This window comes from Nicotiana sylvestris, chromosome 12, assembly GCF_000393655.2.
Source record: "Nicotiana sylvestris chromosome 12, ASM39365v2, whole genome shotgun sequence".
Taxonomy (NCBI): Eukaryota; Viridiplantae; Streptophyta; class Magnoliopsida; order Solanales; family Solanaceae; genus Nicotiana; species Nicotiana sylvestris.
The window spans coordinates 102,072,741-102,144,829 of record NC_091068.1 but is presented as its reverse complement, the minus strand read 5'-3'; the positions used below and the strand labels follow the sequence as shown (position 1 = coordinate 102,144,829).

At 37.8% G+C, this 72,089-nt stretch overlaps 3 protein-coding genes and 1 long non-coding RNA gene across 4 annotated transcripts; 2 read left to right on the top strand and 2 right to left on the bottom strand.

Moving 5' to 3' along the window:
- Positions 1-37,281: 37,281 nt before the first annotated feature.
- LOC104249479 (putative pentatricopeptide repeat-containing protein At5g40405) lies at positions 37,282-40,428 on the top strand. Its single transcript, XM_070165099.1, has 3 exons — positions 37,282-38,288; positions 38,545-39,332; positions 39,420-40,428. Exons 1-3 carry the CDS (start codon positions 37,911-37,913, stop codon positions 39,442-39,444), a joined length of 1,191 nt encoding a protein of 396 aa, XP_070021200.1. The 5' UTR covers positions 37,282-37,910; the 3' UTR covers positions 39,445-40,428.
- A 1,192-nt stretch (positions 40,429-41,620) lies between these two features.
- LOC104249478 (uncharacterized) lies at positions 41,621-42,864 on the bottom strand. The gene is made up of 3 exons (XR_716758.1): positions 42,739-42,864; positions 41,895-42,219; positions 41,621-41,804 (listed from the first exon to the last, which is right to left on the bottom strand). It is a non-coding gene; the product is annotated as an uncharacterized lncRNA (long non-coding RNA).
- A 16,165-nt stretch (positions 42,865-59,029) lies between these two features.
- LOC138883468 (uncharacterized) lies at positions 59,030-60,466 on the bottom strand. The gene has a single exon (XM_070164157.1). It carries the CDS (start codon positions 60,464-60,466, stop codon positions 59,030-59,032), a length of 1,437 nt encoding a protein of 478 aa, XP_070020258.1.
- Positions 60,467-68,899: 8,433 nt separating this feature from the next.
- On the top strand, positions 68,900-71,295 carry LOC104244415 (remorin 4.1-like). Its single transcript, XM_009799831.2, has 2 exons — positions 68,900-69,709; positions 70,763-71,295. Exons 1-2 carry the CDS (start codon positions 69,032-69,034, stop codon positions 70,952-70,954), a joined length of 870 nt encoding a protein of 289 aa, XP_009798133.1. The 5' UTR covers positions 68,900-69,031; the 3' UTR covers positions 70,955-71,295.
- The last annotated feature ends 794 nt before the right edge of the window (positions 71,296-72,089 follow it).

Sequence of the window (72,089 nt, the reverse complement as noted above, 5' to 3'; positions counted from 1 at the left end):
CTCAATCTGTGGAAAAGACTGGTATATGATTCCCCCAGTGGAGTGAAAGTCTTTTGCTTCTGTGACCTTTCATTCTTGAGGGCTGGGTTTGGTCGAAAACCTGTCCCGGGGGGGATTTATGTAGGCCCTTAGGGGTGGATATGTGTTTTGTGGAGCTGGGTATGGATTTTATGGAGCCGGCGCACGCCATTGCGCATGTGCCGGAGTTGAGGTATAGGTTTGTGCATGATGGACGGAAAAATGGGGATCTGGCGGTGGGTAGTAATATTGTGGAGGGCTATATGGAGTATGGGGTAATTTTGGTGGTAGGGTCGTGGTTGTCTATAGTAGGGTGACGGGCCTCTAGATCCGAACCAGGCTCCGGACTCAACAATCGTGACATCTTCTTTCTTCTTCTTCCCAAGTACACCCCCAGTGCCGCTTTGGATGGCCTGAGTGGTTGCCTTGATCGCTGAATAGCTCATGATTTTTGTTGGACTCAAGACCCTCCTCGACCATGCCTCCCATTTTTACAACCTCATTAAAAGACTTGCCAATTGCGGACACCAAATGACCAAAGTAAGTTGGCTCCAGAGCCTGCAAAAAGTAATCGACCATCTCGATTTCTTTCATTGGGGGATCTAACCTTGCTACTTGCTCCCTCCACCGGAAACCATATTCTCTAAAGCTTTCACTGTGCTTCTTCTCTAGTTTAGTCAAAGATAGTCGGTCTGGAATGATCTCAAGATTATACTGAAAGTGACAAGCGAATGTTTGTGCCAGATCATCTCATGTGTACCATCTTCCGTGATCTTGGCGGGTGTACCACTCCAATGCTGCTCCGCTCAAACTCTGACTGAAGTAAGCCATTAGCAATTTATCCTTTCCTCCGGCTCCCTTCATCTTACTGCAAAAACCTCTCAAATGAGCCACCGGATCACCGTGTCCGTTGTACAAGTCGAATTTGGGCATTTTGAACCCTGCCGGTAGTTGTACATTTGGGAACAAACACAGGTCTTTGTAAGCTACACTCACCTGACCTCCTAACCCTCTCATATCCCTGAAGGATTGTTCTATGCTTTTCATTTTTCTGAACATCTCTTCCTGTTCAGGATTTCTGGCCGGTTTTTCTGCTTTCCCTGGTAGGTTAGAATGTGGATCATGTGGATAGGCTTCAGGCGCTTTGAAGGTAAGCTCCGGGGGATAATACTGGTTGTCCTGCACTTGGAACATAGGTTCACTCAGGGATTTATGGAGTGCAGCTAGTGGAGGTGCCACAAAGACAGGGGTGATTGGCGGAGGAGGGTATGGAATTGATTTTGGGGGTGGAGCTTGTGGCGTATGAGAAGTAGTGCCATGGTAGTGCTGATAAATGGGAAAACCTGGATCGGTGGCGGGATGATCCTGAGACTGAGCTAATGGTGGGGTAAAAGCCGGGTTAGCAGGGTAAGCTGGCGGTGATTGCCCTTTGGACCAAGCCTGGTACATTTCGGCCATCTGTTGCTTAAGCTTGAGCATATCCTCTTTCATTTTATAGACGTCCAACTCTTCTATCTCAACACTAGTGTCGACATCTGGGATAAACATGATTTCTGGTATTGGTCCCTTCGATCTAGTTTGGTAATGATAATGTGGCAGTATCCTTTAAATAAACTAACTGCTTGAATTCTCTGGAAATCAACAAACTTGTTAGTTTTTAGAGTTTAACACATATGCAATTACACGTTGGGATGCAATGCACCTAGGCAATTAACCATTTTCTATCATGCATTTGCTTCGGTTGCGTGTGTCATTCTGGCCTCTCATAATTGTGCCCCTCCTTTTAAGCTTCCTTTATTCTGTCCTTCTTTATTTATTTTTCATTTTCCCCTTTTCTTTTTTAGTGGTGGTCGAATCCTATAGAGATTGCCTACATATCATGTCCCCGCATGAATCAGACCGTGCGTAGTTCTGGACTATAAGTGCGAAAAGCACAGAGATAATTTTTGGAAATTTTCGATTTTTCATTAATAAACATTCTATTACAAACCAGACGCTTTTGGAAAGGAAAATAGCAGACTCGAAACCAAACCAAGTACGAACTCAATAACTTCTGACAGACTATGATGTGAAAGAAAGAAAACAAAACAGACAACAGACTCTAAGGAACAAGAAAGTGCAGACTCGAACTATGAACACATTAAAGTTTTAAATTTGGGTGCCCGCGGGGCGTCATTCGGCCTTGCCGCGGGCTTAGGTGTAAGGCCCCTTTCCAGCTGTTCCAATTCATACATGATTTGCTTCATAAATATCATCACCGCCGAGAAGAAAGTAGTGCGGGTCATGTTTTCACACACCCGACATTTTCTGGTAATAGCATGAGCAATAGTCAAAATCTTGTCCCTGGTTCGTTCTTTCTCTAGGAGTAGGCGTTCTATCTGATCCCCTCTAGCCTTCAAAACCCGAGAATCATGCAGATGTTGTTTACGTAACTGCTGTATTTCATCTTCCATCGAGGCCATTAGATTATAGCAGTGTTTACTTTCGATTTAAAAAGTCTTGTCTTGTTTAGCCGCCTTGCTCTCTAGGGTGGTCACCTTCCTTTTTAGACTGACAATGGTCTTTTCATAATCTTTCCTTGCCTGCTGTAAGTACTGTGTGCGCTCTTTTGTTCTTTTTGCCCATTGTGCCTAGAGTTGTGCTATGGTACCCTCAGATTTCTTCAAATCATTCCGGCACTCACCGATTTCTTTTTTCAACCCTTTTATTAACCGCTCATCCGATCGACTCCTTTGTTGGTTGTAAGCATTTATCCTCATTTGTCGGATTTGGGCTTTCAGCGCCTCATTTTCTTGGGCCAATTTGTTCCTTTCTCCCTGATCGGCGTCAACTTGCAGACTATTTTCAAATTCCAGGTCTCTAATCTGTTGCTTCAGCTTGCCTATTTATGCCCTGTAACTCTCTTCTTTAGCCAACCAATCCCACTGTTCTTGCGACGCCTGGACGAACTCTTGGAGATGGGGTCTTTTAGCCGGCCTTTCGTGCTCAAGTTCTCTCTTGTACCAAGAAAGGTATCTGGCGCCACTTCGCCTTTGGCCCGATCCTGCACGCAAGTATCTGCTTTTAAATATTGACATTCGCTCCAGATCTGACGGACTCTTGCTTCAGGAAACTCTCCGTCAAGGCTAATCTCAATTACTTGAGCACTAAGATCTTCCTCCTGTGGCACTGTTTGGCATCTCCCGAGTTGTCTCAAAACCCGACATGGCGCGTAGGGCTGAATGCTCTTGAGCCCCATCAATAGAAAGTGGCTCCTAACTGCTGGCATATATATGACCTCATCAATGGGCAACCATCCTAACGTCCACTGTATTTGTCTGGCGGTGAGGGTCCGAAAGAATGATGTCCACGCTGTAACTCCCTCGGGTAGACTGACCCCCTTGATTCTTGTGTGGAATTCTTCTATGCAAGTTTTCTTCGAGGCACCATAACTCAAGAGCTGGGAACAGTGGCAGAGATGCTCAGTCATCCATATTTGTAGCAACAAGTTATACCCCTCGAAAAAGTTCCCTCTGGCTTTGCAGGCTGTGAGAGCTCGGAAGATATCAAATACTATCATAGGTGCAAGAGTGCTTTCATCTTGAGTGAGCAAGGTACTGATGACCCCGACTATTTTCAAATCAATGTTTCCGTCTTTCCTTGGAAACACCAAAAGGCCCAAAAAGGTTATCATAAAAGCCACTCATCTATGATCATCCCATTCTGACGGTTACTTTTGCTGCATAACTTGTTACCCGGATTGTTGAATCCTCCGACATGACCGTATCTGTCGTATATGAAGCGCAAATTACAAAAACCCGCGGACAAATCTTGGTTATGGACTGTCCTGGGTATCTTTAATGAATCTAAAAACCGATGCGCGGTGACAGCTCTTGGAGCAACCAGGTATTTTTGCCTTATCGGAACTTCAGCATTTCCGATGTACCCGGCTCTTTCCTCCAAAGTCGGGGTGAGTTCAAAATCGGGGAAGTGGAAGACATTGTGTGTCGGGTCCCAACAGGTGATCAAAACTCTTATGATATCCCCCGAGGCTGGATTTCCAATAAACCCGTAAGACCTTTTAGATATTTCTTGACCTCATCTTGCCCCTTACCACCTAAATCATCCCACCATAGCCGCAACTCGAAAGGGATTTTAGTCATTATTGAAAAAGGTTCATTTTGCATCGTGCTTATCCTGCACATTTATTAAGGTGATTAAGAAATAAAATTCATTTGACTCAACAAATTGACTATTTTTAATTTTTCACAGATTAAAAGGAAGATCCGGTTCCGAACACGGCTTTTTAGCACTTCAGGAACGAAGATTTTAAGGCTGGGTGAGTCAACCAGTCAAAAATCCAAAAATGACTAAAAGTGGCCGTTTATGCAAAGTGAGCCTTCTGCCGTCCCTTTCAGGAACATTCGGCTATTTTTGCCAAAAACGGCATTACTCGATTTATTATTGACTCTTTTTTTTCTTCAAATTGAAATAAAAGACCCGGTTGAAAACACGGCCTTTCAGCGCTTCCAGGAGGAAGATTTTAAGGTTGTGCCCGCAAACCATTTAAAAATGACTCAGGGTGGCTGTTCTTGCGAAAATAGCCTTCTGGTGCCCTTTTGGGGACATTCGGCTTATTTTAAGCAAGAATGACGTCACCCGACTTATTTATGATAAAAATTTTGACATTTTTGTAAAAAGGAGGTTGGACCCGATGAGGGTTGCCTACGTATCCCGCACCCTGTGAGAATCAAACCGGCGTAGTTCGGGAAAGTAAACTATTTTTGAAAACAAGACCCTTTTTCCTTTTCTTTTTTTTTCTTTTTTTTTTTTTGCTTTTTTGAGTGAAACAAACTATAAAAATATTTATTTCTTCTTTCTTAAAAATTTCGGCAGAGTTTCGATAGCGTTCGGGCGTTGGTTTTCTAAAACTAGGCAGTCAACTCTCTATACTGTTATTTCTCTTTTTTTCAATTTTCCTGATATTCAGAAACCGGTCAGCACGCAGGCCCGAAACAAATAAATGCGTGGAAAACAAATAAGATGCATCAGGATGGTCTTTTCATTTCAGGTTGCTAGTCCTAGACGGACCCAACCCCTGTGTTGAGTCCCCTAAGTCAAATGCAACATGATGCAAATAATCGTTCCTACTAGGGATCCGGCATGAAGTCACGTTATTCTAGGTTCAAAGCCTAGGTATTTGTTATAGACTGTGTACCCGAGCGGACAACTCGAGTCGAGGAGGGGGCAACGTACCGGGGACCCGCGAGATCGTCCGGCTTTGTAACTTGTCCGACCTCTTTCTTATTTCAGGGTATGACACTAACAGAATATGGAGTCTCAACCAGTAAGAACATCCCCAGAGGTGAGAAGAGAAGGGTTTCGACACGGTTTATATACAGTTCAGATAATATCAAAGTGGTAAAAGCATCATTTAGCACATTAGGCCCAAACATGTAAAAACAAATCACATAAAACCAAATATAATAATTTATCTAAGCTCGAATTCTTGAACCCTGAACCAGAGATTTTGGGTTGGTCCCAGCAGAGTCGCCAGAGCTATCACACCTCCTTTTTATGCACTTACCCCGAAGGATAAATGTATAAGGGAGTTTTTCCATTTTAAGTGACATTATTCGAATCAGGATTATTTATTCATTTAGAATTCAGAGTCGCCACTTGGGAGATTTATGGTGTCCCAAGTCACCGGTTGAATCCCGAATCGAGGAAAAGATTGACTCTGTATTATAGTCCACGAACCAGAAATCCGGATAAGGAATTCTGTTAACCCGGAGAAGGTGTTAGGCATTCTCGAGTTCCGTGGTTCTGGAACGGTCGCTCAACTGTCATATTCGGCTTATTTATCTGATTTTAATACATGTTGAACCTATGTGCGAATTTTAACTTCAACCGCTTTTTATTTACTTTAAAGGAAAATTGCAACGTCATTAAACAAGTCTTGAACCACGTCACATAAATACACCCGTGGTTTTTTGGACATACTTTAACATCGTTGGGATTCGGATTTGGGTCACATAAATGCGCACCCGAGTTTAGGAAGGTAATGTTATTAAAATACGCTCCTAAAGAGACTAACGCGTTATTATTTTGGGGAAGGCCGTGAAATTCGCTAAACGGCCCGCCCCGAAATCTAAGTATTTTAATATATATATATATATATATATATATATATATATATATATATATATATATATTGAGGGCCCCGCAATTTTGCATTTTTATTCGGCGAGGCTCATCTTTTTTATTTAAAGGCCAATCCTAAAGAGACTATGATTTTCTACCTTTATTGTCTCTACCGATAAAAGAAAGGTCCTAATTTATTTGTTGTTGGACTGAGGCAAACCACATAATAAATCTGCACCAAAGCCATCGGGCTATAAGACAAGCCCAACGAAGAGAGTGTTACGCTCAGGCCCACGCCCATGATGGGTTGTGCGCTGATTTCAGCCTGGACCCAAATATACACGACCATCAGAGATGGGCCTGGGCTGCTCATTCAAAGACTGAAAACTATATTGAGTCAAAAGCCCAAACGCAACAATTCGGATTGAGCAATTACTCCTGAGTTGTCTCAAGTTTATTTACTTAATTCAAGTTAGTATTGATTGTTTTGATTGTAGCTTCATACTCAGGCATGCAAATGCTGAAGGTATTTATTTGAAGGTGTTGATCAAATTACGAAGTTATTAACTAAAGCAAACTACTAGGCTCAATGAAACAATTCCATGAATCTGAATACTCACAAGTCCTAACGTTAATTTAACGATAACAATTCAGATACACACATTAACTAAGTGCAGGACACTTATTCTCATGTATATGTTAAAACAATGGATAGCCATATTACCGACCTAGTCCAGTTAAACTATTATCACATTTGAGCTGACCTCAACATTAAATCATGACTGGGTTTAAATCGATTTTCAGTGGCTTCAATTAACATTCAATGATATCAACTGGAAGTTTAAATCGGATCCGATTATCACCTAATGACTACAAAATTCACATCAGAAGACCTTGAATTAGCTAACAATCCATGATAAAAAAATAAATCCAAAGTTTATATACAACAAATCACTGCTCAATTATGCTTAACGATTCTAACATCCATTTAAATCCAACAGCCAGCAGCAGTTCTCAGAACCAAGCAAGCGTGCAATTTATTCCATGTTCAAGCTCATAATTACATCAGAATTTCGAATGTGTACCTGATTACAACAATCAAAATAAGGACAAGTGAGCTTGCAGTTTAAGAAGAAAACAGCAGCAGCAAGACAGTAGCAAGCGCAGTGATCAACAACAGTTTTCAATCAATTTCCAACCCAGAAAAGTGAAATACCAGCCCACGAAAACACTTTCAATTCAAACAAATGAACAAAAAGACCTTAACCTGTCTTGACTTCAATTATTTCAACTATCAGCTAACCGAAAATTGTTTCAGCCTTAAGGAAACTTTAGAAATCACCAATCACTCAATGGGACAGTGTTACTCCTTAGAGTTCTCAGAATATTCTCCTTTCAATCTCCTAAGCTCTCCAACTCTCCTTTTTTCTTCTTTTCTTTTACATCCCCCTCCTCTGTCTCTCCTTTTTAGCCCTCTTCAGGTATGCCCAAAAGAAAAACCAAGACCAGACTCAAAAAGGATCCTCAACTTTGTCCAAAATCCCCCTACTTATACCCAAACACTGACCTTGCCAGCTCTCAAGAGCACTCATGCAGAATTCTTAAACTAATTCTGCCCATGATACCTTTAGCACTCCACTAAAGTATGTTTTGCTCCCCATTAACCCTTGTCTTCTCTTTATTAAATTCAAATAGGTATGGACACCTATTTCTTAATCCATTTTCTTTAAACCCCATACTGTTATGTTTCCCATCCCACTATTATTAAACAAATGCCTTATTTTAATGGCGCATTAGTACCTACTGTTAGAATTTCAAATTTAAAGTCCAAATTACCCCCCCCTGATGCCCTAAACTATTATCCTACATGAACCCCTTTCAATCTGTACCAAACCCTTCAGCTATAACCAATTCAAACTATCAAATTCCTAACAACTGACTCCTAACTCAACTGGACAGATTACAAAACTTCAGATTTGAAAGACAGTAGACCTCTTGATGACAAACTAGGCAGGTAATCGACAATATGAATTTCAAACAAAGGGAATCACACACTATAGAACAAGTTTTAATTCACAACAGTTTTGACTAAACCCAACTACTCTCAACATGAGCCTGCAATTAGAGATGAGGCAAAGCAAGTGTCATGAAAAGAAACCTGATTAATAGCACAAGTCTAGATTCAAACAATCATGAACCATTTCCTAAGCATTAGGTCTATTGTACAGGCCAACATCACTGATTAAGGAATCACAATGACAAAGTAATTGGTAGCCTGACCTTAAACCAAACTAACCGGACACAAATTAGACCAGTTCTTGACAAATTCAACTCGCAAACTGGCCCAAATTGGAACTTAGACTACTGACCATAATTCAAACGGGAAATTCATGCAAATTTATAGAAGAGGAAGGGACAGAGTAAACAAACGGAACAGCAAGAGTGAACAATCAAAATTGGACGTAAAAGACTTACCCGAATCACAACTCGATTAAAAACCTCGAGGATCTTCCCACTTTCAAGCCGAGACGGACTTTAACCATGTGTTTTCGAAGGAAAACAGCATGGCTAAAGTCAGTCTCTGACTCAAAATTCATGGAACCTGGCCTTCCTAACTTCGATCTGGAATCCGAGCTGCCTCACGATGATTTGAAAAGAACTGATCAAGGATTCATGGTGAGGGGGTCCAGGAGATCACAGGGTGTGAGTTTGGGGGCTATTGAGTAAGCTAGGGTTTTGCTCGAATCTTCGATTGAAGATTCGAAACAAACCAGGGATGATTCGAGGTTAAAGGGGTAGGGATTTGTGTTGAGGGTGGTTAGAAGGTTCAGGGGTGTGAATTTGAGGGTCATCGGACCTCAGGCCGCCGGGTTTTCAAGGGAAGGGAATGAGGGCGGCTAGGGTTTGGTGGTTCGTTTGGTTCGTCTCTGAAAGAGACGACCGGGGGGTATCGGGGGGGTATGGCTTAGGGGGCGTGGGGTGAGGCTTTTAGGAAATATAGTGGGGGTGGGGATTGAATCTTGGCCGTTGGATCATTCACGATCAACGACCTTGATCTCTTCACTAAGGAGGAACTGTGTCGTTTGGAGTAGTACTGGGGAGGGTGTGGTTCGGGGTAAGCGGGTCGGGCTGAAGACGGGTTATGGGAGGGGAATCTTGGACCGTTGGATTGGATGATTGAACGGTCGAGATTGATTGGCGATGAAACGGTGTCGTTTGGTATGGTCTCTTGGACCAGCCGGTTTGGGCCTGGGTTGGGGTGTGACATTGGGCCTGAACCTTTCTTTTAAAAACCAGCCTAGTCCGATTTTTAACTCTTCTTCTCTTGTTTCTTCTTTTTCTTTTATTTTCTTTTTAATTCCTAATTACCAAAAATTCTAAAATAAATTGTAAAGCCAAAATTAACTTAGAAAAATATTAATTAACCCTCAATGATAATTATCACACAAAATTAAATACAAAGATAATCACACAATTTTGACATTAGACACTAAAAATGCGAAGTGCGTTATTTTTCGATTTTTTATTTTCGTAAAACAAAGTATTGTTTAATTAATCTTAAATAGCAAAACTAAATCGTAAATGCAAATGCAACACATATATTTTTTGTATTTTTCATTAATTAAAATAGAATAAACATGCACATACAAATACAAATAAATCACAAGCGACACAAAACTATTTTATTTTGAATTTTTGGGAGTAGTTCTTGTAGGGCAAAAATCACGTGCTCACAAACAGAATTCCTTACTTAGAATTTTTGGTTCGCAAACTTCAAAAGGAAAGTCGAATTTCCACGATTTAGGATTTAAAATAAACCGGTGACTTGGAACACCAATTAAACTATTCCAAGTGGCGACTCTGAGAAATTAAATAAAATAATTCCATTTCGAATAATGTCACTTAAATTGGAAAAACTCCCTTATACGCCCTTTCGGGGGTAGTGAAAAGGAGGTGTGACAGCTCTGGCGACTCTGCTGGGGACAAGAACCCAGAACTTCTGGTTCAGGGTTCAAAATTCGAGCTTAGAATAACTGTTATAGTTGGCTTTTATTTATTATCTGATTTTTATATGTTTGGCCCTAATGTGCTAAATGTTGCTTTTTACCGCTTTGATATTGTTGTACTGCATATAAATTATTGTGAAGCCCTCCTCTCTCTAAGTCTTCTAAATCATCTGGGAAGTGTGCACTTCGTGTGACTTCTCTTCTGTTAGAGTCATTCCAATTTTAGAATGAGGTTCGGATAAGTTGCAAAGCCGGTGAAACTTCTGTATTCCCGGTACGCTGTCCCCTCGGCTCGAGCTGTCTGCTCGGGTAAGCCAGGTCTAGAACAAATAAACCCAGGTTTTTATGCCTAGAATAACATAGCCTCATACCGGATCCCTAGCAGGAACGCTTGTTTGCATCACGTGCATTTGACTTTGGGGGCTCAACACAGGGGTTGGGTCCGTCTAGGACAGATGCACCCAAAATAACAGACCATCTTGATGCATCCTATGTGCTACATGTTGCATTTCTTCAAGGGTAAAAGGGTCATTTGGCAGACTAATGATAGTTGAGGGCAAATGGAAAAAGGAAAAAATGAGAAAGAAAAGAGGTTGAAGTATAAAAATGAAGCAAGTGGGGCCCAGTTATAATTTTCTTGCACACTTTTTCAAAAAAAAAAAAAAAAAATTAAAAATGAAAAAATCCAAAAAAAAAGAGTTTGCATTTTCCCCGTCATTTTTTTAAAAGAAAAGGAAAAAAAAGAAAAGAAAATCCAAAAAGATGTTTACATGTTTCATCATTTTTTTCAAAACAATAGACAAAAAAATATTTTTTTCTTCTCTCAATTTAGTTGTTATTTTTATTTCTCGCTCGTATCCAATTTGCCCGAACTACGTATACCTGATTCTCGTCTTTCGGGGCGTGATACGTAAGCAACCCACATAGGGTCTGGTCTTCCTAGTAAATTTTAGGTTCTTGGCTTTGCGGGGTCTTAGCCAAATTTTGCACTTCTAGCCACCTTTTGGCTAAATAAGTCATTTTGCAAAAATAGCCTCAATCATGTCTTGCATGTGTCCAGTAGCGAGTGTTATTGTCTCACATAGCGTTGGTTTAAAGTTTTCTCATACAGGTGTGGATCTACTTACCGGAGTTTGAGCATGACAAACACCCTGAGACCATCCAGTCATGATCATTCAAGAATTGCTTAAGGGGATTTTTCATTTTGTGCTTTGAGTCTGTTTTACTTTTTATGTTTTTTTACCTTCTAGTTTTGTACAGTAATGTTGAGTCTTTTGTTATTGTATTTACTATTTTCGTATTGAAAAAGTGTGTTATATATCAAAGAACCAAGAAGAAATTTTGTGTTTTCACATTCCCGTTATACGTTTCTTTAGAATACTAATTCTAGAAATGAAAAACAAATTCCTTTGAGGTGGTTTTTCCTTTAGGCAATTAATATCAAAATAAAAAATGCTTTTATATTTCCTTTAGTATATTAAGACTAAAAATTCAAAAAAAAAAGAGAATTTCCTTTTAGTACCTTTTTAAAAAGTTTTCTTTAAGGTATAAATCTCAAAAATCCAAAAAGATTTTTCTTTTGAGGTTCTTCTTTGGGAAATTAATGAAAAATAAAAAAAGAAATTCTTTTATTTTCCCAAAAACTTTAGGACATTGTGCATAGAAGAAGAAAAAAACATACTTTATCTTTATCTTTAAAGTTTCTTTCTTAGGTAATCAAAAACGAAATCCAAAAAAATATTTTTTATTTTGTTCATTTCTCGTTTCGAAGTCTTTCATCAGGGATATCAATTGAAAATTCGAAATATTTTTCTTTGGTTTATTGTTTTGACTTCATTTTAGAAAAAAAAAAGAATCAAAAAATATTTTTCTCTTGTAGGATTTTTCCTTAATAATTTCCTATAGAGTGTTTGTTTCAAAAAACAAAATATGCTCATTAAGCTTGAGTTTAGGATAGGTTATAGAACATTGAGTCTAGAAAATTCAAAAAAAAAAAAAGATTTGCTTCTTTTATTTCTCTTTTCTCATCAGAGTAGTCATTAAGGTAAAAAGAAAAGAAAAAGAGAGCGTCAGTTTGTTTCCTTTATTCCTGATCTTCCTGAACTACGCAAAGATCTGATTCATGCGGGGTCATGATACGTAGGCAACCTACATAGGGTTCGATCGAATCGTTTTTTTAAAAAGAAAAAGAGAAAAAAAGGAGAAGAAAAAAAAGATGGTGAAATTATGGAACATGAGAAATGAGAGGAAAGAAAAGAGTGATAATTAGAAAAAAAGGAGGAAGGAAAATGAGCAAGCCAAGAAGTGCTAAAAAAGAAAGAAAAGGGAAGATTGAAATGAACAAAATCAGGATGATGCCAAGTGACCTTGTGACCCTTGAAGTCATTCTAGAACCGTTAATTGTTGCTAGGTGCATTACACGCGATGTGATATTTTTAGCTGTTAAATGTCCTAATGCTAATAGGATGACCCCATTTTGTTCCTTTTGTTATCTTCATTGAGCAGAAGGGTGGTTGGTTTGTGGTTTTAAAGTAACTCATCCATACAACACAAGGTCAAAGAGTAAGGTAGTCATGGCTAGCAAAGACTTGGACACAGGGGTTGTTGATCCGTTCAAGGTAATGTTTGAATCAGAATCTGAGTTGAAAGAAGAGGTCTTAAGGTTGAAAAGACAGATGACCGAAATATACCAAGCTTGGATTAGTGGGCATCCTCCACCATCAGTCCCCGATGCCCAACACTATGCTCCAGAACCAATTTTCAAGGTCTCGGGTCCATACTCTCACGCTCCTTATTTTGAGCCTCTAGGTGAGACTACAAAGCTTGCTAAGACAGTGGAGCAAGATGAGATATCCAGAAAGCTGAAAGGGTTTAAGATGCCAAAGTTTAATTTGTATGATGGGCGGGGAGATCCAGTAGCCCACCTGAGGGGTTATTGCAGTGAAATGAGAAATGTTGGCGGGAAAGATGAGCTGCTGATGGCGTATTTCAGTGAGAACCTGACTAGGACAGCTTTGGAATGGCATACTCGTCAAGATGTCGGTAAGTGGCATACATGGGATGACATGGCTCAAGATTTTGTGCGACACTTTTAGAACAATATAGACAGTGTCCCAGACCGCTCCTCCCTATCTCAGATGGAAAAGAAACCCAAGGAAAGTTTTAGGGAATTTTGGTTCAGATGGAACGAACAAGTTGCTCGGGACAGTCCTCCCGTTGATAGAAAAGATGTTGCTGAGCCCCGCCAATGACAGGATCCAGTGGGCATTCCTGCTAGATGCTTTCAGCCTCAATACCAACCCCATGAATGTCCCCTAACTCCACATAATCCACCCTAGTGTTATCCTCCGAACAATGCCCGGCCATCTGTCCAACCACTGGGTCACTCCAAAAGGCGAGCACGAGCACCGCAGAATCCCCGCCAGCCTCCACAAAATTTCGTAGTACCCTATAACCCACATTTAAGCCAAGAGTGTAGAAGGGAACAAAGGCTGAAAGAGTGCAATATCCTTCAAATAAGTTTCCATCCTGGATATCCCGACTAATACTCAGCAGATCCAGATATCTGTGGGGAGATACCGGTCTTGGAGACACTAGATATCGACTTCTAAGATTTCCATTAAGGCCCGCATAACCCGCAACTTCCTCCAGCATGGGTATGAGCTCAAAGTCAGAGAAACGGAACACATTACGAGTTGGGTCCCAAAAAGGTACTAAAACTTCAATTATGTCCAACCTTGGCTTGATGTTCAACAGTCCGACGAGGCCCCCCAGAACCTATACCACAGTTTCTCTACTACCTTTTCCTAGATCATTCCACCACATGTGGAGCTGTAAAGGGATCTCTTTAAGGGCTGTGAAGGGTTCAATTTCATTTGTGCTCATCCTACACGTTTATTAAGGTGATTTAATAACTCATTTTGACCCAAAAGAGTAACACCATTTTTCAAAATTTTACTTAAAACATAAAACTCGGTTTTGCAGATACGGCCTTTTAGCACTTCGGGGAAGAAGATTTTAAGGTTGTGCCTGCTAACCGATCGAAAAATAAAAAAACCACCAAAGGTGGTTGTTCTTGCAAAAACAACCTTCTGGCGCCCTTTTGGGGACATTCGGCTTATTTTAAACAAGAATGGCATCACCCTGCTTATTTGTGACAAGCTAAGATTTGTTATTTTTGGGCTATTTTTGCAAAAGGGGAGTTGGACCCGATGGGGGTTGCCTACATATCCCACATCCGGTGAGAATCAAACTGGCGTAGTTCGGGCAAATTTGAAAAAATAAAACCAACTATTTAGAAAGAAAACAAGATTTTCTTTTTCTTTTCCCTTTTTTTTTCAAAATTTCGGCAGAGTTTCAGTATACTTTTGGACATTGGTTTTTTTTCAAAAATAAGCAATTATCTCTCTTAGCCCTCACACTGATTTTCTTTTTCCCAACTTTTCTCCTATTATTCATAAGTCGGTCAACATGCAAACCCGAAGCAAATAAATGCACAAGTAGCAAGTAGGATGCATCACGATGGTCTTTTCATTTCGGGTACACCTGTCCTAGACAGACCCAACCCCTGTGTTGAGTCTCCTAAGTCAAATGCACGTGATTCAAACAAACGTTCCTACAAGGGATCCGGCATGAGGCTTTGTTATACTAGGTTTAAAACCTGGGTTTATTATTCTAGACCTGGCTTACCCGAGCGGACAACTCGGGCCGAAGGGGTGCAGCGTACCGGGAATACAGAAGCTTCACCGGTTTTGCAACTTGTCCAAACCTCGTTCTAAAATGGGATAAGACTCTAGACAGAAGAGCATATACGTATGAATGTCATGTCGTGCATAGGTACATGTCTCATAACATCATCAGCCTCTGAGGGCATCCCATCATATCATATCGGCCACTGTGGGCAAAATTATCATCGTATACCAGCTGATCAGGTGGTGGTGCGTATATAACGCCATAACCTTTCCCATATCCCATATATATATATATACATATATATATATATATATGCGTATATAATGCCGTTTGAATCATATTTACATATATATGCATATATAGCGCCGTTTGAATCATAATTCAGCCACTGTGGGCAACATCATCATCATATACCAGCTGATCAGGTAGTGATGCGTATATAACGCTGTAACCTTTTCCCATATCCCATATACATATATTTACATATATACATGTATATAACGCCATCTGGTCATAGGTCAATGCACATGAATGCAATGCATGAAAAGTACGTCAATAAAATCATTCGGAAGGTCATAAGACCACTTTGCCTCTTGAGCAATATCATAAAGTAACATCTTTTCAACTTTCGTATTTTTCTGAGACCCATGAACAGATGATAAAATATTATGACACATGGGAATTAAAGAACATAGATATTTCTATTACTTCTATGAGTAGAGTCACTTATGGAGTTTGTGCATTTGCACGTTTCGTTCATATCGTATGGATCATGCCAAAAGAAAGAAGGGATAGCCTTAACATATATGTTCCCAGAATTATTTGAACGAATCTGCTTCTGCGTAATATGGACGAAATTCTGCTTTGAAACTCTCGAAATTCAGATACGGAATTGGTAGCTCTTTGAAATTGAAACGTTGGCTAAAATTGAATTGATGAACGAAATTTATTCTGAACAAAGCTTGCTTTCGAAAATGAAATATGATACTGCTTTAACGTTTTCTCTTTTAACCAAGGACAAAATAAATTTGATAATTGACATCAAAGACAAAATGTCTTTGTTGAACCCCAAAACCAAATGCTTTAAGTCTTATTTTGATAAGATTTGACTTATGTTAGTGCCACCTACTCGTAATTCAATGTGAGACATTCTTAAGTAGTGGATTTTCTGCCACGTTTTCTTGGGGGAAGGGATTTAATTTTATCCACTTATTAGTTAATTGAGTAATGTTCTGTTACCCGGTAATTAATTAATAACCCATAAAATTGAGAATTATTCCCACTTACTTGAAATATTACTCACTTTTCACATACCTTATACGCCTTACTATTATGGTCATGTGGTATCTTGTATGATACTAGTCCATAAATACCGGGCATTTTAGCTTGAGGCGTATTTTATCCCAAAATCCCAAATTTCAACGAAATTCATTTCTTAGACTTGCTCCCCCTTTCATCTTCATAAATTTACTAATCACTTGTGAAATAGGATAATTCTTATAATCCCCAAATAATCTTTTCCTTGGACTAATGTCAATTACCTTACGACAAATTCAACGTAAAATACCGCAGGGTGCAACACTGTCGTAACTTATTACTACTAAGCGTAACATTACCGTAATGTAATACTGCTGGGTAGAACACTGTCGTAACTTAATACTGCAGAACATAATATTAACGTAATATTGTGGGGCTTAACAATAACCCACCTGGGGAAATTCCATACCAACATCTTCCAATGATGTTGCACTAGGTACCACTACCGCGACAGTAGTAAACCCTCCTGAACCCATGCTCGCCCACCAGCTGTACAAGTTTGTTCATTCCCCATTGACATCAACTGAACTACGTTCCAAACTCGAAGTCACGTTGTATCCAAAATGATAATCAAGTTTTCACACCCCTATTCATTTCAATCAAACTCCTTTTTTCCATATTCAATCTTCCTCGGTACAGTAGACACCATCCCAAATAAAATCCATAGACCAAATCACCTTTCATCACGATTCCCAAATCACCCTAAACTTCCTTAAGGAAAGTGGCTTTCCTGCCACAGAATCCATATGCTACTCTGCCACTCCCACTTTGTAGCATCTGAACTGATAAATCGCTGCAAACTCTAAGCCTCCTCGAAGATCATCTTCCTCGAGCCATCAACATTAGAAACATCGATTCGATTCTGTAACCGCTATGCACCGCCATTTCTGACAACCGCTTCTTAGATACTACTTCACCACACCCTGCCCCGAAGGCAAATAAAAGAAGACCATAACGCCAGTGAACCTTAACGTGTTCAAACAAGGACGGTGATACCACATCACAAATGAGAGTTCCACCATGCTCGAAAATATCAAATCTCGTTACTCCATCAACCAAATCCTGAACATCTATAGTCTGATTGCCTTTCTTCCTCTGGAATTAAATGTCGACCCTCTAAATCATGCACTGAGAAATCCTCCTTTCAAGTCATTCACTGCCTCGGCACATAAACAAGCACCATACTATAACACCAACATTGTGTGATATCAACGCACGAATATCATAGCAATCTATGCATTGCCTTAAAACCATAGGAAATACCGATACTGAGCTGAAATGACAAAACATCCTTTCGTAAGGCGACGATAATAACATGCCCGAATACACAGGGAAAACATCCTGCACCACGTCTCCAATACCACTACAACTCCTTGATGCCCAAGTGATAACAAGCACTTCACGTTGCATAAGATTGAGTAGGAAGGAAATAAAAGCATAAGCCTCAAAGGAATCAAATTGCACGATGAGGAATCAAGAAGGGAAGTGCTCCTAACAGTCTTGTAGCCTCTCGAAGATAAGTATAGACGTTTCTTTACTAATCCGCAAGACTCTACTAGACTTGCTCATAACTCGCGAGACCTAAGTGAACCTAACGCTCTAATACCAAGTTGTCACGACCTAAAATCCACTATAGGCCGTGATGGCACCTAACACAACTATCAGGCAAGTCAACGGTGATTGATCAACTTAATTACTCATTTTATTACTTTTGAAATCACAATTTCCCTTGATTAAGTAATATGACATAGAATTTACAGGGTGAAATGATAATAATTACGTGAACTACCATACTGAACATCCAGTAGAAACCCCCAAAACCCGGTATCACAAGTGCATGAGCATCTACTAAGGAGTAAAATAAAAATACAACATCCATCTAGAATATAAGTTAGCCAAGAGTGTCACGACCCAAAAATCCATTAAGGGTCGTGATGACGTGGGATACTACTATCAGGCAAGCCAACACCAAGAAGTTAATTAAATTTCAATTTTAGTATTTATTGAAATCATTACTTTGATACATTAAACAATAAATATTGAAATTTACTAAATAAATAATGATGTCTTTAACAAACTTAATGTTGAATAATCCCATAATCATCCCAGAATCCAATGTCACAAGTGCATGAGCAATTTCTAGGGAACAATGTGATACAATAACTGTCCAGAATACAAGTTGGACAGTAGAGAAAATACAATACAATACTCTGAAGGAGACTCTGCTGGCTGCGGGTCGTCTCGAGAAATGCAGCTCACCTAAGTCCCCGTATCAACCATGCCGCTGCGCCAAGCTAGGCCGCTAGACATACATGTGCATGTGCAATAAAAATACATAATAAGTGTAGTATGAGTATGAAAGCAACATGTACCCAGTGAGTATCCTGTCTAATCTCAAAGAAGTAGAGATGAGAGGTCGACTTCGACACTTACTAGTGGTCCAATAATATCGGGTACAGTAAAGGGGTGAATAAACATGAAATAGAGAAAATACATGAAATAAACAAGTATAAACACATGATACAATTTCCCTCTTTATAATTTTACTCGAGCTTTCAACTAGCAAGTTCCCTCTGTAACTGGAGCATATAAATTGATATGGTGGATTTCATTAAGGAAGTTATCATAATTCAAATCAGGGAAAAATCCACCAGATTCACTGGCTCCGAGCCAAATATCACGCACGATTACATGAAAATAGTATATATATATATATATATATATATATATATATATATATAAAATGCCGAGGCGTACGACCCTATCTAGCATAAAAGTAAATTGTGCAGTGCCAGAGGGTCGAATAGCACGAACCATAGATGCATCGCTGAGGCATTCAACCCGCTCCCATGAGAGTAGTAGAAGTAAATACCCCGCTCGCGAATTATACGTGCGACACGATCAAATATAGATTTAAGGAATTTTTCCCGCTCGCGAATCATACATGCGATACGGTCATATATAAATTTATTAATAAATCAAAATCCTATTCTTGATTCTTTTCAAAAATAGAAACAATTCAACGTGAAGTTTTTAAGGTAATTTTTCCCCGCTCGCGAAACACACATGCGACGCGGTTACATATAGATTTCTTAAGTTATTATAAGATTCCTCAATTCTTTTTTGAAAGTACTAAGTTTAATGGAAACATTTAAATTCTTAAATTCCTCAATTAAAATACCTTCCAACACAATTATTATGCAATCTCTATCTTATTTCTTCTCAAGGAAAACAATGACATCAATCAACAACAATATCATCAAAGCATGATGTAACCTAGGACTACCCGGACATAGGCATAATAGTAGCTACGCACGGGCTCTCGTCACCTCGTGCATACGTAGCACCCACAAATAGAAACACATATCCAATTAATTTACCTATAGGGACAAGTCCCTCTTACAATGTTAGAAAGGAGATTCACCTCGCTCCGAAGTTCCATAACCGGCATTCCACGCTCTTCCGAAGGTCCAAATCGATGCACAATGCTCCAAAACTAGCCAAGAATTATGCAAACCCATTAATTTATGCTCAATTACTCATAATAATCCAATTTATAATAATTTCTAATCCCGATCGAAAAATTGTCAAAATAGCCCACGTGCACAGATTCTGAAATTTTTCGAAGATAAAGTTTGCCCACAACCTCAGGAACTCAAATATATAATTTACTCTCAATTTCATATCCAAAATCGTGGTCATAATCCAAGAATATCAAATTTCTAGGTTTTTCCTCAAACCCCAAATTTCTACTAATTTCCATGTTAAAACATATACACAATCGATGTATTGAACTCAAACTAGTATAAACCACTTACCTCATGCTTGGTGGTGAAAATGGCACTCCCAAGTTGCTCCAAATTCGGCTCTCATGGAGGAAATGGGGTTGAAATGAGCCAATCCCCCGTTTTAAAGAAACCTCACCGCCTCCAACCTTTTCGCACCTGCAAACACTTGACCGCTTTTGCGGTCCCGCAGGTGCGGACCAAACACCAATTCTGCGGTCCAGGGCTCCCAGCCCATGCCCGCTTCTGCGTCCTCTCCTCCGCATGTGCGATCCTGCTTCTGCCGCAAGATGACCGCATCTGTGGTCCCAAATCTCCCCCACCAGAATCGCAACTGCGACCTCTGAGCCGCTTCTGCGGCTCCGCACCTGCGATCCAAGCCTCGCAGGTGCGATTACACTAGAAGGCAGCTCAATTCTTCTTCTAACTCCAAATTCGATCCGTTAACCACTTGAAATCCACCCGAGGCCCCCGGGACCCTGTCCAATCACACCAATAAATTCCAAAACACACTATGAACCTAGTCGAGCCTTCAAATCACATCAAACGATGCCAAAACCATGAATCACACTCCATTTCAAACTTGATGAACTTTAGAACTTCGAACTTCTTCATTCGATGCCGAAACCTGTCAAATCACATCTGATTGACCTCAAATTTTGCACACAAGTCATATTCGACATTATGGACCTACTCCAACTTTCGGAATCGGATTTCGACCCCGATATCGAAAAGTCCACTTCCGGTCAAACTTCTCAAAAACCTTCAAATTTCTAACTTTAGCCAAATGACTCCAAAATGACTTATGGACCACCGAATCCACTTCCGAACGCGCCCCCAATACCAGAATCATCATACGGAGCTATTCCCAGACTCGGAATCCCAAACGAACATCTATAACACTAAAATGTACTTCAACCCCAAACTTATGAAATTCTTCCAAAATGCTAACTTTCACAATAGGCGACGAAACGTTCCCGGGTCATCCAAGACCCGATTCGGACATACGCCCAAGTCCAATATCATCATACAATCCTGTTGGAACCTTCAAATTCCGATTCCGAGGTCGTTTAGTCATAAATCAAACCTTACTCAATTCTTTCAACTTAAAGCTTTCGAAATGAGAATTTTCTTTTCAAACTCCCAGAAATTCAATTTCGACCATGCGTATAAGTCATAATACCCGAAGTGAAGCTGCTCATGGCCTCAAACTACCGAACGACGCACTAGAGCTCAAAATGACCGGTCGGGTCGTTACATTCTCTCCCACTTACACATATGTTCGCCTTCGAACGTACTAAGAACTACACTGGAGTTGTCCGAAATCACTGTTAAACAACATGTGCACCTACCCGTGCTACCACTACTCAGTTGAGCACATTAGCTCGATAAAATCTAAATATATCCTCTTTTATTTAGGCAAATGAGCCTTAGATCCCAGTTTCAACATCCAAAATTCTTTGCCAGGCCTGCTTCCAATATATGAACATCGTATCCATTACTACACGATGTACCAGAACATGACTGCATACCCTTGCTGAATTCTCACCATACACCACATCATTCACATGACCATAATAATATTCTCTGATCATGATAACCGCCATTCCCCGAATTTGATGCTCACAATGCACCTCATGACATATATAAGTCTTGTTCACTCTCTTACAATACCTCCACGATGGAAGAGACGTGTAGAAATTCATAACCAACTGTTGAGTCGACAAATCGTTGAGTCTATACTCCTAACAAGAATCATTACCTCATTCTGAACTAAATAATAGTATTTGGTCTTTAATATACTTCTTATAATTCGATCGCGCTGATCTTAGTTCCAATAATCTTGTCTCACCTAGTACGAACTGCTCAGGCAACAAGCCACCCCAGACATGACCAAAAGTCTTATATGATGCCACAATGTGCCAATAGGCTACCAACTCGAACGTGATACATAAGGAAGACGAACTCTGGAAGGGACTACTCAACTCACGCAACAAATATGAACTTTCCCCAGAAAATGGAAAACAAAACACACAAAAATTAGAATATAGAAAATTGTACTCAACATCATACTATTGAGGCATGCAACCCGATCCAAACAACATACCCGTGGCGGCGTGCCACCTGATCCACATATAAAATATATATAAGGAGATACATACCGAGCTAGAGTGCTCATTACTACAAAATACCGAATATCGGCCACAAGCACGCTAAGTGCATAATACCAGCCCTAGGAATACACACATAGCCATACGCTACAAAACTCGAGCACAACTAAGGTGCGATACATAATCCGAATCTCGAGATCCATCCTGCTCCCATAACACCATCTCTACACAAAACCTCAACACATATGAAATCTATCAAGCTATTTCACAACTCACTCGGCACAATATAATATTACATGAAATTGCCGATGATTAAATGACATCCCACGTCCGAATACTCCTCCGTGAGGAGTGCTATGCTGAAATGAACTCATCTAGCCTGATATAGTGCCCATATTCATATTTAAATCCACTCGCAGACCACAAGCCGATTCTGATCACACCGTACTAGGAAAATAACCTTTCAAGGGTTTACAAATACCCCTTTTCCTATAACTCAGAAGAACAACCATCATAACCGGAGTAAACCTCCACAGTCCACAACCCAATAAACCGAGTGCCCTTTAGGCATAAATTCTCAAATTATCGATATTACCACAATCTTCATACTTGGTTTAAATTCCCAATCAATCAAGTGACCACAAGTCACACTTATTCAATCTTCCAGTGTGACACGCTCCCACGACCTTTAGTACCAGATAATAAATCTACACATCCATACCACCGGCCGCACTAATGTTGTAGAGCAAATCAAGAATCCATAACCAGTATGCAAAGCTTTCGATACAAAATGCTGATCTCAGGTGTCGCTAAAGACAATACCAGCTTACTCCAAACATCCAAATCCCCTTCCTGCTTATCCGAGCTCGTGACATCTTTATCAATACCGAATCGCAGCCTTGGTCCTCGTTTTCAAGTTTCATACCGCTCAATGCGCTTAACACGCCAATATGCGATAGTACCAGAATTTCATCATAACTCCCAAATCACTATTAGGGTAAACACTTCATCATATCAAAACTTTTTACTTAAATCATTCCGAGAGAACCATAGCAACACATGAGTGAATTCTCATAACCATAGAACATTCAAATCCTCAAGTAGCGATCTAAACCACCATATCCCCTTCGGGATCCACCTATACATAACAGGCCATAATACTTGAATACTTTCAAATTAAATCAATTACAATGACCGTCAAGCCTCGCACATACCATCACAAATCACATGAGTAACTCAACACACTGAAGGAGCTGATCATTGCCAGCATCATGCCGATTCAACCCTTGCTAACCGATCCGACTTCTTCTCATTTATCCTTAACTTGACTTAGAAATACTAATAGCTCCATTCAAAACATAGCGAACTCAATCCGCACTCTCCCTGAGTGACCCCATAAATAAGACCACATTGTTTCAAAACCCACGAACTGATTTATACCCTCATTGTGCGCATAATCACATCTTGAACTGGTATACCCATTCTGACTTAGTCCTTAATAATAATCAACTCCAAGGTTCTTCTATCACATGAACACTCCCTCAATGGAGTACCTAACTGAATCACTTCCCTTAGTCGTAATAATCCACTAATACGCCGATAATCGGAAACTTCACTAGTAAATAACCATGTAACCCAAATCTCAAGCGGTGGGACTCTCCCACTTAGCTTGGAGCCACATGTTACATAACTCTGGAACTCACCAAGATTCTTCCTTCATCGTCGACCTGATCTTACACAACCAACTCGCCAAACTCCTCGAAATCCTTCTGTTTGACCTTCCTCTTTGTCATCGGGCGTGGCACGGCTGTGGCAAGGATTTGGGCATGATGGCCTTGTCATTGGCCTATGTGCGGGCAAAACGATCATGCGGATGACGGACAAGACATTGCATTGAGGGCTGTTGTGGGCAAGTATTGTCCAAGGCCTTGGGACAGGCAAGGCGCGCTTGGCAAAGGCTTGACAAAGCTACGTGGGCAATGTTAGGGCGACATGGCATGACATGCGCGCCAAAGTCAGTGGCACGACATTTTGTGTTGTGGCAGCTAAAGGCGGGCTAAGCTAAGGCAAGATGAAAATGTGGGATGATGGTAAAGGCTTTCAATAGCTAAATCAAAGCTATGTGAAGGAAAATACAAGCAATGGTACGAGGGAAATGAAGGTTGACATGGGCAAGGCAGAAACTCGGCCATGGCAGTGTGCGGGCGGCAGCGGCGTCGGGCATGTGCGGTAAAATCATGGGCGGCGTATTGCGGGCATGGCATTGGTGCGGAGCAATGTCAATATGAGCCAAGGCTGGGCGCAATGCCAGCCTTGGGCGTGATTCAGCTGGGCAAGTGAAGATGGCACATGCAATGCACATGAAAAGTAGTTTGGCGGTTACCTTGTCATAACCTCTTTGTACCATGACTGATTTATGCTTGTATCATTATCCCATTTCATGTATATCATGTCCTAAGTAGTTGGGGATGTCAACTATATGTTAGGAATATATTAAGTCTTAGCCCGACAAGTGGCAAAAGCTGTAGACGACAAGTGTCATTGTGATGTCAAGTTCTAAGGGCTTCCTATATGTTATAAATAGGGCCTTTGGACTTAGTCAGATGGTGTGGATAATTTCGTGTGAAATTATAAGTGGGAAACAAGAGTGAAACGTGAGGGTTTCAAGTGTTTCAAAAGGGGACTAAGGCTAGGCTTGGGCAGGTCTTAGTGTTGGTCAAGAACGACTTGTGTTCTTTGTCAAAAATGGGCTGTGAACGACTTGTGTTCATAGTAAAGTGAGGGGTCCTTTGTATATTTTCAATATTAATGCAAAGGATGGGATTTTCCCGTATTTACTGTTGTTCCTATTGAATTGCTGCCTAAAAATCGTTAAAGCCAAACTTGTTGAAAATTGGCTAAGTGTTTGGGGAAGGCTGAGTCAAGTGCGCAACTTGACTACCGCGCGGGTGTGATTTTGGACTGACCAAAAACCAACCACATCCATACATTCGACCTATTACTTGATAACCAGTGAAATCCTTCGCAGAAGCTTCGCCAACCACGCGACCACTGACCTGCTCGCAGGAGATAACCCACTTGTGTAAGTTACGCGTCGACATCTTCCAACGTCGTTGCACGGGTACAATCATTACGAAACCAATAACCCATCCTGAGCTCGTGCTCATCCACCAACTGTACCAGTCCGTCCACTCCTTAAGGACATCAACTAAATATGTGGCAATATTTCCCAATTCAAAGCCATGTTGTATCCTTTTTCATATCAAGCAACTCTTTTTGTCGTATGATAGCCAATATTTCAAGTTAGGCCCGTGGACCCAATCACCGTCCACTAAACTCCCAAATCACTCTAAACGTTTCCTCAAGATGTGTAGTTATCCTGCCACTGAACCCATATGCTACTCTGCCACTCTCCCACTTTGGCCAAACCCCTCTTCTTTAAGCAGCTACTCGACTTCCGCTTCTTACACCCGGCCTTCTAGAAGTTTAACCATCACATGACACTTTTCACATGTTCTTCCTCATCCTTTGTTGCTCAGCTGATGCCTTAGATCGAAATCTATCTCAGTAGCACTTGAACCAATAGACCGCTACTAACTTTAAACCTTTACGAAGATCATCTTTTCTTGAGCTGTCGACATTAGAAACATTGATTCAATCCTGAACCACCACACCTCGCGATCTCTGATAGTCGCTTCTTCAATACTATCTCGCAATATTCTGCCCCACAAGTGATTTGTAGAAGATCATAATATCGACAAACTTAACACATTCAATCGAGGACGATGATACCACGCCGCAGATGAAAATTCCACCACGCTTGAAAACACCGAGTCTCGTTACTCTATCAACCCCAAACCTAATCATTTATAGTACGATTGGTTTTCCTTCGCAGGAAATATAATACCAAATCTCTAAATCACGTACTAAGAAAACCTCCTTCCAAGTCATACACTGCTTCCACGCATGGACAAGCATCTCTCCATCACATCGATACCATGCGATAACCATTCATGTGCATCATAGCAACTTGTGCATAGCCTCAAGGCTCTCAGAAGTATAGCTACGGAGCTGAAATGACAGAATAGCCTTCCACAAGGCGACGACAATAGCCCAAACAACCACGCGGGAAAAAACATCCTGCACCACATCTGTAGTACCATTAAAAATTCCTCAATTCCTGATTTATAATAAGTGTTTTGCGTCGCATAAGATCGAGTAGGAAGGAAACAAAGGCATAAGCCTCAAAGGAATCAAATCGCACGATGAGGAATCAAGAAGGGAAGTGCTCTTAATAGCCCTGTAGCCTCTCGAAGATAAGTAGAGACATCTCCGTACCGATCTTCAAGACTCTACTAGACTCGCCCATGACTCGTGAGACCTAAGGGAACCTAGTGCTCTAATACCATGTTGTCACGACCCAAAAATCCACTAAGGGTCATGATGGTGCCAGACATCACTGTCAGGCAAGCCAACACCAAGAAGTTAATTAAATTCCCATTTTAGTATTTATTGAAATCATTCCTTTGATACATTAAACAAAAAATATTGAAAATCACTGAATAAATAATAATGTCTTTAACAAACTTAATGTTGAATAATCCCATAATCATCCCAGAACCCGGTGTCACAAGTGCATGAGCAATTTCTAGGAAACAATATAATACAATAACCATCTGTAATACAAGCTGGACAATACAGAAAATACAATACAATACTCTAAAGGAGACTCTGTTGGCTACAGGTCGTCTCGAGAAGTGTAGCTCAACTAAGTCCCCATATCAACCATGCCGCTGCGCCAAGCTAGGACACTAGACATACATGTGCATGTGCAACAAAAATGCACAGCAACTGTAGCATGAGTACGAAAGCAACGTGTACCCAGTGAGTATCCCGTCTAATCTCGAAGAAGTAGAGACGAGAGGTCGACTTCGACACTTACTAGTGGTCCAATAATATCGGGTACAGTAAAGGGGTGAATAAACATGAAACAGAGCAAATATATGAAATAAACAAGTATAAACACATGATACAATTCCCCTCTTTATAATTTTACTCGAGCTTTCAACTAGCAAGTTCCCTCCGTAACTGGAGCATATAAATTGATATGGTGGATTTCATTAAAGAATTTATCATAATTCAAATCAGGGAAAATCCCCCACATTCACTTACTCCAAAATATCATGCACGATTCCATGAGAATAGTATATATATATATATAGGAAATGCCGAGGTGTACGGCCTAATCCAACATAAAAGTAAACTCTACACTGCTAGAGGGTCGAATGGTGCGAACCATAGATGCATCACCGAGGCGATCGGCCCGCTCCCATGAGAGTAGTAGAAGTAAATACCCGCTCACGAATCATACATGCGACGCGATCAAATATAGATTTAAGAAATTTTCCCCGCTCGCGAAACATACATGCGACACGGTCAAATATAAATTTATTAATAAATCAAAATCCTTTTCTTGATTCTTTTCAAAAATAGAAACAATTCAACGTGAAGCTTTTAAGGTAATTTTTCCCCGCTCGCGAAACACACATGCGATGCGGTTACACATAGATTTCTTAAGTTATTATAAGATTCCTCAATTCTTTTTTGAAAGTACTAAGTTTAATGGAAACATTTAAATTCTTAAATTCCTTAATTAAAATACCTTCCAACACAAATATTACGCAACCTCAATCTTATTTCTTCTCAAGGCAAACAATAACATCAATCAACAACAATATCATCAAAGCATGATGTAACCTAGGATTACCCGGACATAGGCATAATAGTAGCTACGCACGGACTCTCGTCACCTTGTGCGTACGTAGCCCCCACAAATAGAAACACATATCCAATTAATTCACCTATAGGGATAATTCCCTCTTACAAGATTAGAAAGGGGACTCACCTCGCTCTGAAGTTCCATAACCGGCATTCCATGCCCTTCCGAAGGCCCAAATCGATGCACAATGCTCCAAAACTAGCAAATAATAATGTAAACCCATTAATTTATGCTCAATTACTCATAATAATCCAATTTCTAACGATTTCTAACCCCGATCGAAAAGTTGACAAAATTGCCCAAGTGCCCGAATTCCGAAATATTTCGAAGATAAAGTTTGCCCACAACCTCACAAACTCAAATATATAATTTACTCTTAATTTCATGTCCAAAATCGTGGTCATAATCCAAGAATACCAATTTTCTAGGTTTTTCCTCAAACACCAAATTTCTACTAATTTCCATGTTAAAACATATATACAATCGATGTATTGAACTCAAACTAGTATAAACCACTTACCTCATGCTTGGTGGTGAAAATAGCACTCCAAAGTTGCTCCAAATCCGGCTCCCATGGAGGAAATGGGATTGAAATGAGCCAATCCCCGGTTTTAAAGAAACCTCACTGCCTCCGGCCTTTTCGCACCTGTTGTCACTTGACCGCTTCCACGGTCCCACAGGTGCAGACAAAACACCGCTTCTGCAGTCCAGGGCTCCCAGCCCATTCCCGCTTTTGCGTCCTCTCCTCCGCAGGTGCGATCCCGCTTTTGCGGCGAGATGACCGCATCTGCGGTCCCAACTCTCCCCCACCAAAATCACATCTGCGACCTCTGGGCCGCTTCTGCGGCTCTGCACCTGCGCCCAAGCCTCGCAGGTGCGGTTACACCAGAAGGCAGCTCAATTTTTCTTCTAACTCCAAATTCGATCCGTTAACCACTTGGAATCCACCCGAGACCTCCGGGTCCCCGTCCAATCACACCAATAAATTTCAAAACACATTACGAACCTAGTCGAGCCTTCAAATCACATCAAATGATGCCAAAACCAAGAATCACACTCCATTTCAAGCTTGATGAACTTTAGAACTTCGAATTTCTTCATTCGATGCCGAAACCTGTCAAATCACATCCGATTGACCTCAAATTTTACACACAATTCATATTCGACATTATGGACCTACTTTAACTTTCAGAATCAGATTCCGACCCCGATATCAAAAAGTCCACTTCCGGTCAAACTTCTCAAAAACCTTCAAATTTCTAACTTTAGCCAAATGACTCCAAAATGACTTATGGACCTCCGAATCCACTTCCAAACGAGCCCCTATTACCAGGATCGTCATACGGAGCTATTCCCAAACTCGGAATCCCAAACGGACATCGATAACACTAAAATGTACTTCAACCCCAAACTTATGAAATTCTTCTAAAATGCTAACTTCCACAATAGGCGTCGAAACGCTCCTGGGTCATCCAAGACCCAATCCGGACATACGCCCAAGTCCAATATCATCATACAATCCTGTTGGAACCTTCAAATCCCAATACCGAGATTGTTTACTCATGAATCAAGCCTTACTCAATTCTTTCAATTTAAAGCTTCCGAAATGGGAATTTTCTTTCCAAATCAATTCCAAACTCCCCAAAATTCAATTCCGACCATGCGTACAAGTAATAATACCCGAAGTGAAGCTGCTCATGGCCTCAAACTGCCAAACAACGCGCTAGAGCTCAAAACGACCGGTCGGGTTGTTACATGGAGAATATAAATAACTCTGATGGAGACTCTGTATGCTGCGGATCGTAACATGGAATGCAGCTCATCATAAAGTCTTTGCAATAGCCGCGTCTCTACACCCAGAAGACCGTCGAAAACATATATATACCTGCACAATAAGTGCAGCAAGTGTAGCATGAGTACGTAAATCAATGCGTACCCAGTAAGTATCTAGCCTAACCCCAGAGAAGTGGTGATGAGAGGTCGACATCAACACTTACTAGTGGTCCAATAAATCAAATACAATAGGAAGTAAACAAACGTGAGGCAGAGTAAATAAACAAAATAAACAAGTACAAATGCGTGGTACAATCCTGCTCTCAATAATAAACTCAAGCTCTCAATTAGCAATTACCTCCTCAACCGGAGTATATATATAATGGACCTTACCAGATAGGTCGTCACAATTCAAATCAGGAAAACTCACAGATACACTAGCTTCTTGTTAAATATTACGCACGATTCCGTAATAGTATTTTATAGAAATGTCAAGGCGTACTGCCCGATCCCATCATACTGTGTGCACTGGTGAGAGTTGAATGACACGAACCATAGATGAATCTAAACGACCCGCTCCCATTAAAGTGTGGTACATAATCCTGCCCAGCAGAATGACTTGATCCCAGTAGAATAAGAAGTTTTAACGGGTCCTTGACCCCACTCACAAATAAACATGTGAGTTATAATTTTAAGGAAAATGTTCCGATCAAAACGCATAGCGCGGGAGAAATTCGTAAGAGTACAATTAATCTGCGGCTAATTATGAAGCCCCTCAAATCTCTACAATAACAAGTCTATTACTCTGTAAGCACGTGATTTTTTCCCTATAAAAGCATTACTCCCAAAAAAAATTCAAAATAAAACGATTTTCCTTGGTGCGCAATTTTGAGAATTTTTGTGACATTTTGGATAATTATTTGTATTTGTCTGTGCATGTTTATTTGTTAAATTAATAAAAAATACAAAAATATGTCGCATTTGCATTTAGGATTTAATTCTACAATTAGGAATAATTAAGCTTGTTTTACAATAATGAAAATTACAAAAATATGCATCGTTTGCATTTTTAGCATTCAATGTCAGATTGTGCAATTTTGTTTTAATAGGTGTTTAGTTATGTATGATATTTGTCGCTAGGAATTAATTAGTATTTTTTATAAGTTAATTTAGCTTATAATTTACTTTAGAATTTTAGTTTTATTAATTAGAAAGTAAAAGAAAATAGAGCAAAAAATATAAAGAAAATCGGAATTGGGCCTCTTCTTCAAATTCAAACCACAGGCCCAAAAAATACCCAACCTTCCCCATGACCCGGTCCATTTCAACCCGGGTCGACCCGGTCCGCCCCATTAACCCCAAATGACCTAACCCTTCCTAATCGTCATTTTCATTATTTCCAAAACCCTAACATTAAACCATCCGCCCCTCTCTTTCTCTCTTCTCCTTCACCATATCCAAAACTCCAAGCCCATCCATGGCTGCCTCCCAAGCTCACTCCAAACAGCCCCTCCCTCGTCCGCCATTAAAGAGCAAACGACCCCCATTACTGTGCATCTTCTTCTTCGACCAGCTGCTGCCCCAAGCTTCGTCTTCATCGACGAACAAACATCCGCCATTGACGAGCTCGTCAAGCTCCCATGGCTGCTGCGTTGCTGCGTCTTCTGCTACGTCCAAACAGAACCCGTTGCTTCTACCTTCATCTTCTTCGTCAAGCTCGAGCTTGAGCTCGACACCCATGGCTGCCACTGCGTCTTCGTCGTCAACCCGTCGCCATGGCTAGCTCCCTGCTGCTTCAAGACTGCTGCTTCGTCGTCGACCACTCGCTTCCAGCATCTTCTTCCTGCTGCTTCTGCTACGTCCAAACAGACCACGCTTCTGCTTTTGCTTCATCTTCTTCGTCTCCGTCGGACTCGAGCCCGAGCTCCCATGGCTGCCCTTTGCTGCTTTGTCTTCTCCATGGCGAGCTCAAGCTCGTCCATGGACTGCTCTCATCACCATAACTTACCAGAAAAACACACACAAACACACACGCTGAAGCCCAGCTGAAAACATTCAAAATCGCCCAGAAGTTCTGTCCGGGGTTGAGGTCCGTTCGAGTTCGTCGTTGATCAGTCGTTGTTCGTAGTTCCGATCCGGTTAGTTGTTTTAACCAATTTGTGTTTATCGTTTTTCTTATTTTTCTTCAGTTTGTTTCATTTTTGTTTCATTGCTCTTGTTTATTTTTAGGTAGAAATTGTTAGTAATTATAATGTTTTTAGATTTAAATTAAAGTTCAACTAATTATGTCTTTAGTTTGTTCTGTTGATTTTAAAAGGATTTAGTATAGAAGAGTGTTAGTTTAAATTATTTGAATCCGTCATGTTTGTTGTTTAAAATAGATTTAATTCATGTTCATTTTTGTTTGAAGTTCGTTTTTAATCCAGTGATTTAATGTGAGTTTATGTTTTGGTTTTTAATTTTTTGATTTAGTTTGAATCATGTATCTTTGTTGTTAATATTGTTGTCTCCTTGCTCATTCATTTGTGTCTAAGTTAACCAGGATTGGTTCCCAATATGGTTAACTTATTCCCATTAATTTGATGTGGTTCAATCTGTGTTCATGTGATTTGTTGTTAAATTTGTTTAGAAATTGGTCATATTTGCTGTATTTTGGTTGAGATTGATTAGGCGAATTGGTTATAGCTGATGGGGGTAGTTTGGTAAATTGCAGTACGTTCAGGGGTAAAATAGTAATTTCAATAAGGTCGGAGGGGTATTCTTGGAATTGAACATTTAAACAATTATTTAATCCGAATGCTTTGTCCATTAGGCATTAACAATATTAAAATAATATATTGTGGGGGACAAGACATAAATTAGTGGGGGTTGATATAATTGTTTAATATAGTGGGGGACAAGACATAATGTAGTGGGGTGGGAATAATGTAATTATTTATGTTAGGCATGGGGGACAAGATATAATGGGGTGGGGTTGATATATTTATTTAATATAGTGGGGAACAAAACATGTGGGCATGGGGGACAAGGGTTTAAAATAAAGAAAACATTAAGTAGTGGGGACAAAGCATGCAATTGGGGGAATATTTCGGGTTGGGGATTCAAGACAAGAGTCTTGTTATAAATAGAGTCATTTGACACATTTTAAGAGGACTAGGACTTGAACTTGAAAGACTTACTTAGAGAGAGATTTTAGGAAGACATTCTGAAAATCTCAAGAGTGTTAGAGAGTTTAAAAAGAGAAAACAAAAACAAAGTGAGAAACGAGTTTAGTTTCGGGTTTAATACACGCGGGTTTGAGTATGTTTGTGGTGATGTGGTTTGTTGCTGTTTAGGTCTTTTACCAACTTTTGGGTTTGTTCTATCGAGCTTGCTTGATTTTCTTCAAATTTTCCTGGGTTTTGATTCTGGTTCGAATTGCTGCTGTGGGGTTGCTGTTGCTGTTGCTGTGTTATTACTGCTGTTGACTCCTCCTTCTTTTCTTCTTGTACTGCCATTTCCAGGTACACATTTGTACACTCTCGGCTTGAAGTGAAATGAAATATTAATCAGGCTTTGTTCCTGTTGAATTCCTCCTGTTTAGATTTGTGTTTGAATAGAATTTTCCTTTTTTGTATAAAAATGTAGTTGACTGATTAATGAGTAATGAGGTTGCATATGTATAACTTCTTCATCTAATAATGTTAATTTAAATTAATCAAAGACTAGTTAATTTGTTTTGATATTATGGTGTGTCAATCTCATGTTCTAGTATTATTAAATAATAGAATATAGAATGAAAGCAGTCTTTCTTTGTACAAACTCGATTGCAATTTTCCATTCGCATTAGCCGTAAACTAATAACTAATAAGTTACGTCTTTTTTAGTATGTAATTAATCGGGAGATTTTCTTTTATTTTAGAGACGAACTTAATAGAAAAAATGTAGTCACTGTAGGTTTATCCTTTTAAATAAAAATGAGACGAGCCTCGCCAAATAAAACGCACAGATTACGGGGCCCTCACAAAACTGTACGTGTTAATTACTTAGAACTCGGGATAGGCCGCTTAGCGAACTCCACGACCTTACCCAAAATAATAATACGCTAATCGCTTTAGGCGCGCATTTTAATAAATCTTACCTTCTTAAACTCGGGTGCACATTTATGTGACCCAAATCCAAATCTCAACGGAATCGAAATGTGTCTCTAATCACGGGTACATTGATTGTGACATGGTCCGAGATGCATGTCCACGACGTCACGAATTACTTTAAAAAATAAGAATGAGATGAGCCTCGCCGAATAAAAATACAAAATTGCGGGGCCCTCAGTAAATATTTGCTTTAAAATTGCTTAGACTTCGGGATGGACCGTTTAGCAAAATTTCACGGCCCTACCCAAAGTAAATGATACGCTAGTCGCTTTAGGCGCGCCTTTAATAATTTAATCTTCTTAAACTCGGGTGCACATTTATGTGACCCAAATCCAAATCTCAACGGAGTGAAAATGTGCCAACAACTACGGGTGCATTGATGTGACGTGGTTCGAGATGTATTTCCATGACGTTGCAATTCCCTGTAAAATGATAATAATAATTATGAAAGCGGTAAAAAGTTAAAATTTGCACATAAGTTCATATTTGTATAAAATCAGATAATCAAGCCGAATATAACAGTTGAGCGACCGTGCTAGAACCACGGAACTCGGGAATGCCTAACACCTTCTCCCGGGTTAACAGAATTCCTTATCCGGATTTCTGGTGCGCAGACTGTTAAATAGAGTCATTCTTTTCCTCGATTCGGGATTAAATTGGTGACTTGGGACACCCTAAATCTCCCAAGTGGCGACTCTGAAATAAATAAATAAATCCCGTTTCGATTGTCCTTTAATTGGAAAAACCCTTTCACCCCTCGCAAGGGCGGAAAAAGGAGGTGTGACATACTCTACACAAGTCTAGTCTCAAGTCGTAATGCAAAATAAAGGAATTAAACGAGCAAAGATAACTCCTATAGTACTATTATAGCATGGCATGAAACTAAGTCTACCCGGACAATAACATGAATTTAGCTATGTACGGACTCTCATCACCTCGTGCGTACGTAGCCCCTGCAAAAAAAAGCACATATCAAATACATCACCTAGGGGCAGTTTCCCCCTCACAGAATTAGACAGGAGACATACCTCGCTCCGAAGTTCCATAAACGGCTCTGATGCCACTCTATCACCTCAAACCGACGCTCGTCGCTCCAAAACTAGTCAAATAGTGTGCAAACTAATAAAAATATACCTCTATACTCATAATAAATCAATTCATAACAATTCCCAACTTCGCTCAACCGTCAATAAAATCAACCCTCGGGCCGACGTGCCCGGATTTCAAAAATTTTTGAAGATAAACTTTACCCATAACACTACAAACTCAAATATATGATTTATTTCTAATTCCATGTCCAATTTCGTGGTCAATATCCAAAATACCAAATTCTAGGTTTTCTACCAAATTCCCAAATTTCTACTAATTTATATGTTTAAATCCATATATAAACCATGTATTTAACTTGCAATAGGTGGGAATCACTTACCTTGTGTTGCTCGATGAAAATCCCCTCAAAATGGCTCCCCAAATTCAGCCAACCCAAGTGAAAAATGAAAGAAGAAGAGCCAAATCTCGTTCTTAAAACAACTCTGCCCAACGACATTTTCGCATCTGCGGTCCCTTGGTTGCTTCTGCGGCTTCAATCTCGCACCTCCGAGAACCCAGGCCAGGTCGTTGGCAGTATTTGCGATTCCCGTTGCGCACATGCGCCCCCGCTTCTACAATTCTCCTCCGCATGTGCGGTTCCGTTTCTGCGCCAAAACGATCGCATCTGTGATCCCAGCACTGCCCAACCAAAATCTGCTCCTTCGCTTGCCTGGCCGCTTCTGCGGCGTCGCATTTGCGGCCTTTTTTCCACAAGTGCGCTTGCACGAGATCCCAGCTGCCTCAACACTTCTCCCAAGTCCAAACTCGATCGGATTCGCACCCGAGGCCCCCGTCCAAATATCTCAAAACACGATACGGACTTAGTCGAAGCCTCAAACCACGTCAAACAACGTCAAAACTACGAATCGATGGCCAAAACCTTTCTTCCAACTTTCCAACATTTAAACCCGAATATACACCCAAGTCCAAGTGAGTCCAAGGCTCGAAACTCCAAACAGACATCGATAGCACCAAAATCCATTTCAAACCAAACTTATGAAATTCTAGAACTTCCAATGCCAACTTTCCATAATAAGCGCTAAAATACTCCCGGACCATCCGAGACTTAACCTGAACATATACCCAAGTCCGAAATCATCATATGAACCAATTGGAACATTCAAATCCCGATTTCGAGTTCGTTTACTCAAAAATCAAACATTGGTCAACTCTTCCAACTTAAAGCTTCCGAAATTAGAATTTTCCTTCCGGATCAACTCCGAACTTCTCGAAATTCAATTCCGACCACACGTACAAGTCATAAAACATGAAGTGAAGCTACTCAAGCCCTCAAACCGCCGAACGACTCACTAGAGCTCACTACGACCGGTCGGGTCGTTACAGGTTTGGCCCAAGTTGTACATATTTTGAAATTTCCTTTGCACTCATTAGCCCACTGTAAATTAGTAACGGTAATTCATTTTTTTTTTGGCTTTCACTCTCTCTTCTTCTCGCATCTTCTACATATGCTTCAAGGGGTCATCCGCCATTACTACTTCTCCCCCTTGTGTCACCTGGTTGCAATATAAGAAAATTGATGTGTAGAAGTCCACCATTCAAAGCCATTCAAAGCTTCGCTTTCGAAAACATGATTTTTTGAGTTTGTTAGTTGTTTGGATTGAGTGTTGTTCCAATTGATTGAAAATATCAAAAGGAGTTCAAAATTTAAATTTGAAGTGATTTGGAATAGATTTGAGCAACATTTGAGTTAAATTTCAGAAAAGACGCAAGTAAGAAGACGAAGTCAAATTTTTGTATATTTATGTATAATCTTGTATAATAGTGTATATGAGTGTATCAAAATATCTTATATAAGCGTCTATAGATGAACTTCTTCCACGATTTTCAGTTGTAATTCTTGTTCAAAACCAATCCAAATCTCCATTAAATGACTTCAAATTTTATATACAACATCCTTATACTATTTCTAACAAGTCTAAATAACACCCACTCCAAATTTCTTACAAAATCAAATTCGAAATTAAAATCCATATATTTAAGCTTGTTAAAAATTTAATTTTCACCACCCAAATGAATTTGGTTTGTTGAACTAATATTTGAATAACAGTTACTGATTCGAAAATTAACTTAAAAGTTGAGCAGTCTTTTTCTAAAAAATTGAATATTAATTTTGAGAACTTATTTGAGGTTTAAGTATATCATGGCAATAATGGATAAATTGAAAACAAAAAAGAGGTTTTGGATCCTAAGTTTGTTTCTGATTGACGAATCAATCTTCTCATCTCCATTAAACCCTTTTCATTTGAAAATCTAGCTTAGCTTAATTCTGCTTATAAACATTAAACTGTGGATAGAGTATAATACAGTATATATGTGTGTGTGTTAAAATTGTATGCTGTACTTTACTCACTAATTTCAAATTTTAGCTTTGCCTCTAAAGTCTCTCACTCAGTTCCAGGCCCAGCTACCAAGTACAGTACTTGAAGTTCTGAGTGACTCCAGTTACCAAAATTCACCAGAAAGAATATATCTGTCTCTTAACATCAAAAGCGAATTTAGGCAAGTTAGAAGAGCTGGAAGAAGTAGAATCAAGACTCGTTTCACTTGTTTCAAAATGCCCCAATCTGAAAGTCCTCCATCAAATCCATGCCCATATAATCACTACTCATTCATTTCTTCCACTTCCCACTATCTCCTTTATTCTTTCCAAAGTTCTCGCCTTTGCAGCCCTTTCTCCCAATGGGAGCCTCAATTATGCCAAGAGGTTGTTCACCCAAATCCCAAACCCTAGCATTTTCTCTTATAATTCTCTCATTAGAGGTTTTCTTGAATCCCAAAAAATTCCATCTCAAGAACCCATTTTTATTTTCAAGAAACTGCTCAAGAAAAATTACCCAAAAGCAAATACATTTACTTTAGCATTTGTTTTAAAGTCATGTTCAATTGTGACTGCATTTAAAGAAGGCCAACAACTGCATAAGCATGTAATTCAATCCGGGTTTGGATCAAGCCCCTTTGTTCAAACCTCATTGTTGAATTTATACGCAAAATGTGAGGAGATTCGGTTGGCGGAGAAAGTGTTCGATGAAATTCCTGAGAGAAATGTGGTTGCTTGGAGTGCAATGATTAGTGGGTATTCGAGACTTGGGATGGTGAATGAGTCTTTAAGTTTGTTTAGGGAAATGCAGAAGACAGGTGTTTTGCCCGATAAGGTGACAATGGTGAGCGTGATTTCGGCTTGTGCTATGTCTGGGGCCTTAGATTTGGGGAGGTGGGTGCATGCTTATATTGACAGGAGATTGATTGAGATTGATCTTGAGCTTTGTACTGCGCTTGTTAATATGTATGCAAAGTGTGGATGCATTGAGAAGGCAATCGAGGTATTTGAAGCGATGCCTGTTAAAGATGCCAAGGCATGGAGCTCAATGATAGTTGGCTTGGCAATAAATGGGCTAGCAGAATATGCATTGGTGACCTTTTCCAGGATGGACAAAGCTAAGGTAATGCAATGATTATGAACAATGCTGTAAGATGCAATATTTCTAACAAAATCATATATAAAATGTCATCTTGATTCACATAAAACATTAAAGGAGTGCACGAATTTGTACTTATTAGGCTCGGCGTTGAATCTTTGCATAAAAGTTAGATGGATTGAGTTGTGCTGTTTTTTCTATAATCTATCATTGAATGTTAAACTTTGATGAATAGACTGTTAGCAGCTAACTTATAACCTACTTTTGAATTTTTACTCAGGTGGAACCTAACCATGTGACGCTAGTTGGAGTTCTTATGGCATGTGCTCATAGCGGACTAGTTTTTGAAGGGAAAAGGTATTGGGCAAGCATGATTGAGTCTGGTATTGAGCCATCTTTAGAGCATTATGGCTGCATGGTAGATCTGTTGAGCCGTTCAAACTTAATTGATGAAGCTTATTCATTTGTTGAAGCCATGCCACTCGCCCCGTGTCCAGCAATATTGCGCACATTACTTGTTGGGTGCAAAAAGAACAAGATCTTGGACAAAGGTGAAATTCTTGGCCAGCATCTCATTGAATTAGAGCCATGGAATGCAGAGAACTATATCCTACTGTCTAGTTTGTATGCATCGGTATCAGACTGGGAAAAAATGCGCCACGTGAGGAAACAGATGAAAGACAAAGGGATTAAGGCAATGCCAGGATGCAGTTCCATTGAAGTTGACGGTCTTGTGCATGAGTTCATAATGGGTGATTGGTCGCACCCTGAAGCTGAGGAGATCAAAGAAGTCCTAAGCGATATATCTCAAAGGGTATATTTTGCAGGTCATGAACCTTGGATTGCTACTATACTGCACAATGTGAGTGATGAAGAGAAGGAAATTGCTCTGTGTGAGCACAGTGAAAGATTGGCTATTGCTTTTGGCCTTTTGAAGACAAAAGCACCAACAGTGATTAGAATAGTGAAGAATCTAAGGGTATGTAGGGATTGTCATGAAGTGACAAAGATAATTAGTAGATTATACAACAGAGAGATCATTGTTAGGGACAGAGTTAGGTTCCACAGGTTTGTCAATGGAGTATGTTCTTGCAGAGATTTTTGGTAAATATTCTTCTATTGGCAATATATTTCAGCTCCTTTTTTTTCCTTTAGGTTTTGGAGATGGGAGGGGGTCTGAGAGTTTGTGATGAGAGAGTAAAGCCAGAAGAAGCTTGAATGACCTAATCAGGGCTAAATTCATTACATTGGAACTGGATAGATAAAAGCTAGATGGAAGAGGGCAAAATGTGGGAGCGATATTAAATTCTTTAATCCGGAGAGCTTAGTTACAGAGGAGATTTTCAGCCTCATGATTTTCCCATTATCATTATTCTCCCGTGAAAAGACTCACACTAATCCTTGTCTCATTTTTAACCCAATACAATGCTTTCATCAATTTAGATCATATATGCATGAAGTGTTCCTATATATTCCTATACAATTGTTCTCTGACCAAGACACCATCACTTAGACTTGGATTTGACATGCCATCTGCATATCTCCTCTTTTGGGACTGATATAATCATAGTGAGCAATCCAGGTTCATTGCTGTTGTTAAAGTTAAAGTCAATGTCTGCATCATCAACTAAGCATTTCAGTGGGCGCTGGAAAGAGTAAACACCAAAATGACCACATCCCCTGACATTAAGTGAGATTGTTGCAGCTGAAGGCCAGCTGAAGACGGATTTTCGCTTAGAGAAGTGGCCACTTCTGAGGTACATCACTATCAACGTCTTCTGGTTCTGATGGACTTCATTTATCAACTGCACCACCACTGTTGAACATTTCTATTAAACCAATTGGAGCAACCAAAAAAAAAATGTTTGTTGCAATTTCATACAACCAAGGAATTATTTGCTCTCTTTAAAATGGTGGTAAGCTCAATCTTTAAAAAGGCTCACCACTTTCCCTGCAGTTGAAATAAGCGAGTGAAATTTCAAAGTTCAAAAGGTATGATGCTCTTAAATTGTCTTAAGTATCACACATCCTTTGAAAGACCTCACTCTCTGATTGAAATTCAGATGATCAGATACTGATACAAGTTCATTCTTGATCCAACTCCTTAGGAAAGAACTTAATAAGCAATAAATTTACCTGATCTAAAGCAATATATTACTGTATCTTTACTATCCGATATTTACATCAAATCAAGCAATTTAATCTTTGCAGTTAATAATAAAAGTGAGAATGCTTTGCTTAACCATGAGAATGCATATAGCTTAAGCATGGTTAAATTATAAATGTGTGCATAAAGGACACATATCGTGTATTCATTGGTATGACGTAAATATGAGGTGTAGGTTAATTTTTACCGTACTTCTATCTCCATTAAAGTAAATTGCATCCTTCATTTAAAATCTGTTGTTTGTTTCTTCTCTTTTTTCACATAGAACTGCTTTATGTATTGATTTGGGCTAGTTAAGTTACTCAAATTGAATGGAAATGACACCAAGTAGCTATTTTTAAGCATGTTGCTAAAATATAATCACAGTTTACAATGTATTTAAAAATTAGCCAATTTCGCTTAAATTTCAGGCCACGATGTCCTAGAGTTTAAACCTCAAAATTCAAATTTCAGGACATCGTGCCCTAGAGTTCGAAAATTGTATCCAGAAGTTCGAATCTTATGTCCTGAACTTTAAACTAGTAGTTCAGAAATTCAGGACATTTCAAATTAGCAGCTCAAAAATTCAGGACACTAAGTGAATTCAGGATACTTAGAGCCCCCGTTTGGATTGGCCTAAAAAAAGTGGGTTTTAAGTGTTGGAGCTTGTTTTATAAATAAGCAGTTACCTATTTGGATAAAAGTGTTGAAGCTTAAAAAAAGTTGTTGAAGTGTTTGGTAAACAAGTACTGGTAAGCACCTTTTTCTGTTAAAAAGACAAAAATATCCTTAAAGTTGTTAATATTATAAAGGAGATTACTATAATATATTTAATTCTGAACTAATGCATATAAAAAATAATTTATATTTTAATTTAATTGATTACTTTAGATAATTTTTCTTGCGGAATATATTCATAGTGAAACTATAAATTCCACTCTCTGCTAGAATATTAGGAATTTGTTCCAACGTGTCAATACACTTCTCGATGGATGCCTCATCAACTGCAGGAGTGTAGCAGTGATTTTGCTAGACATTAACTCTATGAAAGATTGTATATCCTCTTTTATTAATGTTGCAGCTGCTTTTTTCTTACTCTTTCTTACTTGACTGCTAGTGCTAACACCATTAGTTGATTTTTGTCTTTTTAGTGATGGCTCTCGAAACGTAACAGAATTTATATTCTGTAGATCATCACTTACATCGCTCATTTCATCATATTCTTTGTCACAACCATCAATATCATTTAGATTTAGTCCAATGCCGGACAATTGTTCTTGATTTGTTGCACGTGCTCTTTCTCTTATGGCAACAACATCAGCAAACAGTGTGTCGTAGCGAAACCACATGAGTGAAAGATCTTTGTTCCTAAATTTTTTATATCGAGCATTCTCCTGTAAATAAATTCAAAACCACTATAAGCTAAAAAAGAAATTTAGCGATGAAAAAAAAGAACGACACATATAGCAATATGAGAGATGTACCTTAATTTTTCGCTCCCACTAATCATCATCGGCTATAATTGTATTTTTGTGGCATCCCATCCTAAACCTGTCTCTCCTCTCATCAACTGCTTAAAAGTGTCCATTCGGATTTCATGTAATCCCAATGGTTTTTGAATTGTTTTTTTATTATACACTCCCGTCTTCTTTTCGAACTCATCAATTATATTTTTCCACCCATCTTTAGATAAGTAAGTGTTTGGTCTATTTTCCTTTCTAATCTATTGCTCACACAACTCAATAAATGTAATAGGAACCTCATTGTCCCACTTAGCATTACTTTCCGCCATGATTGAATGTAAATAATCTGAAGAAAGGAAAAATAAATATCTAATTAAAGTAGAAGAAACTTCCTCATTAGTTGGAGTGACTAATGAAATATCCAATATATCGTAGGCTCTATTTAAAGTGCATTTCATTCTAATACTACTAATTTTCTCATTAGGGCAATTTTTAGGATAAATTTCATTTTAGTAGCTCTTAGACTGATTTAAGTGGAAACATGGTTCCATCAACTTGAGAACCATTTAATTCAAAAAATTCCTTGTAATTCCTGATTCTTCAACATTAAGATTTCCATATTTCACAATCTAGAAGAAAATAATGGCCAAGAAATGAGGGTACTATTATCACTATAACTAAAATCACTAAACACAAGGCTTAGAAATGAAGACTTGAAGGAATAATTCAATAGTAAAATAGAAAGGAAATTGAAAGAAGACACAAGAAACAAACCAAAGTCAGAAACAACTATGTTACAAGACAAGAATGACGTCGTAATGTCAATAAATTATCACGATTATAATAAGGATTGAGAAGAACTTACAACGAGGATTGATTTTCACTGAAATGCTTGAGGAAAAGTGCAGAAAAATGAAGATGAAGCAGAAAGGAAGAGGAAAGAAGAGGAGGGGCTGTCTTCGGGAGTGAAGGAAATAGGAGAAGTACGATGTTTTAGGGTTTCTTCGACTGAGGGTAATTTTAGTACATGAAAGCAATTTTATTGGTCATACTAAAAAGTATTTTAAGCCAAAATTGGAGAAGTTGGGGTTAGTCAACTTGTTGTTTTTGGCTTTTTAAAGCATTTTTTAATTTTTTTTAAGCAACTTTTTTTTTTCAAACACTCCAAACACCCTCTTAGTCATGAAATTAGATAAATTGACTAATCTTTAAATATATTTTAAATAACGAAATTAAAAGTAGTTATTGTTGCACTTCGCCCTCGAATTGATCCAACATTTGACAACTTATGGTTTAGTTACAACCCTTAAATGAACACATTACTCACACATTTAATGAATCGAAATTGACACTCATAGTATGTATCTTTTCCTTATCATCTACGTTTGGAAATTTTTGGACGTATTGCACGTTTAACGAGTCAAAATTGACACCCACAGGTGAACAATGTATCTAGGGGTACAAAGAAAACCGACAAATTGCACCAACTCGATAATTTGAATCAAATCGAGAAAAAAAATTTGACTATGGTTTTGTTTGATTTGGTTTGGTGTTGGAAAAAAAACCCGACCATAATTAGTTTGATTTGGTTTAACTAAAGAAAGTCAAACCGAAACCAAACCAACTCGACATTACATATATAGAAATTTTAGATATATTTAATATACAAATATACTTATTGTGATGTAATTTATAAATATTTCTTAAACATTTTCATAATTTTATCTTTTAAGGTATTATTTCAAGGTTGGACTTACAACGTTTGCATGTTCCAAACTTTTAATAAGTTTTATAGCCATTATATGATTGAAATTTTTACATTCCTATACACTATATGAAACTATATTACCCTTCCTACTCAAGTTTTACTATAATTACATTTTATATACCCAATTACCATTTATGTACATTTTAAGGAAATTAATGATAATAATTAGTGTCCTAAAATTTAACGTATCTTCCACTCCCCCACGTTTCTCTCTCCACATACTACCCCTCTCCCCCACGTATCTTGCACTCACCCACGATTCCATCATTAACAACCATTAAAAAGCTTTGAATTCGAATTTGGGTTTTCAAAAAATATTATTTGTTTGAATTGGGTGTTGTTGCAAAGAATTGGGAATTCTCTCTATCTCTCAATCCCTAAGTTCAGTAATGTAAAGCAAAGGAAAAGAGAGCAGCAATTCCATCATTGACAGCCATTAAAAAGCTTTAAAGCTTTGGATTCGAATTTGGATTTTCAAAAACCATTATTTGTTTGGATTGGGTGTTATTATTGCAAACAATTGGGAATATGGTTTGGAGTTTATATCTCAATTTTGAGGGGTTTTGGTGAAGATTAGAGGTGGTTTTGGCTGAATTTCAGATTGAAATTCGAAGAAGAAGACATGATATACATTATATTCACGAAATTATAGTAAAATTGTAAAAATATTATATTCTGTTGTTTATATATATTTTTTTATTTAACTATTATATGAAAGTTGAACAACATTGTATAAAAATTATATTTAAGTTGTATCATATTGTAGTTGTATATAACTGGGTAGAAATAATATGTGAAAGTTGTGGATAAATTGTACATAAGTTGTATAATATATAATTAGTTGTATGAAATTTGTTTTTACTATATATATAAATCGGATACAAAATGTACAAAAGACATATTGTATAAAATTTGTATGAAAATTATTTTTTAAGTGGTATGATATTGTAGTTGTATATAACTTGATATAAATAATATATGAAAGTTGTAGATAAGTTTCGCTGCCGCATTATCTAAGTAGAACTTTTCTCAGCTCTTCACGAAAAAAGAAATAATATAAATAAAGTAGTACATGTTATTACTAGGATCTTGTAGTCATAACATTAAGTAATTTTTTTTTTAATTTCATCCAATTTTTTTCTTTTTCGGTTCATATAGAGAATTTGATTACTGTCTTTTTACAAATTATAATAAGTGAAACAATAGATACAACTATACAGCTTAGCTGTGCGCTCCAGTAGAACCTAATTCAAGCTCAAACAATTATGAATTGCCTTATTCCAAGTCACAGTATTGAGATGCTACAGATGGGAATTTAAAAATAGCTTGCTGTAATTTTTTTTTTCTTTGTCCCTTTGACCTTCAACATTAAACAGAATCTGGTCAAACTATGCAAATTTTCCAACAAGGTCTGTCCATCAATGCAGAAAGTCCAGCTTTATCTCAGCAAGGAAGCAACTTTAGCCATGGAGTGAGGTTCTCTGTGCAAACAGCCTCACGGGGCAATGTGGAGAGGAGGGGAGAGAGGAAGGGAGAGAGGAGAGAAAGAAGGAAATGGTGTAACTAAATCCCTTGATTGAAGCCACAAATAATGAATTGAGAGCCTTTTAAGGTGGATTGTATATATTTGGTAAACAAAACTTGTTTATACTAGGTAATTACCTAAACATAAACATTAAGGGTAATAAAGTTTCAAATAATGCATAGGTATGAAAAAATCCCTATATAATATTAGTAACTTAAATAATGCTAACAAAATCTCAAACCAAAATCAAATCAATACTAATACTAACAAAAGACATTCAATACTACGAACGTCAATGTATTGAATATATATTTTTTGTTTTGCAATAATTTAGATAAAAATGCATAATCTATTTTTATTTTTTCTTTAGCGTTTAGTTATGTAATTAATACTCCCTTATTAGTCTACTTATTTTAGCTTGACTTAGTACTTTTAGATTATTCTTATTTTTATTATGCCTTTTTAATTAGCAATATTTATATTACATAATTTTATTGTCCTTATTGTTGAATATTTTAGGATAATGCGATGACACATCTTATATTTTTTATTATTTTCTTGAAAAATACCTTATATAGTTGTATCTTACTAGGATTAAAGAAATATTTTGAGCACAATTTATATGTTTTGTGCTATGAAGATTTTATCGGGAAAAATCTAAAAATATCCGAATAACCCGAAAACCCGAGAAAATCGATATTAAAAGACCCGAATTTTATTTATTTAGTTTGGTCTTTAAATTTAATAACCCAATTGATTTAGTTTGATAATTATAAAATTCGAACCAACGCAACCTATGTACACCCCTAAATATATCTTTTCCTTCTCATCTTAGTAGCAACTTTATACAATTATCATTATTTTTAGTTTGTGAGCACACACTCCACTTTTCAACGAAGTAAACAATATACCGGTCAAATTAGTAATAGCCTACATGATGACAAATGTTGAAAAAGTCAATGTACCTGTTTCGAAATTTAAATGTACTATACATGAAATAGGAAAAGTTTTATTTTGTGTCTCATAAAACTTACACTAGTTGTATGAGACTCTTTTTTGTCTCACAAATTTGTGGACCCCAATCTTACACTTCTGGGTCCACAGAAATCTGGGTCCACAAAACTGTGAGACAAAAAAGTTACCTCATACAACTAATATCAGTTGTATGAAATACAAAATAAAATTCTCCATGAAATAGATTGATACTCCCTCCGGTTCAAAATAATTGATTTTTTAACTGTTTTCATACCGATTAAGAGATTCACCTTTTAACATTAATTAGCAAGGAAATTGACCGTATTAACCTTTACTATCTTTTCACGTAAACACTTCTAACCCATACTCCAACACTATTTACTCCAAAGACAATATAGGAAACAAATAATTAATTCATTCTTGAAATCTGGAAAAATTACTTATTTTGGACCACAAAATTAAGGCAAAAAAACATGATGCTAACATTTTTTATGAATCTTTTTTCTCATCATATTAATAATCAAGTAAAATTATATCACTCGGAAGTTCTTTAACCTTTTAAGTTTATTTACACGTTAATATCCTCTATGATGACATTCTAAACATGCAATTTAAGAATATAAAAAGAATTGCATACTCCAACCCATACTCCAACACTATTTACTCCAAAGACAATATAGGAAACAAATAATTAATTCATTCTTGAAATCTGGAAAAATCACTTATTTTGGACCACAAAATTAAGGCAAAAAAAACATGATGCTAACATTATGTGTCTTAATTTAACTAAACATGCAATTTAAGAATATAAAAAGAATTAGTCTTGTGATACTAAATTAAATGTGTATATTACATACCAAAAGTAACTTTGAATTTTATGGTCTTAGACATGTATTGTTATTTTCTAGAGGGAGTGTCATTAAAGTAAAACATGAATGTTGGAACTAAAAATTTACTAAATATAAAAAGGTAATATTTTTTTAATAAAAAAAAAAAGTAAGACATATAAATTGAAATTAGAAGAGAAGTACTATTTTGCAACCAAAAAAAAAAACTAGTGACACCACTGTATCGTCTCTCGACTATAACGACTTGACTCCATTATATCAAAATTGTAATATTACGTAGTATTATTTAACGGAGACAGACAAAATATCAACTTCAAATGTGACTTTCATAAAACCTTAGTCACCAGTGGAGATCACCAACTATCATAAAATAAACAACAAAAAGTACAAAAAATATTCATAACATCCTTTTCACCTAATATGTTCCAGTGTCATGGTAAACACTTGTATCTAACTTTGTTACAACAAACAAATTTAATGGACGCATGTCATATTCCACCCTCTTTCACCCACTCACTATATTTGATTAGAAAATAGGAAAGCTCAAATAACAAAGTTAAAGTAAGCTTCTTTTTTTTTTTTGTCTCACTCGGTAACTTGTACTCCCTATGAGATGATTCAATTAATTTAAATTTGCATAGGAAAGTCTCGCTTTATTTCTAAGGATAAAGGAATATTTATCACTTGCCCAACTTTTCATGAGTCGTATATTAGTATGATAAATAAGCAAAATAATTTTTGAATACAAATTTAGTACCACGTTATTTCTTGTTTGGTTACTAATCCTGAAATAAATTATTTCAAGATTAAAAATAGTGCACGAATAACTTTTAGTACGATGGAATAGTAATTCCAAAATAAATTAACCTACGATAAAACAATAAAATTAATAATTTCAAAATTAATACAATATAGGAGCATCAAACAATTACTAAAAAATAATATTAGGATAACTATTTTAACATAACGAATCCTAATATAACTAATTCAAACATAATCAAATCAAACGACCCTTTTGGTGGTGTAAACTAAACTTTAGGGATTGATAATGTTGATTATTACGTGTGACGTGGGCATCTTGAAAGCCTTTAATATTGTATTCGTGATTAGTCTTACACGTGTCATTACTCTGACGACTACAAGGTCTCGCATCGATAAATTGACGGAAGACAAAAGCTTAATAACCAATGGAAAGTTTCCACGTCTTTCCTTTGTTTTTTGGTTTTGACTGATAAGGTACGACGCGTGTGTACATTGTGTATGGTGGTCCACCATTACCTACTATGCTATTTGTGGGCTCCTCCAGGCAAAATATTTCTGGCCGACACTACTTTGAGACAAAAGCAGAAAGTGATTTTTACAATTAAAAAGTTTTCTGAAATCCTTCTTTCGGTCTTTTTTTTTTTTTTTTGTTAAATTGAAAGCTTTTGAAAAGTTTTTCACTTCTATAAAAACGCAAAATCATATATTTTTTTTTTTACGGTTTTTAGACTGGAATTCAACATGTCAATCACACCTCCTGCAATGCTGTAAAAATTCTTGTACATTTATATGTCTAATTCGTAGTAACCCCCTAATATGTAAACAATCTGAATAGAGAATTGTAATTCAATCAAAAGATGAAAACCTTTAATTACTAGAGAAAATGTACATGAATATTAAAGTTATTGTATGCAGTAGTTATTATTGGGAGAATGAGCACGAATATAATACAATGAACATATTTTTAAAAAAGTGCTCTAAAGATCACACTTCCATATATATGGATCTTGATAATTACATGAGATGAATGCCTCGTTGTACCCTGGTCTTTCGTTAACCTTTTTTGAATTATGTAATTAGTAGGGGCGGCTCAACGGATCTTGTGGCCTAAGACGAAATCATATTGAGAGGTCCTTAAATTTATTTTATAAAAAATTTACCCTAACAACAAAAATTGTCTTCTAAACAACAAATTAATCCTTTAAGACAAAAAAATAGTGAATTTAAAAATAAAAAAGAATAGGAAGAAGAACACAAAGAATAAACTGGTGGATTATTGGATGTTGAGGTCCGAAACTCAAAGTGAAAATTTCGATTTGGCTATCATCACAATTAAACAAAAAAAGAAATAAACAGACATAACGTAGTAGCTTAAGTTTTGAGTGTTTGTGGTGCCAAAAATATTTACTCCTTTTGATCAATTTAAACGATAGTTTGTAGTTCACTCATTAATATAGTAGCATTTATTGGTGAGTATCTTAAATAAATTGTAAATATCATAATATATATGTTAAATTATACTAAAATAAAACAGGTATATGAATGCTTTTGTGTTCACACAGTTTTAGAGAAGATTGTAAAAGAAATTCATTATGTTGTCGATATATATTAATTCTAATATAAAAAGGATAAATTAAAATTGAAAAGTGAAACAAATATACTAATTAATGAGTGAAAAAATTATCATAATTTATGAACTTACTGGTATAAATAACTTCAAATAACAAAAAAAAAATATATTGTAGAACTTTTCTTTATAATAAAATGATTTATACAAGTTATATAATAATAATAATAATAATAATAATAATAATAATAATAAGAGTTTAAAGTAAATTTGGGGCCTCTAAATTTTGGGGGCCTAAAGCAATGGACTCATTTTGCCCTTAGAGCCGCCCCTGATAATTAGTATACGGGGATATACTTCTTACCATTTTTCTAAAACAAAAATAGCTTTTCAATTCTAAATATTCAATATAGCTAACGAGTGCTTAGTAAACTCTGTGATGTCATTATTTATCATTTTATTTATTACAAGAAAATATTTCATTAAGCTAAATCAACCCAAAAATATTTTTGGATGAATGACAGAAACAAGACACTGCCACTATTGGTATTTTGACCCTGCTTGCCCAATAGACAGAACTTCAAGTTTAATAACGGTTGCCCCTCGCTTGCCCTCGTGGACAACACTTTTGACCTTTAACCTTAAAGGTTTGCCCATGAGTTAAGCGGAGGTCAAAAAATCAAGATAATCTATTTTCAAGGTCATAATTAGCTAAATTCTTGAATATATATAGTGTGATATTATTTGTGTTGTGTCAGCCCGCACAATTTTCTCCAAAAGGTCTCATACCATTAAGAGTGTCACACCTCCTTTTTACACATCCGAAGGTATATAAGAGAGTTTTTCCAATTTAAGTGACATTATTCGAAATGGGATTAATTATTCAATTCAGAGTCGTCACTTGGGATAGTTTATTTGGTGTCCCAAGTCACCGATTTATTTTAAATCCCAAATCGAGGAAATTTCGACATTCCTTTTGAAGTCTGCGAACCAGAAATTCTGAGTAGGGAATTCTGTTAACCCGGGAGAAGGTGTTAGACATTCCCGGATTCGGTGGTTCTAGCACGGTCGCTTAAACTATTACAATTGGCCTATTATCTGATTTTTAAAACATGTTTCAACCTATGGTATATTTTTTAACTTATTAGCCGCTTTTAATTATTTTTTGTTTTTGGAAAAATTCAACGTCATATAAAACACGTATTGAACCACGTCACATGAAATGCACCCGCGGTCCACGACACATTTTATCTAACGTTGTTGAGATTTGGATTTGGGTCACATAAAATGCACACCCGAGTTTAGGAAATTAATTTTTTTTAAAAAAAATAGCGCCTAAAGCAACTACGCACTTTCAAGTTTGCGAGGGCCATGGAAAATTCAACTAAATGGCACGCCTCGATTTCTAAGGATTAAAATTAATTAAATGAGGGTCATGAGTTTTGAGATTTTATTTGGCATGAAGCGCCTCGATTATTCTAAAAGGATTGTATTCAATTTAAAACAAACTACAAATATTCATGATTATGTTTCTTCCTAAAACTACTTTGAGATTATTGCAAGGTCATGATTTATGAATATAGAATTATTATTGAAGAAATATATGATTTGAGTTATTATGGACCTAATCACCCATGTCGGTATCAAATTTGCTATTGACTTAACATCCTTTAATTTGGATCCAAGCTATTACATCGTTCTCTCTCCATTTTGAATACATTTTCCTATCTTTCCCTATGAACTACAATCTCATTGAAGAAACTCATTCTGTCTTTCACGAATTCTATTTCTTGATGCTCTTCCTTCATTTTTTTTGTTCATATCTTTCAAGTTGGTAGATAACCAAAATATAATATACAAATCAAAAGGAAATACGGTGAAAGAAAAATAATGGAAACATTGGTTAAGAAAAGAATGAACCTTTTATAGATGAAGATCTTATTCAATACATATGGAGCAAACAACCATCAAATTTAATGTGCAAATGAACCACAATCAGAGGCAACGAGCGGAAACCTTTCGAACCGAACTCGACTTCGACCTCTTCGGGCTAGTATTTTGGGCTATCTTTTAAATTGAGTTTGAAGCTTTTGGATTTGATTTTTGGTGTGATTTAGCTCCTGTTTTTGAGGTATTTTTTTTTAAACAAGGTAATGAATGACTATATGTTTTTTTTTGTTGAAAGAAATAAGTAGAAAGAATAAAACTAGTAGAAATTCTCTTTAGCATAGAAGAAGAAAATTTATTTTCTCTCAATATTCTTCCCTCTTCTCTTCTCTTCTTTTCTTCAAATATTTCTCTTCTATTTATAGGAGAATTTTTAAAAAAAATCAGATTTTTTTTTTTCAATTTTTTAATTTTTTTATTTAAAAGAAATCCCACTTACATTTTGCTTTTCTTTTTTTATAAAAAGAATTACCACCTTTCTTTACTTTTATTTTTTAAATTCCAACTTTAATTACTTTTATCTTATTTAAAATCCCACTTTTTTTTTACTTTTTTAAAAGAGAATTCTACTTATTTTACTTTTCTTAAAAAAACAATCCACTTTCTTTTACTTTTCTTTAAAAAATTCTACTTTATTTTAATTTAAATATTTTTAAATTTTCAGCTACCTTTATATTATTTTTTAATTCCAACTTTCTTTTACTTTTTATTTTTAAAAATTTCCACAAAGCTTTACTTTTATTTTTTTAATTTTTCACTTTCTTTTACTTTTTTAAAAGAGAATTCCACCTACTTTTACTTCTTTTTTTTTAATTCCATACTTCCCTTTTTCTTATTTTTTTAAATCTCTCCCGAAATTTTAAAAAAAAAATTAATATTTTTTAGATTTTTTATTATTATTTAAAAATAAGAATAAAAATAAAATAATATTAATAGTAATAATTCACCTTCTAAAATTTTGTATTTTTAACCTATAATAAAAAGTATAACAAAGCTAAAAATTTGTATGTTAAAACCCCCTAAAATATTTACATAGAAGAAGTGACAAAAAAAAATTAAATATTGTCAAAAATTAGGTGCTCACAGCTGCCTCTCTTTGCTTGGAAAGATGAAGAGTTTTCAAGCAAAGATAAGGTGAGCCATGTGACTAATTTTTGAACATATCTTTATTCAAAAGAGAAGAAATAAGGATAAGAGAAAAGAGAAAGGGTGCAACCGAGTCTTGGTTTTGGACAGCCTACATATCCCGGGTTATAAGGGAATCAGGTCGCGTGTAGTTCAAGAAAAATGATGGAATGATGAGTTGAGGAGTCGAGTGAGGTTCCGTCGAGGCCCTGGTCCGTGATCCTATTATTATATCAAAAATCAAAGAGAAACTAAACAAGCCTATCAGCTATGAGTTACAAGATTCCTATCTATGAGTCTTGTGAAACTTGTCCTTGATCTTGACTGGTTCTTCCTGCAGACTCTGATCTGAATCTTGATGCTCGTTAGCTGCAACTGCTGGTTCATTCTTCTTCAGCTTTTCGGATCAAGGCGGGACATGCGAAGCTTGTGACTTCAATCATATCTTGAACAGTCCACATCTTTCTCTACATCAACACTTTGAGTTCATTTCTTTTTGCTTCTTTTCTTCTTTTCTTTATTTTGGATTGAGACTCATTCTTTTGGTTGTCTCAGACCTTGTGCCTCGAGGCCAAACCTGCTCAGACACCAAAACAAACAAACGAATGAAATTTTTCTGCCCCAGTTTTCACTAGGAAAATTTCGTAAGTTATTTGTAACTAAAATCTAAACTTTTTTTTGTTTTGAAAGCGGTAAAATAAGGATTGCGTGTCTTTAGGAGGAAGAGATTAGGGAATGGAGCCCTATATCTAAAATAACCTCGACTAGGGAGTGGATACCCTATGTTGGCAAAAAAGCGACTAGGAAATGGAGGCCCTATGTCTAAAAATCTCAACTCAGGGATTGGAGCCCTAATGTTGGAAAAGAAAGGCGACTAGGGAATGGAGGCCCTATGTCTAAAATCTCAACTAGGGATTGGAGCCCTAAAGTTGGCAAAAGGCGACTAGGGAATGGAGGCCCTATGTCTAAAAATCTCAACTCAGGGATTGGAGCCCTAATGTTGACAAAAGGCGACTAGGGAATGGAGGCCCTATGTCTAAAAATCTCAACTTAGGGATTGGAGCCCTAATATCGGCAAAAAGGCGACTAATGTTGGCAAAAAATGCGACTATGGAATGGAGGCCCTATGTCTAAAAATCTCAACTCAGGGATTGGAGCTCTAATGTTGGTAAAAGACGACTAGGGAATGAAGGCCCTATGTCTAAAAATCTCAACTCAGGGAGCCCTAATGTTGGCAATAAAGACGACTAGGGAATGGAGGCCCTATGTCTAAAATCTCAACTTAGGGATTGGAGCCCTAACGTTGGCAAAAGGCGACTAGGGGATGGAGGCCCTATGTCTAAAAAATCTCAACTTAGGGATTGGAGCCCTAATGTTGGCAAAATGCGACTAGGGAACGAAGGCCTTATCTAGGGTGCATCCCTTTTGGGGGAAAGAAAGACTTATCTAGGGTGCATGCAGACTTCAATAGATATGACATGCTTCTTGGACTGGATACCCGATATGCACAACTATCCAACTCATTGTGAACCACATCTCCAAATCGAGAAACCTGGCCAGGACTCTTTCAGTGGTGGGAGGTGTCTTCTTTTCGATCGACAGCACCCTTTGCGGGTTTTCGCCAATCAACCTCTCTCATTTCTCTTCTCACCGTTGCCTGATAGTACTCTTTACGAGTTTTCACTAACGAGGCTATCTCATTTTCAATTTTTCTGCTCACCGTCGCCTTATGGTGCCCGTGTGGGTTTTCACCAATAAGACTCTCTCATTTTATTTCTCTCATTTTTATTGCATCAGATCCAAGTAGCTGTATTCTCTGATCCTTGAACATTCTCACTGATTGATCGGAAGGACTTGAAAGGATTTGGGTAAAATGATTTGGATCGAATTACAACTTTGGAACCATTCAAGCGGGATTATCGCAGGACCATTACAACATCTGCCCCAGTTTTACTTTTGAGGGAATTTGGATTTTTATTTTGGTGTGACAGAACCCCATAGAGACGCTGCCTACGTATCCTTTCGGAATCAAGTCGAATGTAGTTCAGGAAAACATCTTCTTCTTTTTTTCATTTTTTTTTCAATAACACTTTCAAGTTCCAAAGAGGGCAATCAAAGAAGAGTAACCGGCACAAATGGGTTTGCAAAGGGTAGATAGTGTTTGGGTAGCGAGAATAAAAGCCTTCATCCTCCCAATCAGACAATGTTGTTATTATAGAAAGACTAAACATAGTACCTTTTGACTGCATCCGCATTTATAGCTGCTTCAGGATCATTTCCTTCGATATCGCCCAGATACAATGCTCATCTCGACAATATCTTTCTGATGACGTATGGGCCCTTCCAATTAGGAGCGAATTTTCCTTTTGCTTCCTAGTGATGGGGAAGAATACGCCTTAAAACGAGTTGCCCCACTTCAAAACTTCTAGGCTGCACTTTCTTGTTATAGGCACGAGCCATTCTTTGTTGGTACAACTGCCCGTGGCAAACAGCAGCCATTCGTTTTTCATCGATCAAGGTTAATTGTTCCAGATGGGTTTTAACCCACTCACTGTCTTCAATTTCGGCTTCAACAATGATTCGGAGAGAGGGGATTTCAACCTCGGCGGGTATTACGGCTTCTGTGCCATAAACCAAAAGATACGGGGTGGCTCCAATTAATGTGCGCACAGTAGTGCGATATCCCAACAATGCAAACGACAACTTTTCATGCCACTGCCTGGAACTTTGGATCATCTTTCTCAAAATCTTTTTGATGTTTTTGTTTGCTGCTTCAACGACACCATTGCCTTTAGGCCGATAAGGAGTAGAGTTTCGGTGCATTATCTTGAATTGCTCACATATCTCCCCCATCAAATGACTATTCAAGTTTGCAGCATTGTCCGTGATAATAGTTGCAGGAATGCCAAAACGGCAGATAAGATTGTAGTGCACGAAATCTACCACAACTTTCTTGGTGACAGACTTGAGAGTGATTGCTTCAACCCATTTTGTAAAGTAGTCAATGGCAACTAGTATGAATCTGTGTCCATTTGAGGCTTTTGGCGTGATTGGCCCAATGACGTCCATGCCCCAGGCAACAAATGGCTAAGGTGCAGACATGGGATGCAGTTCGGTGGGAGGTGCATGAATCAAATCACCGTGCACCTGACACGGTGGACACTTCCGAACAAAACTAAAACAGTCCTTTTCCATGGTCATCCAGTAATAACCCGCTCGAAGGATTTTCTTTGCTAAAACATACCCATTCATGTGGGGCCCGCATACTCTCGCGTGTACCTCATGCATGATTCTTCCAGCCTCTTCTACGTCAACACATCTTAACAAATTGAGGTCCGGAGTTCTCTTGTACAAGACATCCCCACTCAAAAAGAAACCACTCGCGTGCCGTCTAATGGTTCTCTTTTGGTCTCCACTGGCTTGCTCGGGGTATTCTTGAGTTTTCAGAAACTTTTTGATGTCATGGTACCATGGTTGGGTATTTGGTGCTGCTTCAATTGTATTACAATAACCATGCCTTTCCCGGATTTGAATTTCCAAGGGATCTATGTGAGCATTGCCTGGATACGGCAGCATTGAGGCCAAAGTAGCAAGTGCGTCGGCTAATTCGTTGTGACAACAAGGAATGTACCTGAACTCTATTGACTTGAATCGCTTGCTGAGGTCTTCCACATGCTTCTTGTAAGGGATAAGCTTAACATCTCGGGTTTCCCATTCTCCTTGGGCTTGCCGGATAATCAGATCTGAGTCTCCCATGATCAACAACTCTTCGACATTTTGGTCGATTGCCATGTTTATACCCATAATTCAAGCTTCATACTCGGCGGTGTTGTTTGTACAGAAGAACCGAAACCGAGATATGGCTGGATAGTGCTGACCAGTGGGTGAGATCAAAATTGCCCCAATTCCAACACCTTTTGCGTTTACCGCCCCATCAAAGAACATTTTCCAAGCATGAGTGTCTTCAGATATTGCCTCAACTGAATTTACTTCTTTATCTGGGAAGTAATTTCTCAAAGGTTGATACTCATCATCAATCGGGTTCTCAGCCAAATGATCCGCTAATGCCTGGGCTTTCATTGCCGTGCGAGTGACACAGACTATGTCAAACTCCGTGAGCAAGATCTGCCACTTTGCTAATCTCCCAGTGGGCATTGGTTTCTGAAATATGTACTTTAAAGGATCCAGCCTAGTTATGAGGTAGGTGGTGTAAGCTTGCAAATAATTCCTCAGCTTCTGAGCGACCCATGTCAAAGCACAACAAGTTCTTTCCAATAAAGTGTACTTGGCTTCATAACTAGTAAACTTCTTGCTCAGATAGTAAATGACCTGCTCCTTCTTTACGGTCACATCATGTTGCCCGAGGACACAGCCAAAAGAATTTTCCAAGACGGTCAGGTACAAGAACAGAGGCCTCCCTGGCTCAGGTGGGACCAAGACTGGCGGATTTGACAGATATTCCTTGATTTTATCAAAAGCTTCTTGACATTCAACTGTCCATTTGATTGCCGCATCTTTCTTTAACAACTTAAATATGGGTTCACACGTGGAGGTCAATTGAGCAATGAAACGACTGATGTAATTCAATCTTCCCAACAAACTCATAACATCTTTCTTGGTTCTTGGAGGAGGCAAATCCCGAATAGACTTTATCTTTGTTGGATCTAACTCGATGCCCCTCCGACTGACTATGAATCCCAAGAGTTTGCCGGATGGTACCCCAAATGCACATTTGGCTGGGTTCAGCTTCAAATCATATTTGCGCAGCCGCTCAAAGAATTTTCTCAAGTCCCGAACGTGGTCGTCCTGGGTTTTGGATTTGATGATTACATCGTCCACATACACCTCTATCTCTTGGTGCATCATATCATGAAAAATGGCAGTCATGGCCCTCATATAGGTTGTCCCAACATTTTTCAGACCAAATGGCATGACTCTATAACAGTAAGTGCCCCAAGGTGTGGTAAAAGCCGTCTTTTCTACATCTTCTTCATCCATCAACACCTGGTGGTATCCTGCAATCCACAAAAGACTGTATTTCATGTTTGGCGCAGTTATCAACAAGGATGTGGATGTTTGGCAAAGGTAAATTGTCCTTGGGGCTTGCTTTGTTCAGATCTCGGTAGTCAACGCACACCCGGATTTTCCCATCTTTCTTTGGCACATGAACTATATTAGCCAGCCATGTGGTGTATCGGACCACTCGGATCACTCCCGCCTTTAACTATTTTGTGACCTCTTCTTTAATCTTGTCACTGATATCAATTTTGAACTTCCTCTGTTTTTGCTGGATAGGGGAATAATCAGGGTAGGTTGGCAACTTATGGACCACTAAATCGACACTTAATCCTGGCATGTCATCGTATGACTAAGCAAACACATCTTTGAATTCAAACAAAAGTTGGATCAATGCGTCCCTGGTTCTTTCATCTGTATGAATGCTTATCTTGGTTTCTTTGACTTTTTCAGAGCTACCCAAATAACCGGCTCGGTTTCATTTAAGTTTGGCTTAGGTTTATTCTCAAATTGTTCCAATTCTCGATTTATTTCCTTAAAAGCCTCTTCTTCATCATATTCCGGTTTTTGGTTCATTATTTCGCAGTTAGACAACGTGTTTGGATCTGGCATGAAGTCCGCAAGCTTGTCATGTTATTTTAAGCCACATTATTAGAGCTGAAAGAAAAAAGAGAAAAAATAACAAAATCAGAAAGAATAAAGAAGGATGGACGATGAAATATGATTTCATTTCTTTGAATTTGAAGATAACAGGGTTTACATTGGAAATTAAAAGACAAGAAACTAAAGAAAAACATCCGAGTTACACCCTGACATAACTCGCGATGCAGAAAAAGTGTCAGGACAGGTCTACCGGGACTCCCGCTTGATTGGGAATGGCGTAGCCTTCCAATTCTGCAGCTTGGCATTGGGTCCCATATACAGCACCTCAGCGGTGCTTGAGCCCTCCCCTGGCTGGACCATGTGGGTTTCATATAGTATCTTCCTTATTGCCCCACAGATCTCTTCAATCTCTTCGGCAGTAAAGGCCTCATCTTCTTCTTTCTTCTGGTATTTTCGCTTGACAAATGTTCTGTACAGATGCGGAATCGGCTGAGGCAAGACCCAACCATCATTCTTTCTATCATCTGCCCATCTTATATCAGCTGGAGTGGGTCGGAAGCCTACCCCGAAGAACTTTTCACTGGTGGGCAGGGTGATAAGTTCAACTATCCCTTGCAATGATTTCCCAAGTCCCTTCCCCAGTTTGAAGCCATGTCAGATCATTTCTTTGGACACCATGATTGATGCATTAGAAAGGAAGGGTTGGGGGCAAGGGTTTCCTTCTTTGTACTGGTCTGCAACCACAATTTCAAAAGCCTGATAAACTATGTGCTCACTCCCCTCTCTTGCTTCAAGACATGGGACTAATGGGTCCCGATAAATTGATTGCTCATCTTCTCCGTGGACCATGATCTCTTGATCCTCATGCTCGAACTTCACCATCTGATGAAGAGTAGAGGGTACAACCCCCGCTGCATGAATCCATGGCCTCCCCAAAAGAAAGTTGTAGGATGTGTCCATGTCTAGAACCTGGAAGGTTACTTCAAAGTCTACTGGGCCGATGATCAGAATTAGAATGATCTATCCAATTGTGTCCCTTTTGATGCCATCGAAGGCACGTACGCAGACATTGTTGGGTCGGATTATTTCGATCCCGATTTCCATGCGCTGTAGAGTTGAAAGTGGGCAAATGTCTACTCTAGAGCCTCCGTCCAACATAACCCTTTTCACGTAGTGCCCTTTGCATTTGACTGTTAGGTGCAGGGCTTTGTTATGTGCGGCCCCTTCTGAGGGCAAATCATTTTTGCTAAAAGTGATCTGGTTGATTGCGAAAAATCTTTCTACCATTCTCTCCAACTGCTCTACAGAAGTGTCAACAGGCACATATGCTTCGTTAAGGCTCTTGATCAATACCTTCTGATGTTCGGCGGAGTTCATCAACAAAGCCAACAAGGAGACTTGTTCGGGAAATTTTCGAAGCTGGTCAATCACCTCATAATCTGCCATTTTCATGTTTTGAAAGAAAGCCTCCGCTTCTTCGGCACTCACGGGCTTCTTAAGTGGGAAGCGCTTTCTATTAGCGTTGTTCACCTCTTCCAAATTGGAATACTTTTCAAAAGGGTTATTTTCTTGAACTTCTCCTGGGATTTCTTTGCCCTTATAGGTCACCACCGTTTTGTTGTAGTTCCAGGGCACAACAGTAGGATCTTTCATGGGCTTCTGTGGCGCGCGTCCAATAACCACGGGCTCATTCAGCCTCGATGGCTTAATTGGCCCCCGCATCACATAAGCCCTCTTGGGCACATATATCTGGGTTGTTTTGTTCAGCTCGAATCTCCTGGGAGGACTCAATGTCATCTGCTTTTCTTTACGGCCTTGAGGGACGTAGAGAACAACATCTTTGGGAGGCGTTGCCCCGGTCTCAACTTCAATTTTCTTCTCTGACTTTGGAGGGGTGGTTTCTTTCTTTTTCTCCCCTTTATCTTGCTTCGGGGCAGCTTTTGGTTTCTTTTCTTCGTCAGCAATGGAAATGATGGCCTTCAATGCTGGGTCAAATTCCTTATCCTCACAAATCATTCCAATTACCGGCCCGTTGTTGTGGGCTGGCAGTGGGTTGTTGATCACATTGGGAACATCTTCATCCCTCAGCACTATCTTCCTTTGTTCTGTCAAGTTCTCCACGGCTCTCTTCAGAGTCCAGCAATCATCTGTGTCATGCCCTTCTTCCCCTGAGTGATAGGCGCATCGGGTATCGGCTCTGTAAGCGGGTGATGCTGGGTTTTGCCTGGTTTGAGGAACAGGCTGTAGCAGACCCATTTGAACAAGCTTTGGTAACAGGATGGAGTAGGTTTCGCCAATTGGTGTGAAATTTAGCCTCTTGGGCGGTTCATTAGGGTGTAAATTATTTTGTGGAGGGCGGGGGTTGTAGTGGGTTTGGTAAGGAGGTTGGTTTCTAGGAAATGGAGCTTGATTTCTGTTGGCTTGTTGTTGTGTCCGGACATAAGGCTGAGCATTCATGACTGAGTATGGCTGAGGAGTATAGGCCAAGTCTTGGTGAGGGTAATAGTGCTGCGGGGTCCTTTCTGAGAAAAGGGATATGGGAGTACAATTTCTCCTTGCACCCGACACTTCTATGGATGTTTCTTCCTTTTTCTTTCCCTTTGCTATTCCTCCAGACCCACCCTGAATGGCTTGGGAGGTAGATCTGATAGCGGATTGGCTTAGAATTCGACCCGTTTTCAGCCCATTTTCAACCATTTCGCCAATCTTGATAGCTTCAGCGAACGGTTTACCCATTGCGGACATCATATTTTGGAAGTAGTCAGCTTCCTGAGCTTGAAGGAAAACTGTGACCATTTCAACCTCATCCATCGGAGGCTTTACCCTGGATGCTTACTCACGCCATTTAACTGCGTACTCTCGGAAGCTTTCTGAGGATTTCTTTTTCAAGTTTGTCAATGAGTTCCTATCTGGAGCAATATCAATGTTGTACTGGAACTGCCTGACGAAATCTCTAGCAAGATCATCCCAGATGTACCAGCGGGATATATCCTGGTCCATGTACCACTCAGATGCGATGCCAACCATACTTTCTCCGAAATAGGCCATGAGTAGTTCTTCCTTTCCACCGGCTCCTCGCAGCTGATTGCAATATCTCTTGAGATGAGCAGTAGGATCACCATGCCCATCGTACTTCTCAAATTTTGGGGTTTTGAATCCCAATGGTAGGTGCACATGAGGGAACATGCATAAGTCGGCATAGGATACACTTTTCTGTCCACTCAAGCCTTGTTATGCTTTTGAGACTCTGTTCCATACTCCTCATCTTCCTCACAATCTCTTCTTGCTCAGGAGTTTTGGTGGTCTTTTCTTGCCCCGCAGTGAACTCAAATTGGGGTGGTTGAGGGTAAGTATAAGTAGGAAACTGAGGAGGTTCCACTGGGAAAGATGGTGCTTGAAATGTGAAGGAAGATGAATCAAAGTTAGGCCTGGGTAAAGCAGGTTGTGTCGTAGCTGAACAAGGTGGCGCGGTGAATATATTTGAAGCCGCACTTGAAGCTAACACCTGGGGGCGAGACTCAGAAGGTGTTCCAACAAAGTGGGCTGAAATGGTAGGATATCCCAGTGGGGTATTTGGATAACTTATGGGGATGTTGGAGGTCCTACTTGCCCTGGGAAAAAGCTCAGGGAATCCAGGGATCTCACTTGGCGGTTCTTTTCCATTGGCCCAGGCGTCCCACATTTCCATCATGCGGAGACGCAGAATTCTATTTTCCTCAGCCGTTGCTGACTCAGAAGTTGGGATGACTGAGATCGGACTATCCTCTGGAATAGGAAATGTTGGCAGAGGAATTTCCGAAGACATTTCAACGCTTCCTTTTGACCTTGTGAAGTATGAATGTGAAGCCAGACTACCACAAAACCAACCACCTTACTATAGAACCTTTACAATAGTAGACAACAAACCAGTTAGTTTGAAGCAATTAACACATATAAAATCGCACGTTGGGGGTGATGCACCTATACAATTAAATGTGTTTCTACATGTTTCGCAACGGCTGCATGTTTCATCCCGGCTCTGCTTATTTTCCCAATTTTGTTTTTCTTTCCACTTTTGGCTTTTGTACTTCTCCTCTTATTCCCATTTTCCACTCTTTTCTTTCCTCTCTTTCCTTGCCCTTTTTTTCGTTTTTCTTTTGGTTTTTCTTTGGCTCTGTTTTTCACATCCCTCTCTTATTTGAGTTATTTACAAAAATCGTGACCGGATCCGATGAGGATTGCCTACGTATCACGACGTCGCGTGAATCAGATCATTACGTAGTTCAAGAAAAATAAGTGCGAAAAATAAAGAAACAATTTTTTGGGAATTTTCAAATTTTCATTAATAAAACTCCTAAACTTTCTATTACAAAAGACTTCAAACAACTCATTTTCTTGGAATTTTAAAACTACCAACAGACTAAAAAATAATTTCCAAAATACAAACTCAATAAGTGAAAAATCATGAATACATCAATGTTTCGACTCCTGGGGCCGGTGGAACATAATTCGGTCTCACGGGCCTACGTGCGAGATCCCCTTAAAGCCGCTCCAAATCACTTATTATCTGGCGGACAAATGTCATTACAGCAGCGAAGAAAGTGGTCTGAGTCATATCCTCACATGCGTGGCATTTCATGACGATGTAGTCGGCAATGGGTCTAACCCTCTCTTGGACAATACCTTTTTCCTGAAGTAAACGCCCGATTTGCTGATTCCGGGCTTCCAACACTTGAGTGTCATGATGATTTTGATTCCGCAATTGTTGCATATCTTCGTCCATTTGGGCCATCAAAGCATAACAATGTTCCCTATCGGCTTTAAAATTCCTGGCCTATTTGTCCGCCTCATTTTCAAGGGTGATTAGCTTTCTCTTTAAATTGGCGATTGTCCCCTCATATTTTCTTTTCATTTGTCGCACAAACTCTGCCCGCCCTTCTGCATTCTCTGCCAATTGTGCTCGGACTTTTGCTAGACTAGCCTCAGATTTTTCTAGGTCATCTTGACACTCAAGTACTTTTTTTCTCAGACCGCTTATAAGCCTTTCATCTGCCCGGCTTCTTTCCGGGTTTCTAGCAGCTATTCTCATTTTATGGATTTGAGCTTTGAGAGCTTCGTTTTCCTGAGTTAGCTTTTTCTTTTCCCCTTCATCTGCGGCAGCTTGGATACTATGGCCAAATTTGAAGGTCCCTGATTTGTCCCTCTAATTTACTTATCTTAGCCCTATAGCTTTCTTCTTTTGCCAACCAGCCCCACTGCTCCTGCGAGTCGTTAGTGAATTGTTGGACATGAGGTCTCTTAGCAGGTCTCTCGGGCTCTCGAGGAATTTGAAATCTTTTGCCAAACCAAACCATATAATTGGGGTCCACCTCACCTCTAGCTAGATCCCGCACCATAGTCTTGGGTTCGAGAAATCTGCACTCATTCCAAACTTGGCGAACTCTTCCTTCTGGAAATACAGCCTTTGGGCCCAATTCGACGACATGTACACTCAAATCTTCGTCATGGGGACGGTTTGAAATCTTCCTAGTTGGCGCAAAACCCTGTGAGGAGTATATGGCTGGATGCTCCGGATGACCATTAGGAGAAAGTAGCACACTTTAGCTGACATGTATATGACTTCGGTGGCAGGGAGCCATCCGAACGTCCACTCAATTTTATCCAAAGTTAAAGAACTCAAGTGGGCAAACCAAGCTTCGGTACCCTCTGGAAATTCAACCCCCGCCACTCGGCTTTCAAATTCTTTGATGCAATCCAAACCGGTCATGCCGTAGTTCATATATCCGACACGGTGGCAGAGATGTTCCAGTATCCACAATTGTAGTAGTAAGTTGCAGCCTTGGAAGAATTTCCCCTTCTCGACAGATGGTCAAAGCTCGGTAAATCTCAGATAAGATCAGGGGAACTAATGTGCCATTAGCTTTCTTGATTGCGACATCAACCATTTCCACGAGGCCCAATTCTATGTTGCCGTCTTTTCGCGGACATTATAAAAACCAAACCCCGCCTTGCCTCCCATTTATCTTTATTTCCAGCATGGGTCAGACCAGTATTCGGTGCTTCGAAACCTTGGGGATTGCCATAGCGTTGGTACAGGAACTGGAAAGTGCAAAACCCTCCAGATAAATTCCCATCCTGAATATCCCGGCTAATACTCAACATATCCAGAAACTTGTGAGGAGATACTGGTCTTGGTGACACCGGGTACTGACTTCTAAGGTTTCCGCTTAGGCCGGCGTAACCCGCAATTTCCTCTAGCATGGGTGTGAGCTCAAAATCAGAAAAGCGAAACACATTGCGAGTCGGATCCCAAAAAGGTATCAAGGCTTCAATCACGTCCAATCTTGGCTTGATGTTAAAAAGTCCGACAAGACCACCCAAAACTTTTATCACTGTTCCTCGGCTACCTTTTCCTAGGTCATTCCACCACATGTGGAGCTGTAAGGGGATCTATTCAAGAGCTGCGAAGGGTTCGTTTTCATCTGTGATCATCCTGCACATTTATTAGGGTGATTTAATTTAAAAGGTTATGACTCAAGAAAAGGTTATCACTATTTTTTTTTTAAATTTTCATAAAAAATCCGGCTTTGCAAATACGGCCTTTCAGCACTTCGGGGAAGAAGATTTTAAGGTTGTGTTTGCTAAACTGCCAAAACCTTAAAAAAACTACTAAAGGTGGTTGTTCTTGCAAAAACGGCCTTCCGGCGCCCTTTTGGGGACATTCAACTATTTTAGACAAGAATGACATCACCTTCTTATTTACAATTAAAACAATTTTTTTTGTTCTTTTTGGGCTATTTTTAAAAAAATGAAGTTGGACCCGATGAGGGTTGCTACGTATCCCACATCCGGTGAGAATTAAACTAGCGTAGTTCGGGAAGACAAAAAATAAAGTAAATAAACTAACTTTTTTTTTTTGGAATATTTTAATTTCCGCAAGAAAGACTTATAAAGAAGAAAGAAAATATTTTTGATTTCAATTTTTTTTTTGGGGAATTTCGAAAGAAGAAAGATTTTTTTTAATTTAGACTTTTACTGTTTTTTTTTTGGAATTTCGATAGAAAAAAAAACTTCTAAAGAAGAAAGAAAAATATTTTTGAAATTTTATTTTGAATTTATGAAAGAAATGCTTCTAAAAAAATGAAATATTTTTGAATTTTGATTTTTCTTTTCAATTTTGAAAGAAGAATGAAAATATTTTTGGATTTTGGAAGAAATTAAAAGAAAATATTTTTGTATATATATATATTTTAAAAACAATTACGGTCTAAAGAAGCAGTAAAAGAAATATTTTTTTATATATATTTTTTTTAAAAAAACAATTAATTTCTAAAGAAGTAAGTAATGGAAAATATTTTTTTTGGATTTTTTGAAAATTGGGGTTTCAAAAAAAGACTTTTCTAGAGAGGAAGTAAAGAAAAATATTTTTGGATTTTTTTTTTTTTTGAAAATTATGGGCCGGAACCGATGAGGTTTGCCTACGTAACTCACATCCGGTGAGAATCAGACCCGCGTAGTTCGCCAGTTTTGACAGAACATGGCAGTTGAAAACTTTGGCTCATTTGGAGACGACGTTTTTTTTTTCCAGAATTTCGATAGAGTTTCAGAATTTTCTAAATACCTACCTCTCACTCCTATATTATTTTTTTTTTTTTGATTTTTTGATTTTTTTTTGATTTTCTTCCTCTGTTCTAGAAGCCGGTCAACATGCAAGCCGAAACAAACAGATGCACAAGTAGCACGTAAGATGCATCAGGATGGTCTTTTTCATTTGGGTACACCTGTCCTAGATAGACCCAACCCCTGTGTTGAGTCTCCAAGGTCAAATGCACATGATGCAAACAAACGTTCCTACTAGGGATCCGACATGATGCTTGTTATACTAGATTTAAAAACCTGGGTTTATTGTTCTAGACATGGCTTACCCGAGCGGACAGCTCGAGCCGAGGGGGGGCAGCGTACCGGGAATACAGAAGCTTCACCGGCTTTGCAACTTGTCCGAACCTCGTTCTAAAATTGGGATAAGACTCTAACAGAAAAGAAGTCACACGAAGTGCACACTTCCCAGATGATTTAGAAGACTCAGAGAGAGGAGGGTTTCGTAGCAATTTATATACAGTCCAAACAATATCAAAGCGGTAAAAGCGACATTTAGCACATTAGGCTCAACATGTAAAAATCAGATAAAACAAGCCAACTATAACAGTTATTCTAAGCTCGAATTCTTGAACCCTGAACCGAAGTTCTGGGTTTGAGTCCCCAGCAGAGTCGCCAGAGCTGTCACACCTCCTTTTTACACACCCGAAGGTATATAAGGGAGTTTTTCCAATTTAAATGACATTATTCGAAATGGGATTAATTATTCAATTCAGAGTCACCACTTGGGATAGTTTATTTGGTGTCCCAAGTCACCGATTTATTTTAAATCACAAATCGAGGAAATTTCGACTTTCCTTTTGAAGTCTGCGAATCAGAAATTCTGAGTAGGGAATTCTGCTAACCCGGGAGAAGGTGTTAGGCATTCCCGGATTCCGTGGTTCTAGCACGGTCGCTTAAACTATTACAATTGGCCTATTATCTGATATTTAAAACATGTTTCAACCTATGGTATATTTTTAACTTATTAGCCGCTTTTAATTATTATTTTTTTTTGGAAAAATTCAACGTCATATAAAACACGTATTGAACCACGTCACATGAAATACACCCGCGGTCCACGACACATTTTATCTAACGTTGTTGAGATTTGGATTTGGGTCACATAAAATGCACACCCGAGTTTAGGAAATTATTTTTTTTAAAAAAAAATAGTGCGCCTAAAGCAACTACGCACTTTCAAGTTTGCGAGGGCCATGGAAAATTCAACTAAATGACACGCCTCGATTTCTAAGGATTAAAATTAATTAAATGAGGGCCATGAGTTTTGAGATTTTATTTGGCATGGCACGCCTCGATTATTCTAAAAGGATTGTATTCAATTTAAAGCAAACTACAAATATTCATGATTATGTTTCTTCCTAAAACTACTTTGAGATTATTGCAAGGTCATGATTTATGAATATAGAATTATTATTGAAGAAATATATGATTTGAGTTATTATGGACCTAATCACCCATGTCGGTATCAAATTTGCTATTGACTTAACATCCTTTAATTTGGATCCAAGCTATTACATCGTTCTCTCTCCATTTTGAATACATTTTCCTATCTTTCCCTATGAACTACAATCTCATTGAAGAAACTCATTCTGTCTTTCACGAATTCTATTTCTTGATGCTCTTCCTTCATTTTTTTTGTTCATATCTTTCAAGTTGGTAGATAACCAAAATATAATATACAAATCAAAAGGAAATACGGTGAAAGAAAAATAATGGAAACATTGGTTAAGAAAAGAATGAACCTTTTATAGATGAAGATCTTATTCAATACATATGGAGCAAACAACCATCAAATTTAATGTGCAAATGAACCACAATCAGAGGCAACGAGCGGAAACCTTTCGAACCGAACTCGACTTCGACCTCTTCGGGCTAGTATTTTGGGCTATCTTTTAAATTGAGTTTGAAGCTTTTGGATTTGATTTTTGGTGTGATTTAGCTCCTGTTTTTGAGGTATTTTTTTTTAAACAAGGTAATGAATGACTATATGTTTTTTTTTGTTGTTGAAAGAAATAGGTAGAAAGAATAAAACTAGTAAAAATTCTCTTTAGCATAGAAGAGGAAAATTTGTTTTCTCTCAATATTCTTCCCTCTTCTCTTCTCTTCTTTTCTTCAAATATTTCTCTTCTATTTATAGGAGAATTTTCAAAAAATTTCATATTTTTTTTAAATTTTTTTATTTAAAAGAAATCCCACTTACATTTTGCTTTTCTTTTTTTACAAAAAGAATTACCACATTTCTTTACTTTTATTTTTTAAATTCCAACTTTACTTTTATCTTATTTAAAATCCCACTTTTTTTTACTTTTTTAAAAGAGAATTCCACTTATTTTACTTTTCTTAAAAAAACAATCCACTTTTTTTTTTTTTACTTTTCTTTAAAAAATTCTACTTTATTTTAATTTAATTTTTTTTTAAATTTTCAGCTACCTTTATATTATTTTTTAATTCCAACTTTCTTTTACTTTTTATTTTTAAAAATTTCCACAAAATTTTACTTTTATTTTTTTAATTTTTCACTTTCTTTTACTTTTTAAAAGAGAATTCCACCTACTTTTACTTTTTTTTTTAATTCCATACTTCCCTTTTTCTTATTTTTTAAATATCTCCCGAAAATTTTAAAAAAAAAATTAATATTTTTCGGATTTTTTATTATTATTTAAAAATAAGAATAAAAATAAAATAATATTAATAGTAATAATTCACCTTCTAAAATTTTGTATTTTTAACCTATAATAAAAAGTATAACAAAGCTAAAAATTTGTATGTTAAAACTCCCTAAAATATTTACATAGAAGAAGTGACAAAAAAAATTAAATATTATCAAAAATTAGGTGCTCACAAAAAGTATTCAAACCTTATATGTATGTTACCGACTTTTTCAATTACCAATGTGAGACTTTTTTCGCATGCCTAACAACTTTATTACAAAAACACATATTATAGTAAGTTAACCTACACTAATTTTATAGAAAATTATATTGTTAATGTATATCTAACTCTTCAAAATTACTTCCAAAAAACATTTTTACAAAAGTATTTATTAAAAGAAACATTTTTGAAATACTGGCCAAACATGACTATTAAATCCTCAATGCAAAGTAGTACACTAATTTCTTGCACTCTCCTCATTCCTTCCTTGGTGGAATTACTACTCCTACGTGCATGTGTGGCTCGTACGACTGGACCATCCTTAGATATTTATTTATCTTATTCCACTCGTTTGATCATATCACAAAATCAAGATTATCTTATTAATTCTTTTCCTTTTTCCCCTATATTATTTTGTACTTAACCTCACCACCTCCTTCTCCTCCCGCTACTAGTACTCAACCCAAATACACACTAAAAACCAAAAACCCCAAAAGTTGAAAAAATCTTGATATGTTGAATCATCAAATACCTAGTAGCAGAGAAAATCTTGTTCAAGAACATAATCATGATCAAGAAGAAGAACAAATCAGAGACATCCATGCTCTAACCCCATCAAGGCCTCCATCAACAAATCGTGGCCGTCGAAGAGAAACTTGGGAAACTAATAGCCATAGATCATCCACAAATTTATCCATAGCCAGTACAGAAGTAGCATCAAGTGAGAATTTCTCAACCATGAGTAGAGAATTCAATGCTTTAGTTCTTGCTGGATCTTCAATAAGCAACAACCACGGTAGCGAAAACGACACCAACAACAACAACAATATTAACAACAGCAATATTTTGGGAAGAATTGGTGAAGATGATTATGAAACAATTGAGGAAACAAATCCTTTAGCTATTGTTCCAGATAATTATAGTAACCCCTTGAGTTTGGACAACACTATTAATAATAATCCTTCTTCTAGAGATCATGTGGTCACTGGGATTAATTCTATGAGTGGAATTAGCCATGGAGAAATTACTGTTCAAAGGGTGAAAAAAGAAGAGGTTGAATCAAAGATTAGTGCATGGCAAAATGCTAAAATTTCAAAGATTAATAACAGGTTTAAGCGTGAAGATGCTGTTATTATTGGCTGGGAAAGTGAGGAGGTCCAAAAAGCTACTTCTTGGATGAAGAAAGTTGAGGTACGTTACATCCATTTGTATTTAATTATGAGATATTTTCCATGTTTTACTTTTTCCTTTATTTGTTCTTCCCAATCTTTTTACATTGTGTTTTCCAAATTTTTTCCTGGTTATCTTTAATTATCCTTTCTTCAATAACTCAAATTTTCACCTTGTTTATTATGGATTAAGAGTTATTTTTACTCTATTTTTAAATTGATTATAAGTTTATATGTTGTTGTAAAGTCGTTAATTAGTCGAGATTTGATTTTAACAATAGTTTGAAAGAAAAATTGTTCTCAAATAGTATTAAGTTGTTCATTCTAATCAGCTTAATTTGAAGTTGTTTGCATGATTGGTAAAAATTTGGAGCACTTATTCATATTTTTTTTCCTACGATATATTGATTGTGCGCATGATTGGTCTAGTTTTATACACCACTAATTAATTGGAGGTTGTAATGATAGGGAGAATATGCTTGGAATTTGGATACTAAATGAGTCCAATAATAGTCTAACTGCCTATTTGCTCTGCCCTCCTACAATGGGAATTCTAAAATTTAGTAATATATTAGGAGTCCAACGCTTTGTAATTCTAGTTTAGTTTAGCTATTTTATGAATAATATCTGTGATTTGTAAACCTTAATTATCTTTTAAATGTTATCTATCTGTGTCGTTGCACCCTTATCTTGTACCTCTACTGCAACTGTCACATGACTAATGAACGAATTTTCAGTTATACCTAGTTATTATGCAACAAAGATATGATCTCGTTCTCCAATTTGAAAAGGATATAACCTATACCAACAATCAAAAAGAATATTATACTATTATTGTCAACATGTCATTAGGTTTTCTACTTGATTTTTCAAGTTACCAATTTCACTTATTATAGCTAGTTTCAAGTCCGTGCATGAAAGTTAAAATAGTTAGGAAATAGTGACAGAATAATTGAACATTTCTTCAATTGAAATACATGGGTAACAGAATATGGGAGTGTGGATCCAGAATGTTCACTAGTTTCTTTCTTTTCTTTTCTTTTTTTAATTTTGTTTTTAAATATTTGTCTTTCAGAGGAAGCTGGAGGAGAAGAGAGCAAAAGCCCTTGAGAAGATGCAGAATGATATAGCAAAAGCACGAAGAAAGGCAGAAGAAAGAAGGGCATCTGCTGAAGCAAAGAGAGGAACAAAAGTTGCTAAAGTTCTTGAAATTTGCAACTTGATGAGAGCTATTGGCAGAGCTCCCGCTAAGCGTTCTTTCTTTTAATTCATGGAATTAATTTTTGTTAGTATTAGAAAAACAGTTTGTAAAATATATATATATATATATATATATATATATATATATTTGGAATTTAATACTGTAGTATGTTAGTCTATAGGGATCCCTTCTCTTTTTGAAACGATAGGGTACCCCTATTGACATAAAATAGTAGTACTAGATGCAAGAAAAAAGAATTTGTGTTTGCTTGAAATATCGCATTATATTGAGCAAGATGAAGTCATGTTAAATCCTTCCTCTTGAGTGTATGAGAATATAGTGAGAATTTTGAGTGATTTGTACAGATTTTGGAAGTAACATGCAGTTTAATTAAGAAGATATGTGAATTTAGAATTGTTATGCTCCCTCTTTCTTTCTATTTAATTTAGATCGTCGATGATGCTGAAAGGTCTGTCTTGTGCTTTCAACTTTCAACAATAAAATGATCTTAGTCTACAAGTCTATAGTGATCTTAGATTTTATATTTTTGGGGGTGCTCTTGGAATTACTAGGCGTTAGAAATTTAGAATAATAAAATGAAGGGATAATTTCACATAAGTACACTTGGGGAAAGCACCTTTCAGCTGCCTAACCCACAAATACAGTTTTCATCGGTAGCCCACAAATAATTTTCAGCCGCCTAACCCACAACTTCATCAACTACACCCAAAACGCCTAAATCAAATTTCACTTTTTTCTTTTATTTTTATCTTTACCCTTTTTCCATTTTCATTCTTATTTATTTTTTACTTCCCTCTGTATAGTACTTCCTAAACTTCACAATATCAGGAAGTTAAAGTAAAAAATAAAAATATATTCATTCTTAGAGTCTATAATTTTATTTTTATATTTTTTTGCAAAATTTAAAGTTTTGTAAGGGAAATTCTTATTTCACTGGAAAAAATAAAAATTTACATTATTAAACACCTTATATACATTGTTATACACACAAATATACATGGTTATAATTATGTATAATCTTGTATACTTGTGTATAATCATGTATAATTCTGTATAACTATGAGAATACCCACAAATATACATGATTATACAACGTATATATATGTATATACAACATATACATCATTCTTCCTCCCTTCAAAAGTTATTTAAAGTGAGAAGAAGAAGAAGAAGGAGAAGA

Excerpts from the sequence above, each read along its gene's own strand:
- LOC104249479 (XM_070165099.1), top strand. The coding sequence starts at position 37,911 with ATGATTAGTGGGTATTCGAGACTTGGGATGGTGAATGAGTCTTTAAGT. Across the intron at positions 38,289-38,544 it reads CCAGGATGGACAAAGCTAAG|GTGGAACCTAACCATGTGAC; the intron begins GTAATGCAATGA and ends ATTTTTACTCAG. Across the intron at positions 39,333-39,419 it reads GACAGAGTTAGGTTCCACAG|GTTTTGGAGATGGGAGGGGG; the intron begins GTTTGTCAATGG and ends TTTTTCCTTTAG.
- LOC138883468 (XM_070164157.1), bottom strand. The coding sequence starts at position 60,466 with ATGAATGCTCAGCCTTATGTCCGGACACAACAACAAGCCAACAGAAAT.
- LOC104244415 (XM_009799831.2), top strand. The coding sequence starts at position 69,032 with ATGTTGAATCATCAAATACCTAGTAGCAGAGAAAATCTTGTTCAAGAA. Across the intron at positions 69,710-70,762 it reads CTTGGATGAAGAAAGTTGAG|AGGAAGCTGGAGGAGAAGAG; the intron begins GTACGTTACATC and ends TTTGTCTTTCAG.